General features: G+C 39.7%; 1 protein-coding gene across 6 annotated transcripts; it reads left to right on the forward strand.

Annotated features, from left to right (window-relative positions):
• Positions 1 to 21,993: 21,993 nt before the first annotated feature.
• KCNJ15 (potassium inwardly rectifying channel subfamily J member 15) lies at positions 21,994 to 59,108 on the forward strand. 6 transcript variants are annotated; one of them, XM_035315770.1, is made up of 2 exons: positions 21,994 to 22,260; positions 56,994 to 59,108. In XM_035315770.1, the coding sequence occupies exon 2, from the start codon at positions 57,010 to 57,012 to the stop codon at positions 58,135 to 58,137; it is 1,128 nt and encodes a 375-aa protein (XP_035171661.1). In that variant the 5' UTR covers positions 21,994 to 22,260; positions 56,994 to 57,009; the 3' UTR covers positions 58,138 to 59,108. The 6 variants fall into 6 exon arrangements, with proteins under 6 accessions (XP_035171661.1, XP_035171659.1, XP_035171658.1 ...); XM_035315768.1 differs by lacking the exon at positions 21,994 to 22,260 and adding an exon at positions 35,169 to 35,470; XM_035315767.1 differs by lacking the exon at positions 21,994 to 22,260 and adding an exon at positions 35,483 to 35,542.
• Positions 59,109 to 64,785: the final 5,677 nt, after the last annotated feature.

Below are 64,785 nucleotides of genomic sequence, written 5' to 3' on the forward strand. Positions count from 1 at the left end.
TCACACGCATTACTGATTAGCTAAGACTTCTTTTCTAGTCATTTCTGCTGCTTATATAAACTTCAAAACCTACCCAATTCTTTTCTAAGTCTCCAAACTCGTTCTTATAAGTTGACTTTGAAACTTTATCCTAGAGGTAAACAGTGCTATCTAAGCATTCTGGGTAGATTGTCTTACCTTACTGCTTTTGCTTTGATATAAGTAACCTTTCCTCTCTGACAAGAACTCTGTCAGTGATTCCAACAGCAGTTCAGAGCGTGACAGCCCTGGAGCAGTAAGCAAAACAGCAGCTGGGTGGTTCACATAATATTTTTATTCTCAGTCTTCTTCATGTACATAAATATGCTGAGAAGAGAGCACAGTCAATTGATTTTATCAGGTAGAAAAGCAATTTGTAATGAGCAGGGAATTAAGGGGGAAACATTTGCAAGTTTTACTTCACTTGAGTCAGGTTTGCTAAGAGCATTATCAGAGTACTGTCACCAAATGCCACTGGCTTCAGAGTCGTGTTCTGTTTCCTACAACTAAGAAATGGAAGTTATTTTTTTTAGAACTGGACATTATTGTCTGCATACAGATGTGTGGTAGACATTATTGTCTGCATACAGATGTGTGGCTGATGGAGTCTGTTGATTCTTTAATTTCCCCATCTGCTTAGCCTTTGCTGTCCTTGTCAATTGCAGTACAACTGCACAGGTATAATTCAGCATGGCAAGAAACAGTGCTAGTCCCTCACCTGTGGTATGGCAATTTTTCAAGCCTCTATTTCATGTAGTTGTGTACAAAGACATGGAACTGCATCAGCATGTTCTGACATTGTGTAGGGCCACTTCTGGTCCATATCCTGAACTCTGTCATACTGCAATGAGAAGTGTACTGGGACATGCAAATGGTCCTGTTGGTACTTCTGTATCATTTCTGGTCACTGCAGAGTGTGTTTGTGCATAAAAGATATATATTATATGCATGTCCTTGTGCCTATGTAGTTCTTCCATAACAAATTCTTAAGAACGGATGCAAAGAATAACCTTATCCTCCAGCTACAAGTCAATGCAGAAGGAGGGGGCATTTGTGGAAATGATGGGTTCTTCTGCCTCCAGATGATTACACTGAAAAGGTAAGAGAAAAAGGTCATTTAACAAAATAGGAATATTTCAGCTCTCAGCAAGATTACACAGACTTGTGCTTGCTATGGAAAGATAAATCAGTGGCTAGCTTTGAGAATAAAAATAATAGGAATACTTAATTAATTTAACTGCTATCAAGCAAGCAGAGCAGAGGGGGAAATTGAGAACTCCAGATGCTGCTTTCCCTTCTCTGTTCTGTATCATGTGTCATTTCAGATACTGTTTACCATGACAGAAATGGAATAGCAGTGCTTTAAGACCCTCTTCTCGCCAGAAGTCCTCAGGAACCTCAGCCCTGTAGCTTCTAAGCAGAAATTTCTCTAAATCTTGCCCAGTGGCTGAAATTCTTAATAAAACCTCACCTCTGCATGTATATCTGCATGCTGAATTATAAATATTTCATGATAAAATATGTCACTCATTTTCTTAAGAACAGCAGACTCACAGTTTTGTTGTTGCTTTTTCCAAATTCTAGTAAGCCAATGGAAATTTAGGCTGGGAACTGTATATCCAACAGCACAGCAGACCCAGGTGACTAATTATTCTGTTGGTGCTGGCTAATGAGGAAGGACAGCTGTTTTAAATACAATACAGCTATTACAGCATGTCTGGCCAGCTAGCCAGATTTGCAGATCTCAGAGGGAAATGCATTGGAAGCTGCTAAGGTGAGTTGGGTATATCTCTGTCTATATTTACCTATAATGAACTGTCAAATAGTCTGTGTGCCACAGCATATAAAATTCATTTCCCTTTAAAACAGCCTGCTAGCCAGAATTTCATCTTTCATTGAAAGGTAATTATAAATCATTATAATTGCAAGGAAATTATAATAGAAGTTCAGCCTATAAATGAGGTTGAAAACAATCCCTTTGAATCCACCGTGAGTGTCACTCCTACTATATATTTATCTCTTCTCACAACCCCTTCTACGACATCACATCTGTCTGGTGTTTTCTATTTAGACTACTGGCCATGTTATTTTTATATATGCTGCATTGCTACTGGTAAATTAACAGTGTCAGAAGACATTCTCAGGTGCCATAAATTTGTCCCGTGTATAGTATCACTTTTAGAACAGTCCCTAATGTGGTTTTGGTCTCAGCCAGCTCTCCCAGTTGTCTTTTAGTCCCTGTTTGGGAGTTCCATGTTGAGAGGCAGCTCCAAATAAATAGTTTGCATATTGCTGAGTTGTCTGAGAGGCTGAGTTCATTAGCATGAAAGTGAGCTGCTCCTTGACTTTTAGCCCCAGTGCCAAAGACCAGGCCAGGGCAGTAGAGACATAGCAAGTGTTTTGCATATGTGTACGTTTACATTCAGGAAATAAGTGCAGTATGATTGTTACCTTAAAATCTCACATTTGCTACACAATAATGGCAATTTTTGTGCAAACGTGCTCTGTGTAGAACCACACATGCCATATAGATCCATACATGAAGATGAATGCATGATACCCCTACATGTACTTTGGTTTCTTAGAAAGTAGTAGCTGCTCAATGTGACTTTGATCTCTGTGGTTAACCAGACGCAAGAATAAACCTTTCTAAACCCACCCCCCTGCTTCCCACTCCCTTATATTTCACTTTTTTCTCTCTCCCATGGGTTGCTGGTGCTCTGGGCATTGGAAGCCAAAAGATAAACTGGGTCAAGCCTTTTTTTCAACATAGCACGTGCTTTATTTGACCACAACACCTGTGAAGACATGCCTGCCTCTTCACTAGACCAAGCCCTTAGTGTGGGAACTTAGAATACTTGTTTCTCTTTGTTTAGACAAATGTGATCAGACTGATGTCTAATGCATGGGTCTTAAAAACATGGGCCTTTGCTGTATAACATACTTGAGTTAGCTGCACAGCTTTTTAACACTGACTGAAAATACATGAATATTCAGGGGATTATAACATTGTTTGCAAACCTAGAGCAAATCTAACAGAGCTTTCATCCAAACATCTATGGGTTTAGCATCAATTACTTTAGAAGTAATGAATAAGCAGCAAATAGACAGCCCCATTCCATAGACAGAAATAATCTGTTGGTAATACAAGTGGATTTGGGAGCAGCACCATAAATATGCTGGACCAGATCATTAGATTAGAGATGGTTCTTTACAGAACAATGCAAAAGGTTGAATATTGAATGGTGTTTACAGTCTTCCTTCCAGAAGCTTATGACTCATTTTGGAGGGAAATAGATTAATCTTAGAGCAACATGAAACAGAATGTTGAATTACTAACAGTGTCTCTTTCACCTTAGGTAGCGATATTTTGTAATTCAGAGATGGGGATTAGCATTCTTTTAAGAGGTATGATCAGGTGTGGGGTATTTATTTATTTTTATTATGAATCATCAATTATGTCTTTCTCCTTCCCCATTTAGATGACTAAACTAAGTGGAGTGGGTTGCCCCCTGGAGTTCTCTGTTCATGTTGCCTCTGTAGAGAGCCCAGATCACCAATTTATGCTGATCGATGGATATTTTAGGTAAGATAAATCCCAACAAGATATGGATGGAGATGAGAAATTATTAGCTCTTGTTGCTTACATCTGTTAGGATGTGGATACATCTACATGCTCCACCTTTTCAAAATATCCCTGTCTGTGCTCTACTCTGTAAATGAAGACTTGATGAGCAGCACCTATGCAAACTAGGTGTACGTTGTGTTGAATTCAACTTTTTAGTCTAATTTCCTGGCATGAGAACACAAAGATGAGCTCTAAAAGAAATTATACCATAAAAAGAAGCAGATGCTTCAGAAATGATGGCCTTAATCTTTATTTGTTCTCTACTTCAATTGTTGCCAGGTAGCTAAATTGGAGTTTCTCAAGTGTCATGAAATCCTGAACACACATGCTGCACTCACACAGTTTCATCTTAATTTTTACATGATCTTTATACTTCTGTTACTTATCTTCCTGTCTTGTTAGTTATATCTGATAGCTTCAACCAGTTGTCCTCAGCGTTGGCAAGTATACTGACTAGGTTATATGCCTTATTTTAGCAAGCTCTCTTGTTTGTAGCTGACGTACCTCATGCAAAATACTTTGTATAGTCCTAATACCTTGAGATATTATCAGGAATTGGTCTAAGAGGGTTTGTAGCATGGTTGGAGCAGTACATGCTGGGAAGGACAGCCAGAATATCTGAATTCTTTACTCCTGATTTATAATTACACCTTGGACAAGCTCCTTAATAAAAGGCACAATGTGTAAATCTTAGGGGTCAGCCTGCCATCAGACTACTCCTTGGAGGCAACATTTGGGCTTTTGCTTGAGAAACAGTGAGCTCATTATCAGGATCATTAGAGTGTCCTGAGGTTTGTATTTGTCCACCCTTGCATTTCAGATCCAGGATTTGGGCCAGGAGTTTTTAATGTCTGCATCTTTACCTTCATCTGTAGAGTAGAATAAGTAGGATATAGGAATCTGGTTCTTTCCAGGTGGATGTGAAATGCAAATCTGTCTCATTTCTAGAATTTGTTCAACAAGAAAGTGAAACTGAAATGTGTGTTTAAGGAGAAACCACTGTGAATACAGAAGCAGCAGCAGAATGAAGGTAATAACCTAGAGTGTGCACATTCAACTTGCTAGGACCATGCCCCTAGTCTCTATTTCAGTGGTCCCAGAGTCCTGCTTGGGTTCTTCTATCTCCAGGACAGGAGATCCTAAGAAGTCAAGTGAGTTCACACAACCCCTGCGTTGGTGTATGAGGCTCGTATTTTCCATCATTTGTAAAGTCAACAAGATTTCAGAGATGTTCTGATTGTTTAAGTACCTAGAAGTTCAGACATTCATTGTGTCTAATATATAGTCTGAATTCTTTCGTCTACAAAATATGATAGAAATGTAACATCTCAATGCCCTCTGTTTCCAATGATGTGGAAAAAGGCCTAACTCTTATGAAGGAACTCCAACATTTAATTCCTGGACATAATCTGAATGTACAATTGTGTGAAAATTAAAATTAAAGACAGGGTTTTGTTTCTTTTTCAACTGGCTGTAAGAATCATTCATCTATTAAAGTACTATTCAACACTAAGTTACTGTAAAGTTTTCTGGCAATGAAAAATTTATTTCTTAATATGTTCACTTTTTAAAATCTGAGATAGTCGACTGTCATAAGAAGTCTCACTGTGGAGTAAATGTGATATTCATATTAATTTCTAAAAATATTTAAAAATGTGGTTTGACTTTGAAATCAATACATTATTTTGCAGGAGCACAGCCTCACAGCCTCAATGATTCATCTAGATTTGCCCACTTGTTAAAAGCAGCATTTAAAATAATTAAATAGCTTACTGTTTCTCCATTTTTTTTTTCAATGAATTATTTGCACTTCTTTAAACAATGAAGTGGAAACCTTAAGTAAAAAGTATTATTCATTGTCCGTCTGTCTAAAGCTGAAATTATCACCCTGAGTTTTCACTCTCCAGGCTGTGATTTAGCAAGTCATATAAATTTGTTGCTAACAACATACTTAAAAAATATGCAATAAATTATTAGTTTATTGACTGAGTCCTCACTGATTCTGAGCTCCATGTGGGAGGGACTGCTGAAGAATTCTAGCAAGCTCTCATCAAAGAAAATTGCAACCTTACTCTAATTTCAATTTATATATAAGTAATGGTAGAAGAATGAGGAAAGCGGGACTGATCCTTCACCACCTAGGGGAATCACAAATTTTGCATCATTCAGACACAGTTTTTCTAAAACCATTGAGATAAGTCTGGCTATAAGTTTTGATGAAATTGTGACATGCAACCCAGATAAAAGGGGTGAGAAAATACTGAAAAGTATTACCTGAGCATTTTGTGGGGATAAAAAAAAGTGACAAAAAACTTTCAACAGGTGTTCAGTCCATTAATAATAATAATAATAATAAATGTTTAAATCAGGGAAGGGAGCTTCCCAATTGATGAGAAAATTTTTGCTGAATTCAGTAACATAAATTCAGCATAGCAGTGGCACTCCACTGAGCAATAGAACAAACACTTTGCCTAGTATGCAGACAGTAAACAGAAACACCTCTGAAGATATGACCCTAGTTCTAAAATCTTGTCCCCCTTCTAATATCATTAATCTGTTCCTTACTGATTTGGGGAAATGCAAGTATTTGTTAAAGAGATTGATGTATCCATTCATCAGAATATGCAACTGCTAGACATGCTCTGGGATAAATATGATTCACTGAACATCCAGAAGATGGCATAGATGTCGCAAGCCTCATGCAGGGAAGCCTTTAGATGCTGTTATATAGGGGAAAAATAGCTCCACCTAGCTTACCTTGTATGCAGCAAGGCTACCTCAGCAAATACTGGTTCCCAGAGAATAGAGACCAAGTCCTAATAACCAGTTTGTGAGGAAATGTGTAAGGACCTTGACCAGCAGAGTTATGGGCAGTGACAGGGAGAGGGTGTAGTTTCTTACAGTCTGGAGCCTACAGTCAGCAAGGGGCAGCAAAGTGGCTGTGGAGGCTGCAAGATGCAGAAGGGGCTACAGAAAAGTTTAAGGTACCTGTAAATAAAGCACAGTGGTAGGAAGGTCTGCTTGCTTATCTATAGCTTCACATGGGAAAGGCTTTGAAAAGGAAGGGTATTTCTTTGGATGTTATTAAGATGCTATGAATGTGGATTATGTTAATCATATTTTAATAATGGGTATTATAAAATTAACTTGGGTATTATTGAGTGTGTTGCTATTATCCCTCTTGAGTTGACAAGGACATGGAACAGGTATATATTTTTATTATTTCTAGTCTCTGTTATTCAGCAAAGTAAAAAAAATAATCTGAGTGACTCCTGTGATATTTTTATCAATGTAGAACTAACATAAAGGCAGAATTATAAGATAGTCTTTGACTAAAAGAACATACAGAATCACAGTAATTATACACAGTAGACTACTGAAAACTGCAGACTGTAACTTGTCACACTTTTGCTGTGGAGTCCAAAATGCAGGAAAACATGGGTCACACACCAAAACTGAAAGCAGTGGTATTGACAGCTTACAGACAATGAAAGATACTGATGAATCCTAAGACATCCTAAAGTCCTGAAAAGGTCTTTCTTTCTGCCATTACAGGGTCTGTTCTCACACCGGAAGGAAACTCGTACTGTGAATGGGGTGGGAAAGTGTTGGAATTAAAAAAAAAAAAAAAAAAAAAAAAAATCAGTAGGAAAATTCTGCTTGTTTTAACATGGTCCATTGAGTGTCTCTTGCATGCATAAGAAACATCTCTTCAACAGAGCCATCCTGGGGAAAGATCTCTGTGAAGACATGACAAGAAGTCAGTTTTGAAAATTACAACAATTATTAATATGACTAAATTTAAACCCATCTTTTGAAAACTGTTAAGAATTAATCTGAATCATCAGGGAAAAGGTGCAATTTTGTCAAGTCTTCTATGCATCATTCTTTGTATTGGATCAGGACTGGACACCCACCTCTGTAGTCCTCAGGTTGAGACACGACTCAGAAACCTTGAAAGAAAGCAAAGATGGAGCTTTCACTTCTCTGAGTAGTAACTGAGAATTCTGTCTCTCATGCTTTTTATGTACAAACATAAGTATAGCTCCCTGTTTTGTGTAAAAATGGGAGAAGTAAGTAAATGAGACATGGGTTAGTAAGTAAGAGACTGGACTACAGAACCAGAAAACTTCTTTCTGCTTTGATACCAGTGTTGCATATGAGCACAGACCAGTCACCCAGAGCTGGAGTCATACAGCAAGACAAGTAGGGCAAACTTAAGGTTTTCCCAAAGACCCTTTGGGAAGAGTCCACTTCCTTCCCAATGTCCTTTGGGAAATTGAAGACCACTCTTAGAAAAATGGTCATTTCTTACATAAATGATCCCCTGGTACTTAAAGATTTTGAGAAGTCTTGACAGGTCTGAGTACTGAGTACTCTCCATTCACAAGTGGGCTGTTTCCATGCTCATCTCACTTATGATTTCCTTGATCCCACAGGCCTTCCTACTGCACCCCTCTCATACTGGGCTCCAGCCAGAATGTGGCTGCCAGGAAGGAACTTTTGTAGCCAATAGCTCAAGGTCACCCACAATGAAACATTTCATTTGGGATGGTCCACTGGAAAATCAGAAAACACTAGGAAATTTAAACTTTCCCCACAGAAATATGTTTCTGGCAGAAAATTACCAACCAGCTTTCCTGATGGATGATAAAGACGCTTAGACCTCAATCTTTGTCATGACCCCTAGCACTTTCTGTGGTAAATAATTAAAAATACTGCTTGGTGGAAGAGAAGCCACTAAGTCTAAAGTGAAAACTATGGTTTCTGTGAAGAATAAAAAAGAAAAAAAAGTAGACATCATTTCCCTCCTCCCCCTCCAAGCCTCTTATTAGCAGACCTCCTGTTCTGAAATATGATTTCAGAATATGAAATATGATTTCCTTCTTGGTGAAGGAAACATCACCTTTAAAGCACAGAGATAATAGCATAGTAACATTTTCAAGCTAGGGTATCAATGTTAGACTCCTATTACAAAATCTCAGACTCCTTTTACAAAATCAAAATGCACTCTGTCCTGCTCTATCATTAATACTGAAGATTTCAGTATGGGATGAGGCTATTTGTTAGTGATGTTCCTTGTCATTACCAAACAGATAATAGATTCTTAGCTGAGAATAAATAATTGTTTATAATTAAGGTTGAAAAACCCATTTCTGTAGTCAGGAGGCATTAATGCAACGTTTATTTCATAGAAGAGGAAACAAATTTTTACTTCTTTGTCCAAATAACATACAGCTGGCAGTTCTGGAAGTAATTAACCACAAGCAAAGAAAAAATCCTTTTAATTCTGAGATTACATTGCACTTCTTGATTTTTTGTTATTTTGTACAGAATTTTTATGTATAAAAGACTCTTCAGTACATTATCTTGGAGCTAGTATTAAATTGAAGGCCAATAAATTAAAGATACATTTATGAAACGAAGTTTAATTAATGGCCACATCCCAGAATATCATAGAATGTCTTCCAAGTAAATATATCTGGCCTTATAAAAGTCTTGGGCTGAGTTATAGCATTCCTTGGCACATTCTGGCTTAGACCAATTTCGGTATGTTTTCTTTGGTGTGTACAGCTTGATTAACTGAGAGGAGCATAGATCCCTCTGTTGTCTGTACAACCTTTTTTCTCTCATGTTTGTTGATTGACTTGTTATATTAAAGATTCAACTAAGTGTAAGTTTAGAGCTCTCTTTAATCATGCCTTCAGACAGACTATGGATAAACTACACATACAAAATATCTCCATGAAGACATTCAAATAGTTCTGACATGAGCATGGTAGAAGTCTTACAGCTTCAAGACAAGAATAATTGTATTTGCTCTACTTTTTGATGACAAGCATACTACTAATTTGCAATAACATAAAGAAGGACAATTGGAAATAACCCGGTGAAGAACTACCTATTGTCTGAAGCATAGTCACAACACCTACCTAGCTGGGCCTGCCCGGCTATGCCTTTGAAAAAAGGAATGAAGGTATATGAGTAAGAAAAAGTAGCCATGAGGAAAAATGTAGAAGTAAGTTATTCCACAGCCTCTGAAAGAAGTTATCGAAGTAAGTGCTAAATATCAGCAAAACGATTTCAGCACCACTGCTAGTACATTTACCATTGAATTGTACAAACTGAAAGCTTTGGTTTCTTCAACGACCAGAACACACAGAGAAATAAATGGGAATACGAGTCAGCAAGATTTATTTCAGACAGGGGGTTGGCTGTCTATCTGAGGACAAGTTTGAGAATCAGAAGTTCCTGGGGTCAGTCACAAATCCCTCTGTGGTTTGGCTGTGTGAGGGGACGTGACACCAACAAGGGACTTGGGCAGATTTGGTTGCACAGCCTTTAACTGTCTATTGCTACACTGGCCATTGGAGCTGTGAGGGTAAACTTGCTGAAGCTTATACAGTACTTTATGCAGCAAATAATTATCACTGCTATCCGGTAATTTTGTGGGAATGAAAATAACTGTGCCAACAGTTAGTTGTTTTGTAACTGAACATTTTTTGCTGAGTTCTTACGCCTCAGTGCTCAGTTAGTTAATCACAAATCACCAGTAGACTGATTTTTTTAACATTATAAAAGTACTTAGTTTTGGCTTTCTTCCTCTTTGTAGACTAGAGATTTCTGTCTGAAATGACACCTCAATTCATTTCCTTCTTGAGACACTTTTTTGGGCTTGTATTTTAATTTCCCCACTGCTTGTAGGACTCACCAGTAAGCACTCTATCCAAAAAGTTTGACGTTGATTTCTCCTCAGACTCGGGATCTGAATTTTAACTTGTCTGGAATTTAAACACAACCTCCTCCTCAATCAGTCTTCAAGATTAAAATACTGACTATTAACTCAATGCAGAGTTTTAAAATGCACACACTATTCCAATCACGTAACACAGATATGGCTTGATACATTTTAAACTTTGGCAAAGCATAAGAATTTTATGTTTACCGCTTGCCAAAATGCTGCATATACTCTTCTGATTGAAAGCTGAATGCTGCTTGCCCTTTGAAGTCATTTATTGTTATAAATCAAACCACTGACTCTCAGTTTCCAAACAAAAAAGGAATCACTGATAGTCAGCCATTTCCAATGTAGTGGTTGGAATAGCAGGATGATGGCCCTGGGAGCCTGTGTACATAGGTTAAGAGCTGGATACTAGAGAAGGCAGGCAGCTGAACAAATGGGACTGCAACCTCAAAGGGCAGCAAGCAAGAGAAAGCACAGAGATTGCCCCAGGAGTAGTTCAGAAAGGTAATTCTCTTAGAAAAATGGTCATGATGCTAAAGGACTAGTCAGGGGGTGCCATCACCCATACTAGCATTTTAGATCAGCTCAGGAGAGTGCTGCTGAAGGCAATTGTTTGCTCTGCTTTTACAGGAGTCTTATGGCACTTGCTCCATGGGCCCACACTAAGGCTAATTTGAAGTTTAGCTCCCTGACAGTATTGTTAGGGATAGCCAGGTCGCTGGCAAGGACAATTTAGTGCTCTTTATCTGCTCCTGTTTGGCCTTTCCGCTTGCACAGCCTACTCTGGTGCGATTCCAGGTGCATGAAGGATAGAAAGTTCAACCAAAATAAGTATTTCACTGTCCAGCTGTGGCCTTTTGTGGACTTCCCACAACACAGTGTCCCTTCTTAATTCCTGCTTGCTGCTGATGTAAGCAACCTGGCCTGGTGGTGCCCATGCAGTTCTGTGCGTGGGGCTATGACTCAGTGTCGGAGCTGCACCCTACCACCCACTGTGTTTAGCCTCTGATCTAGCCACTTGGGCCTCTGCTAGGAAAAGCAAACCTGGTCTGAACATGTATTTATTAATACAGTCTTTTGGCTTCCATGAAACACATCTAAATTTGTAGCTCTCATTCCATTTTGATTTGAAGTCTTTGCTGGGAGTAGAAGACTCAGACCTGCAAAACTGACAAAGCTACCCTCAAAATCTTGCTTATGGCAAAAGGAAAGTGTACTTTATGTAGAAATAAAACCACAAATTTAGTGAAGGCCTAAGAAACTAATCATTACTAGCCTACATTTAATTGTTACAGAAGTAGATACTAAATACAGCTTACAGCCTGTGACTAGCAATGGCAATACTGTCATACACAACTACAGAAGAGTCAGGTGATCTCAGAGCCTTTTGGAAGTGCTCAGCACTATCCATGCTAAAAGCTGGGGAAGGAAAAAATCCCCAACGGTAGTGGATACATGGCCATTTTTCTCTCATGCAGCAAAGAGAAGAAGGAGGATATGTTAATTCACTGGCATGTCAAGGTGGTGTTTTTTTGTTTTGTTTTGTTTTGTTTTGTTTTGTTTTTTAAACATAAAGGAAATAAACGGGTTTTGAAGATTATTGGAACAGCTTGCTAAAACCAGGGGAAGAAGGGCTTCAACAGCCTCTCTTTAAATTCTGCTCGCTTTTCTCATACAAGGATCAGTGAGAGTACACGGTTTGTGCTGAGCAGCCCCAAGTCTTTAGAGCCAGCACACAGAAATAGCAATAGAGATAGAATAGTTCAGTTGAAAAGGACTTTCAAAGGTCATTGAGTTGAACTGCCTAACCATTTCAGGGCTAACCTAAAGTTTAACCATATTATTGAGGTTATTGTCCAAATGCCTCTTGAACATTGACAGACATCGGCATCAACCACCTCTCTAGGAAGCTTGTTCCAGTGATTCCTAATGCACTCACAGGAAAGAAATATTTCCACCCCACAATAAAGATATGTTTCCTAATGTCCAGTCTGAACCTCAGCTGGTGCAGCTTTCCCATGTTCCCTGTCATAAGTGACCAGAGAGCAAAGACTAATACCTCCCTCTCCAATTCCCCTCCTCTGGGACTTGCAGAGCAATGAGGTCACCTCTCATTCTCCTCTTTTCCAGACTGAACAACCCAGCTGTCCTCAGGCTTCTCCTAATAGGACATGTCTTCCAGCCCTTTTACCAGCTTTGTTGTCCTCCTGTGGATGCTTTAAAGGACCTTGACATCCTTTTTATATTGTGGAGAGCAGAACTGCAGGCAGTATACAAGGCGAGACCACACCAATGCTAAATATAGTAGGAGAATCGACTCTTTTGATGAGCTGGCTATGCTGTGTTTAATGCATCCTAAAATGCAGTTTACTTTCTTGGCTACCAGGGAACTCTGCTGGCTCATGCTGAGCCTGTTGACAACCAGCACTCCCAGTTAGTACCTTGTCCAGCATTATTCTGTCCCAGGTGTGTAGAACCTGGCATTTGCCTTTGTTAAACTTAATGTGGTTGCTAATTGCACAGTGCTCTGAGCTATCTAGATCCCTCTTCAAGGCTTCTCATCCCTCCAGGGAGTCAACAGAACCTCCCAGTTCAGTATCATTGGCAAGCTTGCTGAAGATGCACTTCACTCCTGCATCCGGATCACTGGTAAAAATGTTAAACAGGACTGGCCCTAGAAGTGAGCCCTGGGAAACACCACTGGTGACCAGCCACCAGCCAGCTCTAGCCCCATTTATTACAACCTTTTGAGCTCTACCATTGAGCCAATTCACCACCCGGTGTAGTGTGAACCTGTTTATCTCACAGTTGGACAATTTGTCCAGAAGAGTGCCATGAGAGATTGTATTAAAGGCCTTACTGAAATCCAAAGAGATTGCATGCATCTCTCTGGATCATCCACCAGGTGAATGTCCTTATCATAGAAGAAGATCGAATGGCTAAGGCAGGACTTTCACTTGATGAACCTATGTTCACTATGTTGTTCTCAAATATGATCTTCCACCTGCCAGCTGTACCTTGTATTTACCTTTCCTACCACTGGGATCTGAGTACTGTAGCTACTGCCCACAGACTTTTCTGAACCTCCCACATGCACCTCTGACAAATTCAAATTTGGTTGTTTTCTACAAACTGGGAAGCCCAGATAGGGATAAATGTATAAGGTTGTATTTAAATCCACCTATTTAGCAAAACATTTAAGCATGTATTTATATGAACTTAACCTCAGTGGAAGAGGATCGCATGCTTATGTGCCTGGTTGAACAAGGTGATATGTCATTGCACATGAAGCACTTGCTCAAGTTTGATGCTGAATCAGTATTTCAGCTGGTTGCAAATCTACAGCTCTGCTTGGAGCTGTTTTTTTTTTTTTTTTTTTTTTTTGCCTTTTTTTGCTTTTTTTTTTTTTGCTTTTTTTTTTTCCTACAGGAAACTCATTTGGCTGGACTGGGTTGACTCACTGCTCCCTGAATGCAATTGTGCTTATTTGCAGTCGAAGAATGTAAAAATCACCAGTCAAGAGGGCACAGTATAAATGATCATTCATATTGAGCGAGTTACACTAAGATAGAACAGAACCTGTATTAAATTCAGCTTCCCTGGGGGAAAACTAAAACAGAGGGCTGTGAGATGACGCTATGGACTACAGAGGCCAGAGGAGGATTCCTGGGTAGGAAATACAGATGAACAGGCCCAGAAATTAATGATTCCCTTCAGAAGAAGTCATGAAAATCTTACTGTTAAGAAGGAACTGACAGAAACTAAAAGGAGGCTCCTAAGTACAGAAGTACTTCTGATTGGCATTCAGGAGTCAAAAGTAATAAACAAAGCATGTCACAAGTCAAGGTGATTTGGCATTGTTGATATCAAGGCATATTTTGATACAGATGGAATTTAGATTAAGATGCAATGGACTTAGGGTGTGTTAAAATGTATTAGAATGGAAGATGGATTATGTTTCTAAAGGCAAAATAGACTGTATTTTGTTAGTGCCACATATATCTATATATACAGTTATAAATACAGAAACTCATCCCTTAGAATGGATGGTAGAAGAGGCAGCAGATGCCTGTCTCACTAAGTTTATTTTTAACCCGTCAATGATGTTTTTTACTTCATGAATTATTATACTTTCTTATCATGTTAGAACACTGTTCTGTATTTATTTTTATTTTCCAGTTTACACGATGTATCAGGTCTGGCTGAAAAACTTTTCTGTACCTATATAGTAAATTATTAGTGCCAGGCTTCTAACAATCAGCTTCTGTGCTCAGGTATGGTACAAGTGTAGTCAGGCCCTTAGAGGGTTCTTCCTTCACACTCCTTTTAGGCAATTGCACACTGAGAAAGGGGAAACAGCTTTCAAGCACAAATTGAATTTAAGAATACTTCAAAAACTTCAGTACAATAACATTAAGGAAAGCTTACAGAGTGTACACAAGTATAACTTGAAAGAAGAAAGATCTCAAAGCAATGCTGTAGAACTGGGAACTTTAGCCGTCTGTAAAATAGATGGTAAGTGGAAGAGAAAAAGGACCAAACCAGTGAAAATGGCCAGTCAAACCACCCAGGTGACTTTATCTGGGACCCCTCTAGTGCTGCCTTAAGCAGGAAAATAGAAAAGCCAGGCAACTTTATGCAGCCATCACTAAAATATCTTGTTTCATTAGTTACCTTGGACCTCATCAAAGAGCACAAAGTTCCACAGCCTGGGGAAAGCATCTCCTGAGGAAAGAACATTGGGCTCTTTTAAGATTTGCTGGCCTGTACTTTTACTCTGAGGATCAAACAGCTGCAGATGTTTCTGAGTAGCCTCCACTTCATGAAATGTAACTGAAATTTTTATTTTATCGGGTCTGCACGTGGCACCTGAGATTTCTTCATATTGCCTTGGCGTAGAATGTGTGTAGTGTGTCCATATCTTGAGATATGGAAGGTTGGAAGGAGCTGAAGTGCAGCTTCTGTCCAATACTCCTTTGGAGATAGATGACCATTAATGTGAGCAGAGAGAAAAGCCATCTTTACTACCCAGAGCTCTTCCTCCTCCTTTTCACAGTCCACAGCTTTTCACTGAGCCAGATTCACTACTTTCCTATTTAGCTTCAAGATAGGGAACTAGACCTCTCTGTGTTTCCTACAGCCAGCTTCCTCTCCCTCTGGCATGCTATGGTTTAACACTCTTAATTTCTACTTTACATAAAAGTATGGTTTGTACTGTACATAAAAGACAGGAACAGGCAAAATTTGTCAGGAATCATGAGCTACATGTATCCTTCTCACATGGTGGCTGATACTGGCATTGAGATTACACCTCTGCATTGATTGTCCAGCTAAAGAAGACCTACCAGCCTTGAATTCCTTACAAATTACCTCCTGGAAAATGTTACACAATTTAAAATCACCCTAAGGGTTTTCTGTATCTCTGATTCTGAAAGCCCACCACTGATTCGGACAGGAGAATCCCTTAGGCATTGCATATGGGAGGTAAATAAAACATGGACATTTTTTTTAACTAAAGATCTCAAAATCATCTTTACTTTCCATGTACTAAAAAGGGTAAAAAGAAAAAAAAAGTTTCTTCTTGCCTTGTTTTTTTTTATGTCTCAGTGTGTGAACACGTACATCAGTTACTCCAGGCACAACTTAAAAGAGGGGTTGAAAATACAAAACCTTTAATGGATGTCTAGACTCAGAATCACTCCCAACACCTTAATATTATTGCCTATGTATGGGAACAAGATTGTCATGCCCACATTCATTCAGCAGCACATTCCTCCACATTTTCTCTTATTTGTTTTATTCCACACAAATGAAGCTCTCTAGACACTTTACAGACATATAATTAGACAGTTCCCTACCCTGTAAGGCATTTTATGTGGAGATGTCTCAAAAGGCAAAGGACTGAGGCATGATTTTTATAGAAAGAAGAAAAAACAATTGACCACAAAGAACAAATTAAAGTAATAGTTAAAAAATGAACTGCTAATTCAACCACATCTTCAATGGAAAATTCATATTACAATGAAAACACCAGCATATTTCTTTCTCCATTGTGAGTTTAACTTGGAATGTCACCACGGCTTTAAAACTGGATGAAAAGCAAAGAGTTTTGGAGTGAGAATTTCTAGCATCTGTTTTGCTATGGCAGCGCTACAAGCTTAAAAAAAAAAAAAAAAAAAAAAAAAAAAAAAAACAACTTGTGTTAAAAGATAACTGAGGATGTTTAGCTCAGTATTCTGACCTTGATCTTCATGTTGACGCTATGAAAATCTGATCACTCTACCCTAATATATTTTTTCTTAGCTCAAGCTGTTCTTTCACACTTTCTAATAATTTCTGGTATTACTGAGAGACATATCCGTGCACCCAGTATGACAGTCAGGTCTTGCTTTTTTACAAAAGGTTACAGGATATATAGTTTGAAAGCTGTCAAATTAAATGAAAATTATGCTACAGTTTAAACTGACAATTGCAATCCCTAACTCCCTTGCCTAGTGTTAATTCATTCTGAGATAAAGGACTGTTCCAGCACCTTCTGCCACAGCGGTGCTCGCTCACCACTGAATTGAATGACCTTCCATTCAGTCCCTATGATAATGGGAAAATCCTGATGGCTTGATTCATGGAGGCACTCCAGTGAATGAGCCACTGGAGAGGATTTGTCCCCACAGATTTATAAGAAGCTAGTCAGATCCTCAGTTAACCTCTGGACCTGAAGAAAGATGTCAGAACTGTGAGGGCAATTATTACCTAACGGTAGGAATTCATCCTAGCTTAATGACTCCCTCAATGTGCCTTTTCAGGATTTTGCTCACCAAGAACAGTTAAAAAATAGCCAGAGTACAGTTCATATGTAATAGGAAACTAACTGATGTGTTAAACATCATTCTTGAGTCAAAGAATATGATAACACGGTGGCTTCCACTGCATCATGGACTGTATTTGCAGACTGTAGGTTATCTGACAAATAAGGATTGCATCTTTGTCCTTGTGATAACAGAACTGACTGTTCACATGCTTTCACTCATAGGTTTTACTATTGGATTAATATCTTCCAAAAGACTAGCATAGTTTTTGCTCTTTTCAAAACATATTGTGGTTTTGTCAGCAACAACACTATAAGACTTCAGTTGTCTGTTGAAGCCTCTTTTGTCTTCTTGAGTTTGCTTTGAGACAAAAGGAAGGGATTTTATATCAGCTACTACAGTTAATGGTTTTGTCAGAACGTCTTCACAATGTAGCTATAGTCTCATTACATGTATTTTTAGCAGAAAAAAAAATAAATAAAAAAATTGCCCAGTGACAGCTACAAGGAGAATTCAAGCAAATAATAAGTTTTACATAAGAAATGAGTAATTTTTGAAGTGACTGGGGAGCAAACTGATTTGGTGGTCCATAATTTCAACTGTGCATGTAATTCTGATCTGTTTGGATCAACTAATTTGATTGACAGCTCTGCTCGTGCACCTGGCTAATGTATTCCTGTGGTAAACAACCAAACTGTGAGTTCCTGCCTAGACTAATCATGGAATAGATAATTTCTGTATCTGTGCCACCTCAAGGTTAATATTCATGTCAGTGTGTATTGGGGACTCTTATTACACAGTGACAAAATCAGACTCCCTCACAAGATGAGCTTGTGATGCCTTAGTTTATAATATGGTAATTTTCTTTTCAACAGCCAGCTTGTGCAGGAGGGTGAAAGCCCAGGTTTGGTGCTCCCCCAGGCAGACTGCTTTTGCATGGTCTGGGCCTAACCTCAATGAGAGCCTTGCATGACTGAGGATATCCATTTAGGTGTCCCACCTCGTGGTGGAGAGAATGTATCAGCGGATAGTTGGCCAAACTATAGGCACCATCTCCAACCAGTGCAAATGGCTGGCCTAGTTCCCACAAAGAAAGCATATGTCTGTGCTCGGAAGAAGTCTGCAAAAAGGTTCTTTTGAGTGCCTGTGTTCCCAAGGGTTAAATTTTGTATACAGGGTTGCTTTCATAGTTTCCTATTAGCTAGATCTAAGTGGAAGATGTTTTGGACAGCTAAAACACACTGTACATGAGGTCACAGATTACACTTTTGGATTCCACTTCTTCTTGCTAGGTGCATTCCTTCTCGGTGCTTCCTTGGACTGCATTGCTGTCCTCTCACACAGAGGAGGCCTGCCACATGCCTTGTTGCTTCAGCTCTTCTTCCTGCCACACAAGTTGGCTGTCAGAGTGCCTAGAAGCTCAGCAAATGGTGGGCCAGCTGCAGGAGTCCTGTTTTGTAGGGCCCGCAGCAAAGGCAGGGCAGTGGTGGCCACTGTGACCTCAACAAGACTCTGATGGAGTGGCCCATGTGTGCCAAAGGTGGTTGTGTTGGGAGCAGCCTGGAAGATGCCCTCACGTGGAAGAAGGAGGAGGGTTGCGGGGGCTGAGGTCCCCTTTTCTGGAGCTGGCTCCCCTAGGCCATTTGGCTTGCCAGAGAGAAAGGCTGCCCCTCGGCCACAGGGACTGCCCTCCACCTCCAATTCTGTGCCCTCGGTTTATTTTTAACACTGGTTTTGAGGTAATTTCATTCTATCATTTATGGAAAAGAGTAGAAGCAAGATGCATCTTCAGCCCTAATTCCCATGTGCACTTAGCACATGTGATTTCTGGTGTAAGCAGGTCGGCACGCACTGAAGTTGCCACGTACCAAAATGGCTGTTTTGCAATAAAAATAATAATAATAAAGAATAGGATGGTACCTACCACACAATGCTACTTGTAATAACAGAAAATTACTAAGATACAGAAACTCAGTCCTAATATAAGAAATTATCCATCTGTAATCACTTACATGCTACTATTTTGAATCATCATAGAATCATTAAGATTGGAAGAGACCTTCAAGATGGCCTAGGAATCACAACTGCCTTCTCCCTTAGCATCCCCAGGTGTACCCCATCAAGGCCCATAGATTTGTGAGTGTCTAGCTTGCCTAAATAATCTCTAATCCAATCCTCTTCAAATAGGGGAAGGTCTTCCTCTCTCCAGGTTTTTTCTCTTGTTTCTTGGCTTGGCATTGAGTGAGGGCTAGCCTTAGCAGTGAAGACTGAAGCAAAGAAGGCATCCAGTAACTCTGCCCTCTCTGTATTTGCTGTCACCAAGGCACCCACCTCATTTAGCAGCACACCCACATGTTTGCTAGTCTTCCTTTTGCTGATGATGAATCTGAAGAAGCCCTTCTTGCTGTCCTAGATGTCTCTTGCTAAATTTAATTCTAACCAGGCCTTAGCCTTCCTCATTACATCCCTGCACTCTCTGACAATATTCCTGTATTTCACACAAGTGGTCTGTCCATTCTTCCACATCATGTATGCTTTCTTCTTCTGTTTAAATTTCTTTGCCCATACACACAGGTCTCCTGCCCCCCTTGCTCAGCTTCTTTCTCTGAGCTTGGAGGAGGTGGTACATGAATATTAGCCAGGTCTCCTGTGCCCCCTTTTGTCCCTAGGACCCTGTCCCAAGGGATTCCTCCAATTAGGTCCCTGAACAGGTCAAAGTTAGATCTCTTGAAATCCAGGGGTGCAGTCCTACTTTTTACCCTGCTTCCTCCTCGCAGGATCTTGAACTCAAACATCTCAGAAATTGCTGCAGCTGAGCTGGAGATCAGGGTTTCCTGTTCTTGTCTTGTTGCTTTACCCCTGGTTTACTAGAGAATGTGCAACAGGGTGCTCATTGGGGCTTTTCTGAAGTCTCTGACATCAGTAATAAGCACAGTAGTGTTTTGGCTGAAATGGAAAAATAGGTGCCTATCTGCAAATTAAAGCTAGCTGAATGACTGACTTTTAGCATGGGGCTTTCTTTTCTAAGGAAAACCGTGCAAAGGCAGATCTTCCCCAACTTTTGTTGTGAGAGGCAAGTGTGAGAGACTTCATTCTCCCCATCTCTACACATTTAGACATTTTTTTCCTCACAGAGACTGGGCAAAACAATAACTGAGTCATCTAAGTCCTATGCAGAAGATATAACAGAAGGATCACAGATAGATTATCCTTAAGCAGTATCTGTGGTTGCCTTGTGGTGTGATAATCTCCCACCACCCCTTGCTCTCATACCCAACAGCTACTCTAACCTGGATGCCCAGAAAGAGTGATTGCCAGGATGTCTGTGGCATCATGCTTGCATCTGCCTGGGGATGATTATCACAAGTGCCAAAGGAGGCAGATGGAGATGGAAATCTATATAAACATGTACTGCATGAAATTCTGCAGTCGTCATGGTTTGACTTTGACCTTAGCTCCTTTTCATTCCACTCACATTTCCCTAACCATGTCTGAAAGTGGTTTTGCTGCCAAACCCTCTTTTTTAATTTTTATTATTTTTTCTACTACTGAGATGAAAATCAGCATACATCAATGCAGACACTAATATGTTTTCATATAGATATTCTGCTTAATGTAACTTGAGGCACAAAATCTTGAAACTTAACCAAATTCCAAATTCTGCTGGCCCTGGCAGACCACAGGCTCCCTGCCTGTCTTTCCTAAAAGTAGACTCAGTTTGAATAGATCTAAGTTTCAAATACCATAATTTGGTTAAATTTGACACCTGAAAAACACACACATTTCACATTTGAGTTTTCAAGATTATTGTATTACGCACACCACTGCATTTCCATAGAACTGTAAACATTGATGAGGTGTTTCCAACAAAAAGATCCATGCTTGTTCATTTTTAGGATCAGCTTTGACTATTGCAGTGTAACAAAAGAAAGGTGAGTGTTTGTCTCAGTTCAGGTAACTAGATAGTAGGATACATCTCTGTTGAGCAGCCAGCAAGCTCTGAGTGACTGTGCTGGAAGGGCTTTAGTCCAGCATCCTTTTGTGGAACCATGTTCCTGTGTATCTGTTTGTATGCAGGTCTGTGCACAGGTGTGGGAGTGTGGGGTTTACTCTAATGTATTAAAGTTATGGATGTTGTATGGATGTGTTTTTTGTTGTTGTTGTTTTTCTCATTACTATAATTTCTGTGGTAAATTGTTAGTCCATGTAATTTACAGTACTCATGAGTAATGCCAATGATTTATTTCATTAATCCAGACAGATCAAAAATAAAGTGATACAATGTTCTTGGAATTTTAATATCAAGGATAAAAACACTAAAACTTTACAAAGAATCAACATTATACACAACCCATTCTTTATGTATTTAATTTATCTGCTTAGTACAGAGGCAGCATCTGTTTTCAGTGAGTTGCCGCTTTTTTTATTATTATTTTTTATTATTTTTTATTTTCCCTAACTCAGCAGCTGGGATAAATGAAATAGTAGTTAAAGACCAATTTAACAGTTTCAGGGCCACAAGTCTGCTGGAATGAGGAAAGGGAGGACAGTTGAGGAGGACAGTGACAAGAGGAATTGTAACCTCCAGATGTCCCCATAATAACTTCCAGGCATACAGTCTCATAATGTGTTATGTATTATGCTCCACAGTAGACTGCTCTATCTCTGACAAGATTCTCACTGTGCTGCTAATTCTTCTGTTATCCCTTCCCTCCCACAGCGCTGCAGAGAGGAGATGAGTGAAGGAGAGGTTCCTCTGAACCCACTGCACTTCACCAATGCTGGCAGCTCTCGACAAGACATGGGCCACAATGTTACGATAGGAATAAACCTGCCTAACTCTGCTCTGTAACTGGAGAGCCAAGCATTTTGGCCTCAAGTCACGTTCTTAAGCTTCTCCCTGGATTCCAGCTTCCAAAATACCAAAGTATAAATTCTCTTCTTTCTTCTTTGCTCTCCGGCTCACCACCTCAACCTTCTCCAGCAGCTGAGAGCAAAAAAGCTACAAGAGCAGTAGGGAACAAGTCCGGCTAGAAGAAATGACAGAGCTGGGCAGAACAAAGGTGAGATGTGCTTCTCAACCCTCAGCAGCTGACTGCCAATGCAATCAGGAGATGCCTTCAAGAAGAAGAGACCCTGTTTGCTGAGTAAGACAAGGAGGAGGGACCAGGAGTAAATGGACTGGTATTGAAAGGTATTTGTGAGTGCATGGCTGAGTGGAGAGAGAGAGGGGCTGGAATGACTGACAACAAGGAGTAGTGTAATGAGTTTAAATTTACTTTAGTCTAATGAAGGAAATTAATTGTGTTTTTAATCAACCCAATTTAAGTATTCAAGCTTTTACCACACTGACTAGACTTGGTGCTATTGGTCCTGACTAGAATTGGTGCTATTGTGACTGGGATAACAAAGTCTCTCTATGCAAGTACCCTTTGTAGTCTTGCATTCTCTATTAGAGGGTCTGAACCTTTCTTACACTTAGGTCTCTTCATACTGCTAGAGAGATGTAAAAAGAGATGAATAGAATTGAGAATAACACACAAGTTATTCTTCATTTCCTGCTTTCAATGGCTGTATGACACTATGGAACACTTGGTACTGGTTTTCACCCTAGAGAGTGTTATTTGCTTTGTCACATTAGTCATGTCACATTAAAGTGGAGTCTAAGTGTCTGACTTCCTACAACCCAGTTACTCTACCCATCACATCCATACTATGAACCAGTCCCTGAAGGGTGCAGCTGGTCCCCAGCAAGAGGATCCCTCTGCAAGAAGCTGGAAAACTTTGGATGAGAAGCCCTGCATAAATGCAAGATGATAGTGCTGATAGCATTCACTACCTTGTAGTTATGCATTGCAGGGGTCGGAGATGACTGAATGATCTCTGAAACGGTATTTGCAGTAACAGCTTTGCACAAAGAAGTCGCTTAGAGATAAAGTGGCTGTTAATTCAAAACAGAATTTCAGACTTAACTTTGCCTTTTTCCCCATCTTTGAAGGAAATGAGAGGTGACACAATTGGATTAGATACACATTTTAGGCTTTTCAGAAAACAGGATATTATTTACCGAAAAGATTGTAATAGTTCCAAGCTGATAAATGCAGTACATTGTTTTTGGCATGCATATCAATTCTTAAAACAAATATTATTTACAAGAAATTTTGTAGAAGCTCCTTTAGACTTTCCACAGTCTATTAGGTAAATATGGGCTTTGTAGCACTATAGGAGAATGTACATTTTTACAGAAGCTTTTTAAAGCTTGGCAACACCATCCAGCCCAACCCTCTTTATTTTATAACAAAGCTCTTGAGGTTAATTTTTTATGACTCAGTTGCCAAAGTCCACAAAACTTGTCCTACTCTTAACATGATGGTAAAAAAGTGAGGGAGATAGAGATATACTTTGATTGGCAAATGAGTCAGAAGCAGAGATGTAAAAATGAGAGAGTCTGAAGTGAATTAGCTCCAGAAACCTGGGAGGAGCAAAGGACACTTTCTTCTCCAGCACCATGGTATCTGGGGTCACAGGAGTTGAAGATGTGTCTGGTCTACCACGGCAAGTGTGAACAGTTCATTTGTAGAAAGCACCTCTGCTGCCATGTGCACACATACACAAAAAATACATATACTATCTAGCATGAGTGTGTACAAACAAAGTTATGTTTTACACACAGGTGCATATCTCAGCAGATATAGATATAGACTACAGTTAATTTAATTGGCTTTCATTTCAAAAACCGCTGGCAGCAAGTATGGTAGGTCTTCTGAAATGGACCACTTCTCTAGGCCCTCTTTTTCTTGCAGCTAGCTAGTTTCATCTTTGCTGGAGCTCTGTGAAATGCTTTATTTTCTGTGGAACTACAAATCAGGAAGGATTCACCTGCTTTGGAGTGTGTGCCCAAAACCAGAACTGGCAGGACATCTTGTAATGTGCTGAGTCCAAATACTGTCTTGCCAATGCTGGAATTAAATTGTCTCACTCAGTTTTGATAGCTCCAGATTCCTGGAGATTCAACTTATTGGAAATCCAAAGCGATTTCCATGGGTTAGGCCTGATGGCCAAGCTCCATAAAAATCAGAGTGGCTCACAGTGTTCTTCTGGACAGAGTGGGTGCCTTTTTGGCCAGCCTGTTTTGTCCAGAAAGATGGAAAGCCACGTCAGGACCCACTGAATGGCCAGGACCAGATGTTGACTGTCGAGTGTTGTCCTTTTGCTGTCCAAAGTGATCAGGTCTTCAGAAATCAGATGGGAAATCAGAGCTGTCCTCAGAGGCAGACTCAACTGTGTAGCTCTCTGAGATACCTGCCTGCAGTCTGTGTCCCTCATCTACACCTGGCTAAGTAGCAACTTGTTGACGTTATCTGGTGGAAACCTTATAGATTCAATCAATATAGAGTGCTTTTCTGCTTCTGTTCTCCTGTGGAAAGCACCTCCAACTTCCTGTGGCCAAGTATAGGACTATGCTAAAGGATAGCTCTTGGAGGCAGTCCTCTAGGGCATTTTTGGGTGACATTGCAGGTTACTGATTTGCAATGATGAAGAAATCTCACTACAGATCATCTGGGAAACATTCGAGGAAGCAATACAAAAAAAAAATAAAGGAAGTTACTGGACACTACACATAGTTAAAAGGAATATAGACAAGCAATAAACCAGGGCAATGTTTGGAAAATATAAGCAATCAAATTCTAAAGGAAAACAAAAGAAGTGAAAGTATCTTGCAGAAAATTAGCAAAACAATCCAAGGCTGGACAGGCAGAGAAAGATCTAAAGGAGGATCCTGAAAATGAGGCACAAGAGCAGTATGCTAAAGGTGAATTTCTGTGGAAATACAGTTGGGCCAATGATAGCAGCAATTAGTAAAAATAATAATAATAAAAAAATGTGAACCACATACCACAAAAGTGTGGAGTGAAGTAGTATGGAGTGAATATTTTGAAGCCTGCTGTACTGAGGCTTTGAAGCTTGCAGTCCACTCTGAAATGCAAACACAGTAGATGTGCTTGAAAGGACATTAGCTCAGTTCCTTCATCAAGAAACTGTTCCAAGAAAGAGTTAAAAGCAGATGTCCTGCATGAAGAGATAAATAGTACAACTGGTCTTTTAGAATCTGGAGGATCAAATTCTACCAAGGCAGCAAAAAAAATCTACAAAAGTGTACTGGAGCAAGAGGAGGTATGAGGTAGCTGAATAAAGAAAATTGCTGTGTGAACCCTGAGGAAAAGAGTTACTTTCATTCCAAGCAATCCAGAGGTATAAGTTCATTGTCCTGTTGAAATCAATTGCCAACAGGCTGCACATAGCTGCAGAGTAGGTGGAAGATACAGCATGACTTCAAATCAGGGTATGTTGCAGTGTTCCAGATACCTACTCCAGCAATAATGGGAAAATTATGGAGAGTGGAGGCAAAAGAGTGTCATTGTTTCTTCTGGATTTATCACGTTATTCAACTGAGGTATGTTATGAGAAGTAGAAGAGTCACAGAGAGTTCTACATAAATGCACTGATAAAAGCTGTTCTTGAAATACTACACAACAGTGCCAAAAGGATTTATGGGGGTTAAGCAACTACTTCAGATTTTTTTTTTTTTTTAAAAAAAAGTGAATGACAAAACAGTGTGAATTCAACATCTCTCTTTTTGCTTTTAATTAGGTATTACATATAGTAGACGTATTAGAGAACAAAGCCACTGTTTGCCTGGCATTAAGGTCCATATGCAGGTGCAATTGCATATCTGACAGATATTCTCATATACCATACAAAACTAGAGGAATTATTTGTCAGTGATTGTCATGTAGATAAATTATTTGCAGGTTGGAAAAGAAAGTTATAGAACAGGCAGATTATTTTGCATACCTTGTAAGCTTCATTTTTCGCTAGGCATTTTGTTGTGCTTGAGATTTAAAAGTATTGCATTAAAGAGTAATATTTAGTGTCAAATAACATATATCCAGACAGCGCATGAACAGTATGACTTTATAGACTGAATAATATAGTCAACAAAAGTAGCTAAACAGACACAAAAGGGCTGAAACTGGAACAAGAACAGATGTAAAGTGAAATCATCAAGAAAATGAAGAAACTGGGCAGAAGGTGAAATCAAGGCATGGGAACAGCTAAACCTGAAAAGATTATGATGGTGGGAATAGTGCAGAAATCAAACAGATAACAGAATGTCAGAGATAGTCATGCTAATGCAGCCAAGGTCAGTTCAACAAGAAATGGACTGAACTGGCTGGTCTGAATAGGTTCAGTGAAGTGGACTGGTGCCTTGTGCAGGGAAGTAGTTAAACTGGACTCCGCAGAGGAACTAGCAGCAATGCTGTTCAGTTCCTGGTGTCTGGTGAGATCCTGGAAGATGCAGGAAAAGAAGGCATGTAAAGAAATCATGACAGGTTCCCTGCAAAAATGCTGATGCATAAATTAAAGCTTCAGCGTAACTTGCCTTTGGTCATGTCTATGTTTTACTGAAGCCATCCTATTTGCTTCTAGAAAACCTATTTTAGATTTTCATGCAGTTTGTGCTTTGAAATCTGTGGTTGAAATCCCTGTAAGACCAGTCCATAGGAGATGAACTGAGATCTGAATATTAATGAACTACTTAGCAGTGTTAAAAGACCATATTGTGACCAAATTTTCTCTGCCTGCCACTTGGCACCAAATAAAGCTGCAGGCTGTGGAGTGTGCATCCTCATGGACTAGGACTATTGAAACAGATATATTTGCACTCCCATAGACCTTTGGACAGCTCTAGTCTTTATTGTGGCCTATAGGGAGACTGGCTTTTCCTGTTGGTACAGTATCTTTCAGACATATTTTCCGTGAATGATAAAATCAGGAGAATGTGTGGGGCTATATAAGGCCACCTGGGTGCTGTCTTAACAGCAGACATGGGCTTTTGTTTCAGAATTGTCTTTGGCTTTCAGTGCTGTTAATCATCTCTGTTCTCATGCACAGTCTGTGGTCTTTAAAGCCCTGAGAGAGCATTTTCAAGCACTGGTGCCTGCAGTTCAGTATCAATATCCGCATTTTAACACTCCTACAAATAGCCTGCCTTTGAGAAATGCAGAGAATCTAATGCACTTAGTACCAACTTACCTAACCTGTTAGGAAACCAGATAACTTATGGCAGTGGGTGGAAATATACATCCTTTTACTTCCTAACAATTAGCTTGAGAAAAACAAGTATGCCAAGCAGGAGATACTCAAAGTGACAAAATAGATTGTTTCCTGTTACGTTGCCATGTTTTGAAGGCCTTACCTAACACCAGTCAATAGTTGTCTCTGTAACACAAGAGTTCCTGAAGACTGTAACTTTTGGATATGAATATGGTAGTGTCAACAATTCTCATTAGAAGAAGGTTTTGCTCAGTTTGGTATCTCCCCATTCAATCTCTTTTCTCTTTATCTGTTGCCATTTGCAAACCTAAACAACCAAAACTTGCAAACATTAAAATCAGGAGAGCTCTGAATTGTTTTCCATGCTTCCAATTTTCTACTTTACATGATGGATGGTAGGATTTATTGTAGTTCAGAGGAACAAAGCAGTTGCTGTACAATCTGCCCCAGGCAAGCTGTCGTGACAACAGCCAAAAAGTAATAGCCGTGGTCCCTGAAAAGATTTTGCTTAGAAATTATGAAAGAATTCACCTTTGGGGCAGGTAGAAAGAATGGAAAAATGCAGCCCCAAAGGTCAGCATTTTGCAATGCTTATGGTATATGAAAATAGGAGGTTACAATGGGAACTATGGTGAAATCACAGCGACAATGGGTGTGGCCAGCACTCCTGTGCCATCTTCTTGTCTTGAAGCAATCATTTTCTTCCAGTGCAATATCATGGAATTATATGTCTTGTTTTCAAAGCTGAGTTCAGTAGATAAATGATGACTACTCTGCTTTCTACAAAATTTGATCTTAAAATTGAGTCTGTTTAGCACTGTCTGGACAAATGTTTGCACTTTGCTCTTGGAAAATGATTTCCCTAATCTCTTTTGTAGTAGAGATCTATGTTGGAGAAAATAAGCCTGGGGATAGTCTTTGTACATACAACTCTGTACCTCAAACTCTGTACCCTTCCCTTTATTACTCTCTCTTGTGCACTTCCATTAGTGTTGTAGGTTCTGTCAACTTCAATAGTTGTCTGTAGGCTCAACTCACAATCCCTTTTGATAAAGTCTGGCAAACCACACATTTCAGTTCTTTTCAGTCAGCCAAAAGTTATTTTCCAGGAAGACTCATTTAAATGCATAAAAACACTCTTTTAATTTGGCCTGCCTTTTTCATACTGTTTCCTGAGAGGTCATCTAGTCTGGGCATCCAAAGCTGGTAATAGTACTGCCATATTTCTTGTCCCAGATAGTTCCATGTTTGTACAGCTCAAAGAATTTCAGTGAGAGGAAGTCCAGAAATGGTTTTCTCACATGGCCCTTATTGCTGCTCACGAAAATAAAATTCAAAGTAATAAATAAATAAATAAATAAATAGTTCTCAAGTTGCTCCAAAGGGGAGTTCCATTAAAACATTGCTGAGTTTCAAAGGTGAGGAAAAAAATAACCCAGCTGCTGGATTCTAACCCAGACTGTCAGTGCTAAGAAATGTGTTAGACAATTAGAGATTGTATCTCCATGGAGGACATTCACAGTGGACTTTCTAGATTCAGTGACCCTAGGTAACTGAAACCTGACTGGGAGAGATTTCTCTTCCCCTTTCTGTTGTCTGAGATGTGATCTTAAAGATATGTGATGGGACATAGCAATGATATGTTGAACATGTTCTTTGGCTGAGGAATGTTCTTCATGCCATAGAAAACACATCAATAGAAGGAAGGGATCCAATGGCTGAAAATCTGGGGCTTTCCAACATTTCCCAGAAGGATTTCTGGTCATCAGAGTGGCTCTAACTGTAACTACTAAAATTCATACACCCCAGAATCATGGCTTGAGGAGAAGCCACAGGAACACCAGGGGGACTGACCATCCTGGATGATGTGGAGGAAAATGTTAGATCAGAGGAAGTATCTTCCTTTTCTAGTGGTCAATGGTTCTTGCCACTGACCACTTTCAGCCCTGCTTCTCCCAGAATTCCCTGGAGCAACTATTCTGGACCATAACCCTTGGTCATTTCCTACGCCAGAAATCCTGCCTATAGCTGAGGACAATTTCCAGAACTGAGTGCTGAAGAGCATTCTTCTCCATGACTATGGATTTGTTCCTATTGCAACAAAACCAGTGTTGTATTAGAGTGATCTGTAGAGCTGTCTGCTCTTGCTCTTATAAGAAGGAGTATGGTAGTGGTACGGAAAGCATCGTTGCCTGCTGGGGTGCTACCAGCAATATGAGAGGATTATTCCCACAGAGAGATTTAAGTGTCCTGCTGGCTCACAATGCAGCAAACCAAACATGCACCCATCACAGAGTATCAGAAAGCAAAGACACGTGGCTAGGTTCCAGGAATGTGAGGTGAATTTTGGCTGCTCCTGACATCTTGACCAGATTGAGAATTTAAAATAAATAAACAAATAAATAGATCCCTTTTGGATCTGAAGCCCGTTTTCATTTTCACTCTTGTGTGTTGAAAGTCAGTTTGAATTTGAATTCCTGGTTTTGAATCTGTCCCGTCTCTGGGCTAGAACCAAAACCAGAGGAGGCTCATTTCCAGAGTCAGGGAGAATGCAGCCAAAAATTCCATGGGAATGAGTGGCTTTTCTCAGGGGGTGTTTTTTTTTTTCTCCAGAGCTTTCTACCACCTGGTCATTCTTTTGACATCTTGGGCGGTAAAGTAGTATGTCTGTACTTCTGCCATCAAGAAGCAACACCTCTGGGCAGGAGCTTAAATGTTGAAGATCAGGTTCACCATCAAAATTCTCTCTCCACTCTGACAGCAGCCTTGCTGAGGCTCTGAAATCCTGAGCCAGTCAGATGAAGAACACCTTCCCTAATGTGAACAGATAAGCCACATCTCAGCAATTGCTCTGTTTACAAAGCCAAGTTATTTGAGCTGAAGTTGAAGCTTTTGAAAGCGCTAACTGCTGCGTTAACACGGTTTCCAAGAAGGTCACTGCTTGCTTCATTGAGAACAGAGCTGGGTCCTTCTCAGCCAGATCCTTCCGTGTGAAACTCGTCAAGTGGAATAAATTATATGCTTTTCATGTGCGTAAATTTCCCTTAGGAACAACACTGTCAGCCACAACCTTTCATAATGCAAAGAACATATGGTGGAGGGCTTGTACACAAACCACTGCTTTAAGCTGTGGCAGGCTAGGTAATGTGCTGTGAATTCCTTGGTACAGCCTCTCTTGCAATGTCAACCAAGGGTTGACGAAATAAGACAGAAAAATATCGATCAAGGGTCCTACCAATGCACACGTGCAGTGAGAACATGGGTAATGATTTCTTTGGAGTGGGAAGTTTCATGTGCCTGTTTGCATCCACATGCTTGGAGAACTGCATTTCCTAAAGCATATTCAAGTCAAAAATTTTAACTAATGTTGGAGGAATATGTGTAATGAATTCTGTTTTATCAAGAAATCTGTCAATAAGAAGCAGATGAAAGATCTCATTCACAGTTTAGAGTTAGTTACAAGTAAATACTCTAATGCACACCAGAAAAATACCAAAAAAAAAAAAAAAAGGAGAGTATTTTAAAACAATTAAAGTAAATGTACAGTAAAGAAAGTGCAAAGTTCTCACACAGAGGGTTTCTCTGTGTTTAACAAGATCTAGTTTTGGATTAAATATTTTTGATTTCATGTATTCAAGTGTTGTGGTTTGGAAAGTATAGATTTCTATTTGCATGCAAGAAAGTCAGTAAAATTTTAGCTGTAGGGGATCTTCTAATAAGGTTATAAGAAAATAAATTTTCTGTTACTTTCTTACTTTTTAAATTAAATTCTTTCATGTGCACAGCCATGTATATTTTTTTACCAGTTTTTAGCAGAGGTAGTTTTTATCCTGGAGGTGTGTCATACTGAATGACTAGGTATAATTCAAATAATGTTTGAGAAAATGGTATTTGGGATTAGTTCTGCATTGTGTGTTACATTTTGTTAGCATGGTGTGAATAGTTTTTGCTGCATAGGTTTTATAGTATTTGCTTTCAAATCAAGACAGATTTTGAAGTAATGAGCCCATAGACAATTTAGGCAGCATTCCAAACAGCTTTTTGTTAACACTTCTATTAAATGAAGGCCTTGGTGTTATTGATGTAATTTTTCAAAACCCTGTAATAAAAATAGAAAAAATAGCTTGTGTAGATTAAGGTGGAAAGCCAGCTGGTACATGCAGAAAACGTTAAGTTCTAATAGTTTAGTACTGAAACATAAAAGCAGTGTTTGGGCTTCAGAACTGAAATTGCTGCAGAATGAGTAGTGCCATGAATCATGGCAGAATGCTTCTGGCCTTGAGCCAGCAGAACTGAACACTTTAGCAAATTGTTTTGGTTTGGAGGGTGTGTTAAAAATAATCGCACTATTATAAGAGGTAAATTTTTGTGCTTTTCCTCCCTATCTTTACTTTAATTGTCATGAAATGCCTATAAGGTTTTCCTGTTCTATTATATCAACATTACAATGGAAGTCTGAGTCCTAAGGGACCACATATGCCATAATGTTAGGCACCAGTGTGATTTCTTTGGGAGCTGTGCTCCTTGGTGCTTCTGAAGATCTGGGCTAGGGAGACAAGTATTAGCTTTACACAGATATTTAGGTGCATAAAAGTACAAAGAGGTGTTTAGTTGTTCTTAGTTGACATGTCTGCTCAGGACATCTTGAATTTATTTTGTGCAAGGTTCATTTCTAGTCTGGTGCCTGGTTTTATATAACATGTTTTTCTGTACAGCAACTTCTGCTCAGGCAGATAGTGATAGGACAAGGGGGAATGGTTTTAAAGCAAATGAGGGGAGATTTAAACTAGATGTTAGGAAGAAATTATTTACTATAGCAATGGTGAGGGACTGGAACAGTTTTCCCAGAGAAGCTGTGGATGCCCCATCCCTGGAGGTGTTCAAAGCCAGTTTGGATGGGGCTTTGGGCATCCTGGTCTGGTGGGTGGCATCCCTGCCCACAGCAGGGGGTTGGAACTAGTTGATCTTTATGGTCCCTTCCAACCCAACATATTGATTCTATGATTATATGATTCCTTATTTATATGAGCACATGATTATTTTGTTTGTTTGTTTGTTTGTTTGTTTGTTTTTAATCTCATGAATCTGGAGTTCAAAGTAACTGCAATTTTTTTTATTGTCTTGATCCTGAGAAAAATAGGTAAGACTTGATGCATCACTGTGTTTTTTCCTCATGCCTGGTGGGCACTTCCTTATGCCCTGAGGACACTGAACACTTGAGAAGTCCAGAGGACTTTTTCAGTAAAAGAAATGACTTTTGAATTCAAGATAAATTGGAGTAACAGGTCTGATGTGTAGGACTAAATTTTTCTACCAGGGATTCTAGTTTTATTGTCTCTTTTCCTAACTTCACTCTACACAAAGCCAACATAAGAGCTGAAAATGCCCCGAGCAAAACTTTTATCATCTTGGGACATCCTGCTCAGCTTTATTGATCGAATAAGTTTGGATAAGTATTTCAACTTATCTAGTCCAAACTTTTGAACACTTACCTCCTACTGTTATAAGGCCAAGGCTTACGGGCTTTAGTACTGAGGTAAAGCTGAAGAAACAACATGTGAGTTTACACATTTTGGAGGGCATGAACTAACAAACTAACTTCTACAGGGGTTTAGCTTGCCTAAGCAGCAGTGTGGGAACAGCCCAGGAGCCTGTGGTCACCCAAGGAGAGATGAAGCTTGTTTAAGATATTTTGCTTGTAACAAAGAGCAAGTAAGAGCTGAGCACAGGCAGCTATTGCCGGACAGCTAGGTTATGGCAACCTGTGTCCTGTTCTTCCTCTCTCCTTCTGGATGCTTAGTGGTAAGGGACAGCACAGTTAAAGCATAAGGAAAATGGGGAATTAGAAGTTGGAAGACTACTTCTTATGCCCATGAGCAGTAAGATCAACTCAGTCATCTCCTGAAGCTTCACCATAGCTTCCTGGGAGAGAGGTTTTATATTTGTCATTTCCTGTTAAGACCCCCAGCCTCTCATGGGCTCTCTGCTAAATGAATGGAAAACTATATTCAAAGAAAGGTATTGCCATTTTCAAGTCAAATGTGCAGAACTGAGAAATGCATATACAACTTAAATTTCATCCCTTTGTCCCACTGCTCTGTCTTCTGGAGTGTGAAAGGGATCCATGGGGTATTAGCAAAACAGCGCAATAATTAAAACCTGAACTGTTGTGTGTTTGCACAAAGTGTGAAAAGCTTCATTCTGAGCATATCCCAGTATTACCCTCTCCTAATAATCCCTTACACTACAGCTGATTTCACATGCACCTTATTGCTGTGGATGCTGATTTGGGAGATGTGTGAGACTAGCACATTAGAGCATCCATAATCAGTTATGATTCGGGCAGGTTTCCAAACTGCCAGAAGAAAGAAAAAGAAAGTTGCAGTTGGGGAGTTTTAATAATGCAAATTCAGTTACAGCTAAACATAATTTAATTGGATGGTGAAAAAGAATTTCTAGTATAGGTGCTTCATCCATGACATTTTAGAGGGCTCTGCAAATAGAAGAGCCTATCTGAAAGCAGAAAAAGATATTCACAAGCATTTATTTTATAATGAAAACTGATAGGAGCTGTTGCCATCTCCCTCATAGTAAATATAGAGAAAGAGATACCAGTGCAACAGGTTCATGGATTTGGGGAACAATCCAAGTCGTGTGAAATTCTTTAGTCTCTGGCAAAGAAAAAAAAAATCACATCTAACTGTTGTCTTTTTAAATGCAAAACAGCTGCTGCCTACTGGCACTGCCTGAATGCCTACATACTTTACCACATGACGGTAGGATTCCAGCCTCCAGTTTCCTATGGTTGCATATCATGACATTATTCATGGTTGTTAATGACATTTAAATGTCTGTTTACCGATTCTGTTGAGGAAATGAGAGATTTTGCTTTTGTTAATGTCTTCTCTATGAATCTGAGATGGGAAGGATTTTGTTTGTAAACCACTCACCCTGTGCTGATCTCCTTTCCCCTGAGCAAAAAGAAGTGAAGGCAACCCAGCAACGGCTGGGCCATGGGATGTCTTTGCGAGTGATGCAGAACTACAGCTGTGCTGGACTAGCTTGTTGAGATATGTAATTCCTGGAATCAGTATCTCTGGGAATATGGGCACAGAATGGTATCCAAGAACAACCATGTTAGTCTTTCTAGTGCTGCAGTGTCTCCCCTTACACTGTCTCTGTTTACATTCAGCTCTGGGGATCCCATTGAACACTGGCATGGTACCAAAGGTAGTGTACAGGCTTTGTGGATGGAAAACCCTCACATCTATTCCTCTCTGTGTTAAAGGTATCCAACTTTCCCCCAGCCCTATCAGAACTACCTGTGTTTTCTATATATAGAATGTAAGATCTTTCCCCCAATCTGCACTATCTGTGTTTTTAGCATCTGATCTTATATGAGCAGGAAGGCACTGAAGCCAACCCAGGATAAGTCATCAAAGAGGAAGAGTGTAGTGGCTAAACAGACTGGAAACTTTGGTGGTCAGAGATTTCAACTGCATCTGTGGCTGCTACAGCTCAGTGTGCTACAACCATGGTACAAATGTGTTTCAGATGAGTTTCAAACTCGCTTTTGCCAGCAGGAAAAGGGTAATCAATAATGTTGACTTCTAATTCTTCTTACTCTTTTCTTAACATTATACAACCACTTGTAACCTTATTTATTTAGGCAATAAGGCCTTTAAGGGACTTTGATCAGCTTGGCTAAAGTTTCTTCAAAGATTAACTGACGTTCTGTAAAAGTACATCAGTTTCCTCTTAAGCAGGTATTTGCTTACCACGTAACTGGGTGTCGAGTTCTATGTAGTTATAAGGTTTGCTGGGCTCAGCTGTAGATTTCCTTAAGACATACTGCTGACATCACTGAGTCTCCTCTCAGACTTTTTTTTCCTCTCTCTCTTTCCCCCTCCCTCCCTCTCCTCCCTCTCTCTCTCCAGTCTCTTTATTCAGGTAATTCCAACTCAGACTTATTCCAACTTGTTTTTGACTGACAGTGAGGGAAGGGAGACTCTCTGAGGGTTTTTTTTTTTTTTTTTTTTTAAACTGTGTACATGTGCTTTATTGAAAAGACATCCAACCTTTTATAAAAAAAGATTGTTTGACTTGTCATGACGATAACATCTAGTAAGGAATCTGAACATTGCTCTTTTACAGGTAAGAGGTATTTGTCAAAAATACATACATGCTTTACAGTATTTTGGAAAGTGCGGAACTGAAAGCTAATGAGTAGGTTATTTTCCAATGTCTTTCTTATTTTAGTAATTTAAGGATTTAGAAACTGGCTGTAAAAGAAAAATCTGTTTATAAGCTTATTCCTTCTTGTGAACTTGGAGATACAGCAGTTTAGCGATGATATGGCAAAAGCTGTCATGGTTTGGTCTTTCCACTGGTGCAAGCTACTGAATGTGAGGTTTGTAATGTGTGTGGCTGATATTTTTGTGTGCTGGGGAGGGGGACAGATCCTGGATCTATCTTTGTAAATGTTTGCTTGTCAGAGACTTCTTCTTAAAGAAACATATAGCACTTTAGGGGCTCTTAAAGTCATGTCTTTCAGTCATTTGTTCATTTTTCAATGCAGAAATCAGTTTTACTTGACATACTGGGAAAATTTGCTTAGAACTTTATCCAGTCCCTGTTACCTATCTGTATAAGAAAAGATTATGTAAGTTTTCTGTGGTAGGTATAAGGAATGTAAACATGTCTGAGTTGGAGAACATTATGCATTTTCTTCCAACTTTTGCATGTGTCTTCACATTACTTGTTTACAACAGGTTTGGCTTATCCTCAGTAATCAGAGTGTGAGCTGTGGTGCAAATTCCCTTCTCCTTCAGTGTAGCTTGTTTTTGCCTCCCTTTTTATTTTCTCATAGATATCATGCTTTAAAGAGATTTACAGATAAGTTCCTTTTTATTTTATTTTATTTTTCTCCATGACGTATTGACTGCAAAAAGGAACAAAGCTAGCTTTCCTTTGTAAGCCAGGAGTGTCTATATTACTTTTCAACTAGCCTGGTTTCTTCACTTGCCTTTAGCTGTATTGCAAATAGAAGCATTGCTAGGGTCTTTCTGATCACAGTGCTTGAGTACCTATCTGCCAAGCCTTTTGTCTGTATTCTCCTGTGATATTGTTAACTGTGATTTCTTCTTTCAAAACTGAGAGGGAAAGGGGACAACTTGCTATTACAGAAACGTCTTTTTTATTTCCTTTGTTGTAAAATGTCACTATGCTCTCTGCACTCTTTAATAATCAGTTTATAGAAGGGGGGAAACAAGCCTGAAAAGTAACTTAGTGCAGCTGGTTGTACAGTACAAACTGGAACTGCTTTTGTAGAGTGGAGTGTAGACGAGACCAAAAACTTCCCCAAGAATTTCACCCTGGTAAATGAGGCATGGCCTAGAGACAAAAACAGCAGCAGATGACTTGGGCTTCAGTCTTCCAGTGTACATACAATACTTCATTCCTGTTACTTTTTATAGAGTTTCAAATGAAAACAGTTCTTTTTTATCTTGGCTCCTCATGCAATGAAACAAAGAAGTCATCAACCCACAGCCTTGATTGGAGCTGAAATTTCTGTTTGTCCAGATTTCATTAAAGCAGTCTGGAATATTATTCTCTCCTCCTCTCCTGTTTCTTTCTCCTAAGACACAGAGTTCACATGGACTGGCTGTGTTCTTTGGGAACAGGTAGAGACCAAAGCTGTGAAGTACCAGATGGTACTCTTGTGAGGGGCCAAGAAAAACAGAAACTTAACTGTTTTGCGTGCTCAACCTCAGAAAGTTTTGAAATAAATTTAGATTCTCTTTGCTTCCAGGAAAACCAAAACTGATTATAGGATGACTTTTTTTTTTTTTTTTCTTCAAATTATGAAGGCAAAAACTCTTTACTTTGTTGTATCTCCTGTGTATATAAATATTAGGAAAAAAAAAATAAAAATTGCTGGAACATCAAACAGTTAAAATCAAACATTTCAGTCCAAACAAATTCATTAAATGTTAAATGTAAAATATTTGAAAGCTACATTCCAGCTAAGCTGTCCCTAACTCCTTGGAAATGACAATGACTTACCTGAATGAGTTACTACAGGCTTGAGGCTCTCTTTAGCACTCAATGTATTTGTCTCATTAACATGGTAAATAGCTTGGCATTAAGTGTGTACATGCTCTTGGAATAAACAGGGCATAGTTCAAACAGGCAGCTCTCTTGTATAGGCTGTAAATTAATTGAACTGCTTGCTCATTCTAAATCTATCTATTCTGAATGGTGTGAAATGCACATGGATAGTGGCCAAAATCAGTGGATACATTACTAATTGGACTGAAGGAAGGAAGAAAAATGGCAAGTAGTAACCACAACATCTTTCTCACCTTCTAAAAGTATGAAATCGTCTTTGTATGACTAGCAATCTCTGAGGTTCATGGGAAGTTAGGGGTCATGATTAGGCAGAAAGGGAACAAGAAAAAACATGAGTGCTCTTAGTATTATCACCCTGTTGGGAAAATATATCTGCAGTCATTTTTACTTGAGGGGAGAAAAGGTTTTGGCAAATTACATCTTCCAACAGCCCTTTGCAGTCCTTGGGCTGTCTATGGTGAAAGGCTGAAACCATACTGCTGGGACATAGGTTGGACCCAGCGTGTATCTCAGGGAAGTAGCATGGTGTTATGCAGAATTTGTCTGTCTGCTGGACACCCTTGGTGACACTGGAGAGCCCTGCAAGTTTTTAGTCACCAAGGCTTGAGAAGTCCCTTGGCCTCCACACTCAGATCTGTCTCGCTTTGCAGGTGTCAGTGGCCAGTGACACCACCCTTAGGTTTTACAGTGATTCATTTTGATCTATACATTTTGATACTCACAAATCCTCTGCCCTCCCTGTGTTGTGTCTGCCGAGGTATGGGAGAGGGCTGCCTTTCTGTTTCTTCCCAGGAGGGCTTTTTGCTTAAGAGATGTCTTTATTCCACTAGGTTCAAACTAGCCCCTGAAATGTGACCTCCAGGGCATACTGCATTTTAGCTGGCTCTTAAGGTGGAGAAGTCTAAAGCTTGGGAACTGAAGCTTAGTAGCTTTTAAAACCTCATTTGACTCCTTTCTAGTTTGTTTTTCTCATGGAGATTGTCAGCTAGATTTGTCCATGCTTAGAGAGACTAGGTATGCCACCTTTCTTTTGTAAATCAAAAGTGATAAAATAAGTTTTAACTGGAACAATAGTATGGCCTGATTAGATTAATTTAATCTCCATTTCTTTAACTGAGGTGATTCACTCTGAGTTAGACCATAGCTTACAGAATACGTCTCTAGTTTTACACTTTGAACTTTTCCTTATCTAAAATTAGCACTTTTGGATTGAGGCTATATGATAAATATGTTTGTCTGTTGAATAAATTACTGTAATCAGTACTGAAGCAATATAGGAAATAGTAGACATATTTAGATGACTTAACAAGTGCATTAGCATAAAATGATGAAGAGAAGAAGCGAAAATTTAGTATGATGAAAGTGTCCCCTTTTCCTTAGTTGGATTGCACAGTCTGACAATAAACAAGCAAACAAACAAATAAATGAAATAGTTGTTTGAAATGTTTTGATCATTAAGTAAATTTTCCATGGAAAATTTCAACCAAAAATGTTTCTGTATATTTCTGATCATCTGTAACATTCTCCCTAAATGCCCCTTTGTTTTGTGCCTAGTGATTATCCTACTCAAAGCTTCCTGCCCTTGTTCCTGCCCTTACTCTTGCTAACTTTCATGCCAGCTGTCCTCTTCTGAACCCCCCTCCTGCCTCTCACCCAAGCAAACAGGCTTCAGTTTCCTGCTGCCTTATCCAGCAATAATGTTTCCTGAAAGTTTCCTTCCTCAAACACTTAAACACCAAACCTATCAACAGTCCCCTCTCTCCACAATAAACAGCGAAACTACAGCTAGTGCAGCAGTGAGTAAAAGGTGTGTTTTCTGCAACTTTCACAGCATTTGAGCAAGGCTGGGCTTATTTCAAACACTGAAGGCAATCAGCACATTTGAGGAGGTGTTTGGATGATACAGAACACTTGCAAATATGATTCATTTTATTAGGCAAATGACAAAACATTCTTGAACGTGCAAAAGCCTAAGATTAAAAAAGATAGAATCTTTTAAGGCTGCATTTTATTTTATTACTGCATTGGGACTCATTAACAGGCACACTCAGTGGCCTCTGTGGTACATGGTGGTTGGTCTCTTGCCTGTTCCTGGTTTTCTGTTTTTAAATTATAACCCCTCTTTATCTAGGACTAGGTAGAAAGGCATCTGTCATAAGGGACTCCATTTATGAGTTATAAATTAACATAGTGAACATCAGCTCATGGGTGCTGGCCTTCAATATGTGGACTACATGTTGTGAAATATGCTAAGTAGAAGGTGCGAAAATCTCTTGTCAAGGCATAAAAAAGAGTTAAAGACTGAAATATCCTGCAGAAGACTAGAGGTGAATGAACACAACTTAGGCAGGTGTGGGAAAACTAACAATGCAATTTGTATCTATGTATAATGGGCAAACAAAAGGTTTCAGGTCTGGTTCTTGTTTGCACTGTGCCTTTTAATACTGCTATGAGAATTATAGAGGTTCTTCAGGTGGTGGCATCTCACCATGAGCTCCAAGTTAAGATTTCTTTGGTTTCATTTGTGAGACAGATTTCAACAAGCAAAATTCAGAGAATTATGTTGTACTTCAGTTCGATTTTTACAGGTCTAAGGGTCATTCATACTGCCAGGAGTCCTAATAATGTATCTTATTTTTCCTCCTACGTTTGTTCTTCTTGAGTTAATTCTGTCAACAAGCTTAAGGCTACAAACCTCACTCCCTTTCCTCAGCACAGGCCACAACATTATGGGTGCTTCCTCCCAAGTTTTAAGGAGTGCCTGGTCTACTTCATTCCTGGTCTGTTCTATTGTTGCAGCTACGTATTATATATATATATATTATATATATATATATAAAGAATATCTAAAATTTAGTGTTGATTTCTTTTTCTGTCAGAATGAAATGATCAAAGCTGGGCCTTGACCATGACTCAGAATAGTATTTATTGGTAGTAAATCTCCCTCCCCTAGGTAAAGTCTCAGGTGATAAGGAACATACAATATTTTAAGACTATTGTATAATGTTTATGTGCCAAGGTCCAAGAAAACAGTCCAGCAGAATGATCCCAGTGACATCTCCTCCTACTGCATCTAGGTGCTAGGTTCTGCCTTTGCAGATGCATTTCTAGTTTGCAACTAGTTAAAACGTAAGGAGTGTGTGAGTGGGGGGCAAGGGGGTGTTGTCTTTAAATGCTACATTACTTGTTTAGATCTTGTAAATAGTGATTAGGCAATCAAGGAATATCTTTTTCTTCTGATTAATCTAAATGATCTTAAGAAACTTTTGAACCACCCATGCTGCTGAATTAAGACTGAAAGTGTCACAGAAGTCAATAAACTTTGTGTTCTCACTAGAAACTGATTTAAGCATGTTACTAATAATACTAAATGAACTTAAACATTAACACTGGAATCCACAAAATTCTTTGGATGAGGATCAGATTCCCATTCCCCAGCTTCAGAAGAAAACAATGGTCAAAGTTTCAGAATTTACTGTGTTCCCAAAACTGCAGATGCTATTAACAGAAATAAATTATCCCTATTCTTCAGCTTTGCTCTGGCTTAGTCTTCTTTTCTTCTTCAGCTGATTACTAGTACTGTCTTGCTGAATGGGAGTTTAGGCATGGTGAGAAGCAGGGGCAGGTTTGATCAGGACTGTGAAAAGAGGAACCTTTGAAAGAAGCAGTGGTGAAAAAGATGCAGGACATTAGTGGATGTGAAAAAGCAGAGCTGATATAGATGTGGGATATAGATAGTTTGCAGGGAGACCCAGACATCATTTTTAGAGGTGCACATATAAAAACATTACATGAGGAAGCCCTTTGAAGCACAAGCAGGATGATTCTGTACTTTGGTAAGGGTTGTGGTGACAATGTATACGTTGATGATATGGACAAGCAACTTGACATATGGTGCAGAATGTCATTGGCAAGAACCTGTAAAACAGAGCTGACATATCACTGTGCCTTGTTCTAGTGTCCTGGATAGTTTGCTTTTTACAGAAGAACCTTGTTAATCTATTTCAGTACATAATATACATTATTTTATGATAACTAAACTATATGTATGATGGAAAAGTACACCAAGTTATTTAATCTTACATTAGATTCTACACCACACATCTGTCATAGGACTTAACCCACAAGTTTTCATTAGTATGAGTTAGATTGACATGTATTTCTTTAGGATATTCCATCTTAAAGTATACACATATGTGATACAATTTACATACGTAAGCCTGGTGCTAATGGGAAGTGTGGGTGTACCTTCACGTACACTGGAACAGTTGATTTCCATACAAGCAATAAAACGGTCACCTCTCAGAAGCACTAGATTTGCTATGCAGGTGCAAGAATAAGGTAAATCTCAGCTGTCTAAAAGTTAGAGATCTGGTCTCAGATCTTCAGGCACTGCAGGGAGATGGGCATGTCCAGGAATAGAGAAAGAAGGGATAGACTTTCTGGGTGAAGGTGTCAAGCTCTCTCCATTGATTCTCGTAACTTAGAGGACTAACTAGGCAGAAATCTTTTAGATTTCTGAAGTGAACAGAGCCTAGGGAGTCCAATAACTGATCTTACAGTGTATGTACCTTTTCCAGTGGTTCAGTTTTGTACATGTTTGGCAGCCAAATCAGAACTACTGTCTCACATTGAGGTTTCTAGTTATCTCAAATTCACAGGCAAATTTTAAGAAAAACAAATATCCAAATTTCTTTCAGACAAAAGTTACTGGTAGATAAAGAAGAAACATCCAAGGCTTCAAAAGCATGGTAGTCAGAGCCTTCCTGAAGAGGGGGTGCCTCCAAGAAAACAAATCATTTGTTATCAATACTGATGCAGAACATATAATCTGATCATGTTATTTATCATCATGCTGTAGGTCAACAATATGCTTTGCAGTGAGCTGAACAAAGAACAGGAAAACTTTAGATCTGCTTAAAATGATTTCAAATCTAACAGCAAGTGAGGCATGATGCAACACAGATGTGTTACTTGCTAGGTGAACATAATGACTAGCAGATGTTTGTTAAAGTTGAAATGTGTCTCAAAGCAGGTGTATTTTCTGGACTAGTTTGGAAGGTGGTGGTGGTGGAATTTCATATATGTCAAATGGGAAGCTGGTCTGGCATGTAATAAGAAGTGCCTGAAACATGAAGGGAACAAAAAATACCCAGTAACAAGCATTCATAAGACACAGCAGTGAGCTATCAAGAAAGAACAGAAGAAAACAAAGTTATGAATACTAGGGCAGTAGTTGTGGAAAGGTTAGGGCACGAGCTTCGTGGGTATGAAGTAAAGAGATGTTTCTGTTAATGAAGTTGAAAATTACAGTTGAAATATTAGAAAGGAAATACAATTTTTACTCAAGAAGTTTGAGTGCCTTGTTCCTGAGACAGATGAGGAGGACTATGAACAAGAAGCTCATTGGGAAATGGCTAATTAAAGAACTGAAATTCTGGTTGACTGACATGAAGAAAAGGTGGGTTTTGGAGATGCCATGGCATCAAGCTGCCTACCAACAAGGTGTTTCAACTGTACAGTGAGTGGAGCAGAAGAAGCACTCTCAGGCAGATCATGGGCTTTGGGAAAGAACGGGTGTGACAGGGTTTTTCACCAGGGCTCTGAAAGAAGTTTTCAGTATTGCTATTAAGCTGTCAGCTGCCTAGTGGTATAACAGTCTCTGAAACTTTCTATCAATGCCATATCCTAACTTCATTTGAAACATGCTGCTGCAATTTGATATATTCATAATCTTAATTAGCTACTTTTTGCAATCACTTATCTTCAACAATTATTTACTAAATATTAATTTTAGTCAATAGTACTAAAATGACACAGAAGTGTCTTCTGGGTCTGGTTACACAGTGTTTTACAAAGAAAATTGTGTCTTTTAAAAAGTAAATATTACAGGAAAAGTACAGGAGGTTAGAGATCAAAAAGTTTGATTTTTCCACTGAATTAATGATCTCTTATGGGAAATGTAGTTGATTTTCTCTAACTCCAATTGTTCTTTATGCCTGGACTCTTCAGCCAGGCTATATTTCTATTGATGTATCAAGCCTTGTAACAGGGCGACAGAAAGAAATTGAGGAATGGTGGTATTTTTGTTCCCATAAATCAGGCTACTTGGAAAACATCAAAGCAATTTATGAAATTCATAGCATCTGGAAAACATACAAAAACACAAGGTAGAAGTTGCTGAATATTGTAGACTTTGAAAAATAAGTTTGCGGTATTCTGAATGTTGTAGGAAACTATTCCCAACAGAACATGAACAATGTCCTATTCAGTCTAATTCCTTCAGTGATCAAAGTTAGACTTTCCCAGGTTTCCAACTGTAAAAGATTGTTGAGCTTTTGAGATGACATGGGATCATAAAGGAACAGTCATAAAGATAAGGTATGTGTAAATAAACAAGGAAAATAACCTCCTTTGAGAATAAGGAAATACAGAGACTTTGAAAACCAGCATGAGCTTTTTCTCTTGTTTGTGCACATCACTGTTTTTTTTGTTTTTTTTTCAGCATGTTGTAATGTAGCACCACAAAGGTTTCATGGAGATTCCCAAGAAGCTATAAGACAAAGGAAAATGACTTGTGAATTACACAATTAAATCCTCAGAGCTCAATAGTGCAGGCTGGCATTGCTTCTGCTGTCTTCGGCTAGGATGGACTGTAGTTCATTGCACAAGTTTCACTTGTCACTGGAGCAGCCAGGAAACCCAGCTGGCCTTTCCAGTTACAGAAGAGTGGGATTTTTCAGCCAAAAGTCTTAAGGGCTGAAAATGCAGATTTAGGTCAGATGTAAGATTTAGTGTATTCATGTTTATAAGATAAGGCAGCTTAGACTGAAGAAGTCTGAAAACAATTTTGAAAAGTATAAACTTTTATTTTGACTTTGTAGAAGATAGATATTATGATCTTTCATTTCAAGCAAGGTCTTGTTCCTCACCTGATTTAAATTGGACATACACACATATCTATATAAACATAAAATCAAAATAACAGGGTTTGGTTTGAACAAATAGTGTCTTCAGTCCAGAATAGCATTATTATTATTATTATTATTATTATTATTATTACTATTATTGTATTTGGCCAAAAAAACTTTTCTTTTGGTTCAATCTCAGTGCATTTTTTGTTTGTTTTGATTTTCTTGGTTTGGCGGGAAAATTGCAAAACATTGATGTGCACCAGTACTTTCATGCTATTTCCTCTCTTTCAGAAGCCACAGTCTCTGCTGCAGACTGAGGGGTCTGTGTCATGGAAATTGGCAGGGACTCAGTAATTTGGGAAAGCAATGAGGAAAACAAATATTCTTTTCCCTCTGATTACTTTTGAATTTATCTGCAAGACATACAATCTAGGACTAAGTAACCTCCTAGTCTACTGGCTTAGGAAACATCTTTTTCTTTTAAAAAATATAGTTGTCATTTATTTATTTATTTTCAGTATAACACTGACAATAAGGTTCTGTACAATGATAACATTTTATTGGCAGAAAGGCTAAATATTTAACTTAGTTTAATTTCACTTCAGTTTCCTCACAACTAAGGGAAACAAATAGCCCATGTATTTAAATCCACAGGCTAATTTCAGCTTAATTTGGTAGGTGAGCAGAGGCTTCAGAAATGATGTTCCAACAGGCTTTATGAAACTAGGTGAATCTGTAAGCCAGAGAGACTTTATTAATGCCTTTAGTGGGAACAACTCAAGGGGGACCAACCTTAATTGGACGTCAGATAATATGCATGGATGACAGTGCCATACAGAAGGCTTTACATAGTGTTATTACAACCCTGGGGCTCACCCTGCAGATGCAACAGAGGGAGGGAACAGGGCTTTGCTGGCCCCTTCCCCATGGCCTGGTAGCTCTCACCACCCCATGAGCTACAACTGTGGCCCTTGTAGGATGGAAAACATAGGCAGGAGTAGAAAGGTGGGGGTCATGCAGTCTTCTCTCTACCAGGATACTACTGGTGAGAAGAGGAGCCCTTTGGTCTCAGCATACCACCTTTCACCAAGGTACTCAAGGCCTGAAATACTCTACTAAATGGAGTGTTGAATGATACAGGTGAAAACTATCATTTCCATATAAAACTCCCTAATGTTTCTCACTGTAAAACTTTGATTTTTTTTCATCCCTCTCATAAAATATCAATGCATTGAAGAGCACTACTGAAGCACTTACATAAACAGAACTGAGACACACACCACCCAGCAGTTTATGCTACTTTTACCTTACCACTGTTAATACTTAAATCTCCTTAGCACTCCACATTTACAGAGTCCCAAGGAAGCAGTGTGGATCAGACCCCATGCACCTCCATCCAAGTGTGGAAACAGTATTTCCAAGGATGCTGGGAATCTCATGTCTTTGCTCTGAAATAACAGGTATAACTAAATTCCTCTAGAGGCCTTTCCTCCACCTCCTTTACCCGCCCTCCCCCTCCTCCCCCCAAAATGTGCAGAAGTGGAAAAAAGGGTATTTTTCCATTCAGTGCATGGAGAGTATGAAAGCTTGGCACACAAGTGAGCTATGTACTGGAATTTGGGTGGGTCTAGGAAAAAGCACAGACTTCAGTGGAAAACATATATGGGTGTGTGTGTGTGTGTGTGTGTATGAGAAAAAGCCTTTAAACCTTAAATTAACCACATCCGTGGACTGGTCAGGGAAAATAAATAAAAAGAGAGAGAAAAAAAATGCTGTGAAATAAAACTCTTAGACATTACTGAAAATAAGCAGCCTTCCACCAATATGAAAGTGCCATTGGTGTTTTTAATTTGGCCCAGACCACTTCAAAACAGCAGGTGAAAGCCCCTGGTTTATACACCAATGCAGTGTCTGGGGGATATTTGGGACCCCTGTGACCATTTCTATCAGCCCTGGGTTCTGAGACCACCCTCAGCAAGGCTGGTGAGGAGGCACAGCTTGGTCAGGGGCAGCTGCAGAGTCAGGATGGGAATGTGGCCAATGGGATGTGGCCATGGGGATGGGGTGTATGAGCCCCTGGGCAACACCAGTGGTCTTCCAGGGACAGTGCTTTGTCCATTTGGGCATTGCATTGGCAAAGCTCAAGGGAAATTTGACTGAGCAAAGACTTTACTCCAAGACCATATCCACAAGTTGTGGTTACTGGTCATTGTGGATGTCACATCGTGACGTGACATTCTTCTGTGTCACAATCTAGAGACTTTATTAAAGGAAATAGTAACACAAAGAGAAACATATGCTAATGAAGAGGCATTCAAAACTGTCTCTAAATACATCAAAATCTCCCACATCGGTACTTCACATTTGCAACTGCTTGTGATTTACAGAATAACCACCACATTTATAAAAATATACATACCATAAAGTATTAATTTAAACAGTAGGTATGACCCTGTAATTTCTATATAAGTGCACATATATATTTTCCTGTGAAATAGTACATGTCCTGATTTTATTGGACAGAACTGATTTTTCTTTTCAGCATTTAAAAGTTGTAATGTTTTGTTTTTTTTTTGTTAATTATCTATCAAAAAAAAATTGAAATCAAGTAAAACTTGTTCTTATATCAGATATAAACAATCAGGGGAAACAGGTACTTGGTGCAATATAAAATCTTTGTAGTGCAGAAAGAATGGAGTAGAAATGAACAGTTTTGAAGCTGTTGTGTACCTCAAAGAGAAAGCAGGACAGACTTACTCTGTAATTCACAACAAAGTCATTCATTATCAAAAAATAATCAAGTAATCTGTATGTGTGTCTGCTGTGTCAGCATCATCATTTGTGCTTTACCTGAGAGACATGCAACTTAAAAATCATTAGGTTAGGTTGAGGGAGGTAGATACTTTGTCTCACAGGCTGTATTTTGCTAGCATGAAAGAAGCGTCACTTTTTTGAAAACTTTTTCTACTGTATGAACTTGTTCACACAGGTAGGGCAATTCTTAACCAAATAGCTTCTTGAGAAAATCAGCTTGTAACAAGTTTTAAGATGAAACCATGACAAACCCATCCCTCTTTCTTGGAAATGTGCTTTACAAAAATCACAAGGCCAAATTCACTGGTATGTCCTGGTCCTGCAGAGACCAGACATAAATCTGGCTCAATTAACAGGTTACCCTGTATTTATTACTACTCTGCATAGATGAAGCAGGACAAAGCAGCTACACAGTACAGGAAGAGAAACACAGAAATGGTCACAGAGGAAAAGCTTTGCTATAACAGGCTCCATCCTCCTGCTGGGTCAAGGTGGGCTGTTTCTCCAATTAGATTTGATTCTATCCACATCAGGCACAAGGTCAGAGAAATTTATCCAATATACTGACCTGCAGGTGCAAAGTTTTTTTCCCTTGCTGGTTTCCTTGCCTTTTGCAGGCAGCCCTACCAAGATTTTCAATACCATGGGTATTTTTATATATTTAAAAGATGCAGATTTATTATTTATTTATTTCTTTTTAGTGGAAAATTATTTGCATAGACTGATATTTAAGTTTTGAGATTTAATGACTGTATAGAGATGGAAAATTACAAATGTTTATTTCATGAGTGTCTGCAATTATGAACATTCAGTGAGATGTTTATGAGGTACTAAGGTTGTTCTTCCAACAACATAATCTCTCATTGTATGGGCTAAAGGAGTGCTGTGGTTTACAAGAAATGCAGCTTTCATATGTAGAGGTCACATGAAAAAAATCTGCCATAGCAGAAGCCTGACACGCTGCAGGGAGCCTCACCTCCCTGCCACACCTACACTTAGCTATGAGAGCCGTGGTGTGCAATGACTAATTAAAAACAAAACCCAACTTGACTGGGATACAGTGCAATGAACTGGCATCACAGAAGGTGATTAAAAAGAGAGCTGCTGAGCCACTGGATGAATTCGTACTGTACAGTTGACATAGAGGTAGGAGCCGATGCCCCTGTTCATCAGGGTGAGACAAGGCTGGTGTTGGGATTTGATGTCTGTCCCAAACTGGATTTGAGGCTCCAAGTATCTGTAGTCCAAGAAGGGCAGACTGAAGATATTTTAGCTAGCTTTTGTGAACAGCATCAGAAGAATGTTGACTTTCCCCCCTGCTTCTTGCATAACCATGACTAGGCACATTGCTACTTGCTTTCAGCCACCTGCTGACAATTAAATTAAAAATCTACAGTAATTGTGTGCTTTTGGTTTTGGTTGCTTGTTTGTTTGTGAATGAGACGAGATTTTTATTAGATTAAGAAATGAACTGGGAGAAAAACAAACAAACACACACACACACACACACAAAAATAAAAAGTAAAAAACAAACAAACAAACAAAAACTAGACAAGCTTTCTGTCCCAGGCCTTCCTCAGGTCTGAAACAAAACCAGCAAATTTCAAACCACCTGCAGGTTGGCAGATCAGTTGCTGTGAGTTTAACTTTACAAATATTACTATTAATCCATGGCTGAGTAGGCATTTGTCAACTTGTGAAGCAGTGAGTGAGTACTGGTGAGGTTAAAATCAAGGTGTTTTGCTTTACCTGCTGTGGAAGAGGAGAAAACTAGGACATAACCATCACAGAGTGGGCAGGGAATAACAGTCCTGGCAAACTTAGGTGGTAGCCCAGTCCTGTACTTCTGTGCTCTGTATTGACTTGAAAGGGGACTCCCTTCCCTGTAAGCTTGTTCAGACTTTTCAGTGTGAATAGTAGATGGGTTCAGGCTCGTAATTTTCTATACAGTTATAAAAGTAACTACCATGTGACTAAAATACTACAAGGAAACACAGCCTCTCTTGGTTGTGTACAGAAACATGAAACAGTCTTGGCACATGAGCTTATGCAGGGAGATTACGCCTAGGTGATTGATACCAGGTAGTACATAGATACGCATAAAGAAAGGTAAAATATGCCTCAGGGCAAGTAGCTAAACCACATGAAATCTGAGAGAGGAGCAGAGCAGTCTCTCTGGGTGCCTTTTTTCTGCTGATTTCCCTGGCCACCGAGCGCATGGGAGCATACTCTAGCCAGGTGGCCTGTCAGGAAGGGAAGGGCAGCAGGAGCTGTCAGAGAGCGCATACTCATAGGAGCCAAAGCAGTTGGCTTTGGACAAGCCGGTTCCCAAAAAAGGAATTAAGTACTTAAGTAGGACTTAGGTAGGCCTTAGTTGACTAACTGAAAAACTATTTTGCAGAAGATCCTTGCCCAGCTTCTGTCTTGAGCTGGAAGTGCTTGAAGTGTGCAGGTGCCTCCATTTCTGGCCCTCCTTTTGAAGGGCACCCAACAGTTATGAGTTCAGGCATGTCACAAAGTGCCCTGTAGGACACCAAATGTCTCAGTGTTTATCTTGTGTCTAAGCAAGATGAGCCAGAAATGAGGCATTCCTTGGCTTGACTTCAACCTCCTCCCAGCATGTCCCCTCCTCTTCTTCTCCCCACTCCCTCCTGAGCAGCAAGGCTCCCCACACTGCCTGGCTGCTGCCACTTGTGTTCCAAAATCTGACCATTGAAGGAAGTGGAGGTAAGACTCAACCCCATGCCAGGAGTGAATCATTCCCACATTTCCACCCTTGTAGGGGAGTTTGCTAATAAGGAATGAGCGAGATGGGTAGACTACTTTTCCTAATTAAGTGACACCACTACATGGATGAGGATTTATAAGGACAGAAAGCATCAAGATTACTTTGTGGTCAAGCTGTTAGGGTGCTCAGCTGGCCGTGGAGAGTGTGAGCTTCAGTGTATGCACCAAAGAATGCTTATGTTGCTTCTGGACTCCTGAAGAAAAAGAAACCCAAACTGTTTTAAAATAAGTGTAGAAACACCCCAAAGCATATAGTCTTGGCATTGACTTTGGAAATGGCTATTTTGTTTTGACTGACACATGAAGGAAACAAATTAATAAGAATGTATGTTTGCTTGTGACCTCAGCCCAAACAGCTGAGGCCTTGCAAAAGTTGAAGCTCTTGAGGATGGAACCATGTAATAGCGAGGTCAAGAATAGGTGCTGTGAACCTGAAGTAAGATATCTGTAGAACATAAAGCAATGTGCAGGCTTGTGAGAAACAACTCTGCTGACCATCTACACACATCTCTGGTGTTGCAGTAAGCATAACTTGTTTGAATCTTTTGATTCACAGAGAGCAGGAAAGAGGAGCGGAATGGGCTATTTCTCAAAATGGAGGAAAATAGGTTAATGAGACATAACCTCATGGAAAAGGGAAATACTTCAGGGAGAAAGTAGGACAGGACCTAGCTACTAAAAGCCCCTGAAAGCATTCTAGAAAACAGGACAGCTGTAGTTATTAGGGTATCTAAAGTTCTAGTCCTCGTCCTGACTGCTACTGCAGAGTGGGATAAGACATTGCTCCCATCCTCTCTTTAGTTCATCATCTCCAGTGTGGTGTTGCTGAGTTGCTTACCTGTGTCAGAGGCCTAATGTGAGGACTAAAGTTTTTACAGCTGATCAAAGAGGTCAATGATATAGCAAGGAATTACAGGGTATGAGTGTGATAAGTATAATGTAACAATAACACTCCTGTCAGCCTTGCAGGGTAGTTCTGGCACCCAGCTCCTCAGAAATGGAAAGGACAAGCTCCCAGAGTCTGTTTAGACTTGTCCATGTAGAAAGAGATTTGCACAGCAAGAACAGGGAAAAGGTTAGTGGGTAGGAAAAGCATCACATTGGACGCAGGTTTTGAATGCTAAACTGTGCTAATGAAGTGTTTGAAAAAGGAGAGTTTGAAGTGGAAGTATACAGCAAGGGAGACATTCAAAAGTATTGAATGTTGCACTACTGAAGAAAAGGCATTCTTAAAAATAAAAGAGCAGTACAGGTTTCTGGTGTCTCTCTTTTCCTACAGCATTGTATAAACCGTATTACCAAAGAGAAAAAAAAAAAAAAAAAAAAAAAAAAAAAGAGTTTCAGAAAAAGATCAGTTTACTTACTTCTTTCTGAAAGAAGACTTCGGTGCACATGAAGGTTTCCAGACAGAAGGCTGTGCACAGCCAAGTCCCCTGTTTATCTGCAGAACCCATGGCAGAGGCTGGAGGGCAGATTTTAGGAAGGACAGATGGACGGCTCACTAGCAGTGCGCTAACTGTTCAGAACTAGCGGTATGTGCTTTTTCTCCACTTGGAGGCCTGATCCAGAGACCTGTGAAATCACTGGAAGTTTCTCTATTAACCTCAATGAGCTTTGAGTCATCTCTTGCCTTCTCACTGCCTACTTGGTTGTTTTCCTATTTGCTTGCATCAGTGTAGTTTCCATGGCTCATCTGCGTAAATCAATAGTTACTGCAAAGCCTTACATCCTGCCCTTGGAAAGAACAAGATTCCTGTACAAATCTCTCTCAGAAACAATGCACCATGATACTTCTCCAGCTTTAATTCATCTTCCATGGCCAAATGTCAGGCAGGCAGCCTAGGAGAGACAAAGATGGATTTGGGTTTTCACTTTCTTAAATACCGGTCTGTCAATGGCTGCTCTGGCCGTGCTATGAGCAATGAAAAGCATGCTGCTAGCTCCCACACAACACCGCTCACCCTGATCTCCAGTGCAATCAGGTCTGCAGCCCTCTGGCCCCCGGGCAGGCTCTGCTGTGCCACCACCGTCACCTGCTCCTGAGTGTCACCATCCGCAGGGCTGCCCTACACTGATGGGTGGCTGTGAGGAAAGGTGGGGAGCTAAATATACAGTTTGAGGAGCTGATTTGGACTTGAGGGTATATTTACAGTTCTCAGGGTTTGGTCCTCTCTTGAAAGAAAATGAAAAGGTGTTAATTTGTTTTTAAAGGCAGCATTGTTCACAGTGTGACCAAATCCTGGCCTAACACCACTAACTCTCTACTACACAAATAAATGTTGGTCAGTCCAAGAGCTGAAGGACTCTGTTGAAGGATCCAGGCTAGCAGTGTCCAGCTGTATGACTGCATGCAGCATCTGGTAGTGGAGATGAAGATTCCTTTTGCAACCATTGCTTTTGTCCCTGTCCTTTTGTCCTCTAATTTTGTATTCCATAAATCAGAAACAGAGGAGGATTCTGATGGGTGGTAAGCACACAGAAGAGACTGGTGCCTCCAAGAGCCTGGATAGCCCAAAGGAAGGTGTTCATGCTAGGCAGAGCACTGAGAATTCAGGAAGGACTTTTATGATCTACTGAACCACATCAAACTTAGGAAAGATCTAAAGACTGTAAGACTGTGTAGTTCTTTTCAATGTTTTCTTTCCTGACCTTTGTTTTCTTTGTTTGTTTGCTTTTTTATTATATATATATATTTAATTTTATTTTATTCCAAGCCTGTTAATGATTTATGCTGGTTGAAAAAACAATTAAAGTTTTGCTCCTGTGTCAAAGTGACAGTGAAGTGTATAGTGGTGTGAAGGGGTTGCTCAAGTGGCAAAGCATATCTGATTTGAAAACAAGAAAACATCTGAGGCCATTTGAACAAGTCATGCTCCCGTACACTTTTAATCAGTTGTGTCTGCCAGAAGAGATCTTGCACAAGCAAATCTGGCTTCATGAAACAGGAACATTTTTGTGTGTATGCAAGCTGGCTTCAAATTCTTGATAATGCGGTCTCTGGAAGCAGTGTTAATGTACTTGTTATATCCCTGGCTGCTGGAATTACCGTAAGATCAAGGTATTCGGGGTTGGTGGTTTGGTATGTAGCTCTACGTTTTATTGATTCTGTCTGTGCTAAACTCCTTTACCAGCATGTGCTCTGATGGGGAGTCTCCTTTGACTGTTCCAAAGGGCTCGCAAGGAAAGGAGGTAATTCATAGGATATTAAAGTGCTAGACAAACCTGAGACTACTTTATTTTCTTCCCTCTTGAAGTATCTGTTTCCTTTGCTGTACTTCAGTTCACTTTTATTTGCAGTTACAGTTTGTGTAGTTTTTTATTTTAAGTAACAAAAAATACTTTCAGCAGAAAATCAGTTAAATATCAGACAGAAGATGTTCTCTTGATGTAAAAATATGTACTACTATTATTATTCAGGCTTGTTTGTTTATATTAACTTACCACAGTAGATATACTTTCTGATTTAGAAGGAAAACTAGGGAAAAGAAAAAAAAAAGAAAAAAAAAAAAAAAAGAAAAAAAAATCTTTCTGCTGGGGATTGTTGGGTAATGGAATATCTGAGGTGCCTATGGAAGCTATGGGATCGTAAATAGTAATGCAGGTGTTATAATATATGTTTTATACATGCAAACACCCATGAACAGTTTATTCTGGGATACTGCACTGGTCAATTCAGGAAGCAGTGGGGAAGTGGAGGGCAGGGGACAAATCTCCTTAGAAGCCTGGTTTTATTCCACTGCTGGTTGCATCAGAATATTTTCCCCCAGCTAATTCCTGCTGGCTGCAGTGGTAAGGGCAGGGAGCGGGGGCAGTGCTGCTGTGAGGCAGTGTGACAGATCTTCTTTTCCCGTATCAGTGTGGCAAAGAAGGGAAGTATTTCTGCAGGGAAAGGAAACCAACCTGAATTTCCCAGGGGAGGAAAAGAGCACTAGAAGAATTTAGGATCACACAGGAAAAAGTGATGTAAGAGAAAAAATGGGAAGTAAAAACAACAAAAAATACCCTACAACCAAAAAAAGCACCAGAAATTGGCTGGGATCCATTTCAGGAAATCACTGCAAAGCCAAGTAGCTTTGTCACATACAGAAATACAGATCAGGGGAGGATATAGAAGATAACAGAGCAGCTCTGATACAGCCATACTCTAACAGCTCTGCCACGATGTCCCTACATGTGGAGTCTGATTTTGCACATCGAGACACTAGAGATGCACTGTGAGAAATGTCTTTGGTTATGAGTTGAAACAGTCTGGTACACGCCAGAAGTTGCCTTGGGCTGCAGCAAAGACACACTTCTTGGGTTAAGCGTGTCCTGGTAAATTCTGCATCTGACCTTTTCTTGAGGTAGCCCAGGGAAGATGTTGTGCCTTGCAATTACCTTTCTACCTCCCGTCTTGTGGGAGGAACTGTTTTACTACAGCACTTTGGTACATCTGTGATGTTAGGTACCCTTCACCAGGTCTGGAAATGTGGCAGTGTGCAATGTCAGGTTTTTCTCTAGTCAGGGCTCCTGGACAAGGAGCAACTCATTTCAGGGAAAAGAAGAGGAAGAGTCAAGAAATCTTAGTAGGCCATCATATGGATTGAAACCATAGATGGCTGATGCTATAGATGAATAGTGCAGTGTATCCACACCACGTCTGGCACACCAAGGAAGTTTCAGTGCCACAACACATGTGGGGCAGACCTGATCTGCTCAGCATGGCCAACACATCTTGCATATGCAAGCCCAGGTTTCCAGGACATGATAGAGCTATGGAAAGTGCCAAGTGCCCACATACCCCTTGTCTTTGGCCACCCTTGACCCTAACCAGGGATCTCTGCTTTCTGCCAAGACTGTGAACACTATTCCTGCAACATCAGCTCAAGCCCACCAGCTAGAGCACTGAGGAGGAAAGGTGGAGCCTTGGCTGTCTCCATCCTGGTGGCCACCAGAGAAGGAGGAGCTGGTGGCCCTGGGGAGCATGCTGCCAAGACTACACGTCCAGGTAGGCTGAGAAGGGATATGGGGATATGTGTTCCCAGCACTATATTGGAGAGGCCAGCCATCCCTTGCCCTAGAAATCTGGAGCATGGAAATTTAGACTGACAATGTAATGTTTAGGTCTGGAGGTAATGGCTAAGGTAAAGTGTTCTTGGGAGGAAGAGGCAAACTTATTCTGAGACAGATTTTTGCATGGGTTTGATGTCTATGGCTTACCCCAGGTAAAGCTCAGTGTGTGGAACAGGGCCTCTTCACAAAACAGCATGCATTTTCCTAAAAAGCTTCCCATCAGAGGTTACATGTATTTACCACACACTGACGCTAGTGCTTGATTTTGAGTTTGCCTAAAGAGCAGTTGCTTGTATGTTCCTTCCCACCCTTAACACCCCTTCCCCCCCCCCCCACCCCCCCCCCATTTCCTCCCGTTGTTCTTTTTCAGATCACTTGAAGGTTTTTTCCTGTTTATTATCCGGACATGCTGTGCACTGCGTGTTGATTTGACTGTCACATAAGGAATCTCCTACTGGGATCATTGATACATTCCTTTCTTATAGATACATATATATATATACATGGCAATGGCACTTAGATGACAGAAGAGAAATGTTGGTGGTTAAACCAAAATTGGAATGAGCTACAGGTGTTAATGGGGGTTAAGTTTTATTACCCTTTCCCAGAAAACCTGCAACACTGTGATGAGTATAGTCATAAACAAAAATTCTCTTTAATTAACATAACAGGAAAGGTACTTCAGTGAGCAATCACACTGATGTCCTGGGCTGGCACATGTGTGTACCACAAATATATCTTGTATTTCCTGCAAATTTCTTTTAAGTAGCTATAAGGAAGATGTTCTTTTTTATTTCTTTATTTTTTTGGTGGTTCACAAAAACTAATCACTTACTTAAAGAGCTTTTTGAGGAAAACAATGGAACAAAACAATGCTTTTTGTATGACCTGCCAAAGCACAAAGGATGCATGGGATGTTTTTTTTCTTTGTTGCTTTATTTTTTCAGCAGGAAGTTTTGTTGTTGGAAACGAGTATAACATGCACTGTCCTTGCTCTATGTAACCACTGTCTAGTCCTGCAAGCCGTGTCTTGTTACTTGCCTCATCAAGCTGGCACAGGCACCGTCCTGCTTCACTCTGTGGGCTTTGTTCCGTCCCGAGTGTCCGCACACTTACTCTCCATCCGGACCGATGAACAGTAAACAAACTTCAGGAGTCGGGTGGTCCAATGACTGCTGGGTTCGTGCAGGTCAGGGCCCACAGCTAAAAATGCTGACTTTGTGAATTGCCTCCTTTTTTTTTTTTTTTTTTTTTCCTTAGACTTCTTAAAGTCAGAGTGCTATAGAGTACAAACAGCTTCGAAGCGTTTTTAGGTGTAAATATTCCTTTCCGAAACTCAACTTTGATGTGTTCAGGTCTGCTTTGTTTCCCTGTAGATCAGTTGTAGGTTTGCAACAAAGAGCCAGATCCGATTGAGTAAATCACTTGTGGAAGTTAATTGTTCACAGTGAAAGCTGGTCTGGCTCATTTTGCCTCTGTCACAGGAAGAGACAGAGGTGGTGTACTGGATCTGCGTTCTAAACCAAGCACTGACGCGACTTTAATTTTGATCAGATGTCTCTCTTCAGGGCACTAAAGAAAACCTTTGCAGTAGTCAAAAAGAGCCTCTTCTCTAGAGAAACGTAAGAAAAAAAAGTATTTTACAGAAATAAAGTACTAATATAAAATTTCAGCTTGGTCAAATTTCTTTTGCAGGCTATCATAAAAGAAACCTACTTCTCCATATTTGGCAGTCACCAGAATCAAAGAATGTTTTGTTTTCTTTTGTTTTCTGGAAAAAAATATATATATATAATATCAAGTTATTTTTAATGTCAGATATTGTATGATGGTAACTTTATATTCCAGCTGTTTTTATTCACTACTGCTGTGTTTAAATTGTTTGTACCTTCTATCCATCAACATTTTCAAATGCTTTTCAGAAACAGTTATGTATTTTGATTTCTTTAAGTAACAGTCTTCTTTTCTTCTCTCCTTAGGACTGAAGCAGTGAGAATGGAAGCCACACAAGTTAATATGTCCCGCGTCCCGCTGGTTAACGGAGGCATCGACACTGCACTCAAAGCACACAAACCCCGTGTGATGTCCAAAAGCGGTCACAGCAATGTGCGGATAGACAAAGTTGATGGCATTTACCTACTCTACCTTCAAGATTTGTGGACTACAGTTATAGACATGAAGTGGAGGTACAAACTCACCTTATTTGCTGCTACTTTTGTTATGACCTGGTTCCTTTTTGGAGTTATCTACTATGCCATTGCATTCCTTCATGGCGATTTAGAAATAAACAAGTTCACCCCAAAGAGGGAGCCATGCGTCAAGAATGTAGACTCTCTTACGGGGGCATTCCTCTTCTCTCTGGAGTCACAGACAACCATTGGCTATGGATTTCGTTTCATTACAGAGGAGTGTCCACATGCTATTTTCTTGCTTGTGGCCCAACTGGTCATCACCACTTTGATTGAAATCTTCATCACAGGTACATTTCTGGCCAAAATTGCAAGACCTAAAAAAAGGGCAGAGACTATTAAGTTCAGCCACTGTGCTGTCATTACTAAACACAATGGAGAACTTTGCCTGGTGATCAGAGTAGCAAATATGAGGAAGAGCCTTCTGATACAGTGTCAGCTGTCTGGGAAGCTTCTTCAGACATACGAAACCAAAGAAGGGGAGAGAATCCTGCTGAATCAAGCCAGTGTCAAGTTCAATGTTGACTCCTCTTCAGAAAGTCCATTTCTCATTTTGCCTTTAACGTTTTACCATATTTTGGATGAAAGCAGCCCTTTAAGAGATCTCACACCTCAAAATCTCAAGGAGAAGGACTTTGAGCTTGTGGTGCTCCTGAACGCCACAGTGGAGTCCACCAGTGCTGTCTGTCAAAGCAGGACTTCCTACATCCCTGAGGAGATTCACTGGGGTTATGAATTCGTGCCTGTGGTTTCCCTCTCTCCAAATGGAAAGTATGTTGCAGATTTCAGTCAGTTTGAGAAGATTAGGAGAAGCACAGATTCTTCTTTTTATAGTATGGACTCTGAAAAACAAAAATTAGAGGAGAAATACAGGCAGGAGGATCAAAGAGAGAGGGAACTGAGAACAATGCTGTTACAGCACAGTAATGTTTGATTGAGTGGACAAACTATCCTGATTAATCCTTTCTGCAAACTGAGAAAACATTCTTTCTGTGCTGTATGTCTGTTATAAAGCCAGCAGTGAAGTCTTTTTCAGAAAATAGCTTTGGTGCAGAGTAAACCTATCCCTTTGTTTGGATGAGTTGTTAATCAAGTATTTTGTAATTAGGTGGGATTTCTTTGTTCATGATCTTGACTTGGTGAAGTTGGATTTGTATTAAGTCTCTGCTTTATACCACCACTAAAAGCAGACACATCACTTTCTGTTTGGAAAGTGAAACTGGATGCACTGTGCTGATTCCTTCAAATATTTATTTGACTTGGTTTTACTGTGAATGCATTCACAGAGATGGCACACCGTACTGCTAAAAGAATATATGCTCTGTTAAAATATGTATATTTTAAAAGTATATTCTCATACCAGTTATTACCTTTGTGGGAATTTCTGGCATGGAAAATAAGCTGATTAGAGAGACAAACTTAACTGTGGGGAAAGTCTGCAGGACAGTGATAAACTCCTTCTTAAATCTTAAAGGAAGGTGACAGAGTAGTTGTGCTGGGTGGTGGGGAAGGGAGCTCTCTCTCTGTTTCTGCTACACACAACCTGTTTTTTGATCACTCACTTTTTAAAACCTTGTTAATGGCTGATGTAAGTATAATAGCAAAAAAAGGGGAGATGAGGGCAAGCTACACAAAATCATAACAGTAATCAACTAAGGTTAAAGCTGACTTTGAGACACCTGTTTTTTATTCAGTGTAAATAGTTTGTAACAGCAGCATAACAATGCATTTCTACAGATTGCTTGCTTTGCTATAGACCATATTTAATTTGGTTAAAAGAAAGCTGTATAATGTCTATAGACAATATTAACTTTTTCTGGCAACCATAAAGGACAAGCATTCCTTTCATCCATTTCATTTTTGGTCTATTAAAACCATTCCATTAATAAAGGAATTTAATTTGAGCAGCTCCTGATCTCTTTGTGGCACAGGGAGAGGGTGTGGTACCTTGGAGATGTTGAAAGAGCTGAATGCCTGGCATATGCAGCTACATTCAGCACACAAACAAGGAACTCATCACTACACAGGTCAGTTAAAGGGGAGCAAACCAGGTAGCAGTGGTGTCCATATAACATACCAGTTATGTATAGGTCAGCTTCTTAATGAGACTTAGAATTTTTTTTCTGATTTGTACCACTTTGTCAACCTCGCAACTTCTAGAGGATTTACTTCTCTAAAGCTCTGGCAAAGAAAAGCTGTATTAAGTACGATTTTGGGGTCTGAGGTCCATGTCTTGACCTGACAGCCACCAAGGCCTGCAGTGATGAAAGGACTTTTTGTATCATCATACTTACTGTTACTGGGCCTAGCTTTGCAGCCCTGTATGCCCTGGTGGAATCTGCAATACAATATCCTAGACTATAAGTGAATTTAATTTGATTCCGAAAGAAGCATTCAGCAAGTTGAGTGCAGACCTACCCATGGCACCAAAAGTGAATGCCTAGGGGGGAATGTAGACTGTGGGGGTGTTGGGGGCGTGGCGAGGTGGTGGGAAGAGGTGAGGCTGAATAAGAGGCTTAAAACTCTCATGTATCTAAATGGTTAGCTGTCTTGTTGTGAGAAGGCAGAGATCCAGGTACTTGCCTGAAGAGAGAGACTTAACCTATAATCAAAAAGGTTCTCTACCTACTAACATTCAAGCAAGGTTTCTCAAATCATTGTAATTGCAGGGCCTGCCTAGCATTTTTGGAATTTCCAGGTGATACTATGCTGTGTTGTCATACAAGTTTTCATTTGCAACGATCTATAGAGGACGATAACATTTAAATTATTGATTGTTCATTTTCAATTTTATTTCATTTGGTCTGATTGCTTGTTTTGTTGGCAGGAACTGTGATTATTCAGTGAAGTTTTGTAGTCACTTTGTAGACCTCAGGTTCATGTCCTACAGCTCAAAGAACACTGCTCTGGGATGTTCTGAGGTGAAAGTGTGCAGGCATCTTAACTCTTCTTCTGCCAAATCTTAGACTCCATAGTTCAACAATCAAATATCGACTCTAATTCTTTCTTATCTAGGTAAGATTATCACAGTTACACAGTAACTCCTAAAGTCATTCTCTAAACAGTATAATGACTTTAAAACAGATTTCACCAACAACAAGTGAGGTGGCTCTTCTCCAGGAGTACGTGATGAACTGAACTGATGCCCTCCCTCTCATCCTATCCCCACCTAGCAGAGACCTAGCAATTAGTGTCTTCCAGAAGAGCATTCCATCCATTTCAAAAACTTTTTTTTTTTTTTTTTTTTTTTTTTTTTTGTAATCGTACTTTCTTGGTTGTATCTTAAAAAAAACTAATGTCTTGAACCCTGCAGTGGACAGTCCCAAGTTGTCAAGTCCCAAGGAGCCTGCATATTTCTGAATTGTCATATCTAGGAAGTCCTGTGGCTATCCAGCTGCAGCAATGCAGTTGTGTGGGAACTCCTGGGGCAGCCAATTAGAATCCTAAAGACGAGAGTGCTCCAGGCTTAAACAGATATTTTTTAGGATTTGAACTTTATGACCTAAGGAAGCAGGCAGGGACTTATGTCCCTGTGTACACCAGAGTACAGTTGTTGGGATCACTAGTCTGATCCAGTCATTAAGTTATACTGAAGGAAATAGTCATCATAAGCAAAAGTGTTGGAAATAAGTATTACATCACAGAAGTGATTCCCTCTGAACTTTCAGTCCTACAAAGTTGTAATTAAAAAAAAAAAAAAGAAAAAAAAAAAGAAAAGATAATAAAATAAAAGAAAAAGAACACACCAGAAATCTTCGATAAAGTGAATCCAACCTTCATCAGGTAGTGAGAGACTGTGCAATAGTATCACATATATATAGTAGTATAGTGTATAATGCACTGTCATTCACTCCAGCTTCAGAACACAGTCTTACTCTGCAATGAGCTGTACTTCTCCTTTCTGCTTTCATGTAAGCTTAATTTCCATTGCCTTATCTAAAATTAAGGACAGTGCAGAAACTACTTTGGCACAACACGTTTAGCTGCTGAGTACTGAACTGCCATAGAGAAATGTCATAACATGTATCTGATATAAATCACCAGCAAAACCACCACCTTTCACTGCCTGTGGTCAGTTCTTCCAGTTGTGTAAGCACCACTGTGGTGATTTACCTTGGCTGAGGACTAAAAGGATGGAGAACCAAAAAGCAAAGCTACCATGGTCATCATAAAGCTGCCTTACACATAAGTAAAGACTGTTCTGTCCACTTGGTGATGGAGGGCATGAGAGCCTTCATGTCTTCTGGCTGCTTGTTTCTATAGCTTTGTGGGTAGAGCACCCACAGTTCCAGTAGGGCAGATCCTTACAGAGCCAGCAGCAGCATCTTCTCATTACTATCCCTGGCTCACAAACAGAAGATACTGCTTTGGGATCTGCTGAGTTGGATGATTATGCTAGTTTCTCACACGTACTAACTCTATAAACAAGTCCAAATTAAACCTGAAATCTAAACTTTCAGGACCTAAAGAAACTGGTAGAGATCTATGCTCTCTGTGCCCTAAGAGCATGGGCACACCCTTCAAGTAAATCCTTCACTCCAGGCACTGTATCATTTAGAAGAAAATAGTCACGGTAAGTTAAATATATACGTACATTAATTTACTGAGGAATATGATATGTTTATATTTCTTTTGCTCATGTGTTATCAGTGAACAAAACATCATTTTTAGAGTCACTTTAATTATTTGAACTTGTACAGACCACATCTGAATGGGAACATATTTCAGCTTATGGGCTGTTTCTGAAATGTTTGCTTTGGCTGTGGCTTCAATACTTCATTGTTCTTTTTTTTTTTTTTTTTTTTCTTCTTCTTTCTGTGCAAGTAGGTGACTGAAGACACATAATTTCACTTCTGCTGCTTCCTTGCAATGACTTAGAAAGGAAAGAAATGAACCCCTAGAGACTGCAGGCTGACTATGCCAGAGTCAGATCCACCATTCTTCACAAGTGTTTCATTTCATTTCATCTTCCAAAATGATGCCAGTGTTTGTGGAAAGCCAAAAATATGACAGGGGGAGGAGGTGTGGGATAAAGGTCTCTGGAAAAATGTGGTTCTCCAATTTTGTGAATAGAGGTAGCAGGGCAAATAACTATTAGGTCTTAAAGATAGAAGTAGGGGAATGCAGAATGGAAAAACAGAAAGAAAAGAAACACCAAACACTTATGCACAGTCACACTCACCAGTACAACTGAATATTTGCCACTTCCATAGGATAGCAGGTAAAAAAAAAATAATAAAAAAATAAAAAAAAGTCAAGCCAAGCCAAGCCAAGCCAAACCAAACCAAACCAAACCAAACCAACAAAACCCACCTCTCCAATCTGCTGAGGTGACACAAGGGACTGGGAAAAGTGAATGTGGGTTTTGTATTTGGACAAACATTCCTGATGACTTCTGAATGTGTTTGCTCAGCATTAGTCTGATGACAGCCTGATCTTACAAGAGAACAGGTAAGAGTCTGTGATGACTCTATTAAATCCATAATGGAGGGAAGCTTGAAAAGGCATCGTGTATGCTCTAGCTCTTGCTTACATACACTGGCTGCAAAACAGTTATGTCCCAGTCTCCCCTGGGTTGCTGGGATTACATAAATAATAGAATGTTTCCCTGACTTGGCTGCTCAGCCTCCAGCAGATACTCTCTACATATATTAGATTAGCAGAGCAGAGCCCTTTCAATGCAATAGGTACTGGTTGAACATCCTGTACCTAAATGGCTTGAAAGGGCTTTTGGAGCCCTTCCAGGATGTCATATATTCTCCCAGCAAAGACTGTTCAGAGCTGTCCTGTCCTGTTAGGACATAGTACACACAGCAAAACAATGTAATTCCACAAGTAGCACAGTGTACATATGCTTTTTGCATCTCCTCTTGACAGTAAATTGTACACTGATTGCTGTGTACCTCGCTATACCACATAACTATTAAATTCATTCATTGTTTACTGTCCCCTGTAAATGTTTATCCAGACAAAATATGACATGATAACTGACATTGATGGTATGGAGGAGAAGAAAATTCTTTAGGACACAGGATTTATGACTATGACAGCCACATTGTCATTAATCTTTTGCACGGGATGAAGACTGTGCTGCTCTACCTGCCTGCTCTCAGGATCAGCATCCTTAGGACCAACAGCAGAATGGAGCAGTGTGTGGCACTACCGTGGCTCCAGCTGAGATTCAAATGTGTGGCAGGCTCTGATGACACCAAAACCAGCACATGGAGTTAAGCTGGTGCTAAGATCCTGGACTGTAGGGGTACAAGCAGTCTCTGTTTTGCTGACTTTCACACACACCAAAAGTGTCTGATGGGAGCATCAACTCAGAGCTGTCTTCAGCCACCATCACTGTATACCTAGTCTTTCTTGGGAAAACACCAGTCTTGAAGTAAAACACAGTAGTCTGATTTATTCTTTGTTAAAAAGGGATGAGGTATTTGAGGAAAAGATTTAATGGGGTCAAATCACTCCAGTACTCATTAATTGCTTTTGCACTACAAATTGTTCACCTCCCACAGATCTATTTCAATGTCTTCTCCCTTCTCCTGCTCATATTAAGCATCTAATATCTGGTGCTGGTTAGGATTACAATTATTTATTTTTCCTTTACAACAAAGATATGTACTTTAATCAAAAGCAGAGTAAGATTTCACTTAACAGCTGTGGTTAAACAACAATTTTCAAGTTAGGGAATTGTTATTCATTCCTTACCCAATGAAATTGGTAAAATGGTCTGTGAAATGTACCCTTCACTCTGCTCCAAAATAAGAAATATCTCAAAATAAATACCAAAGTCCAAGATCTGGAATGAATTAGGTGAATCATGCTAAATGGCCAATCTTGCTAGCTATTGGAAAAAAACAGGTTGTTATTTTCAGAAGAAAGTATTGTAAATGCTACCCTGATGGTAGGCAAACTTTGGAAAGAATATAATAGCCTATGAAAGATTCTTGTTGCAAGTCAGAGTAGGTTTTCATGTAAAGCTTTAGATATATAGCTGCTTTCCTGTGCAAAACAGAGGTTTAGGCAATGTTCATTTCCAAAGTGTGTCTGACTAATATTCCTGTGACAGAATCACTATCTCACTTCAGCCCTGAAACAGGACTGCTAGGCACCCAGGGTAGGTCAGAATTGTTAAGCGTAATTTTAAGTGAGGTCCCCATGTTTCTCCCTCTCTCTCTCTCTTTCTCTCTCCTTTCCTCTCTTCTGTGAATTCATTTTGAGAGGATCTATTCTGCAAACCTAGTGCCCAGAAACAGTAGTGAATAATAAACTACATCCCTACCAGCTCGGTATGAACACAAAGCATCTATAAAAGCTGCAGAAGTGCGTGCATGTTGTGACAGCTTATTGCTGGCAAAAAAATAAAAAAATAAAAAAAAATAAGGAAACATTTACCAAATGACAGGCAAGAAAGAGAGGAACAAATAAACACCTTCTCTAAACATATAATGCTTCAGAACTGAGACTCACTTTCCTCTTCAAATTAGCTGCATCTGAATGCAAAACATGATCTTTCTTTCTTCCTTTCTTTCTCTTTCTTTCTTTCTTTCTTTCCTTTCTTTCTTTCTTTCTTTCTTTC

This window comes from Oxyura jamaicensis, chromosome 1, assembly GCF_011077185.1.
Source record: "Oxyura jamaicensis isolate SHBP4307 breed ruddy duck chromosome 1, BPBGC_Ojam_1.0, whole genome shotgun sequence".
NCBI classification, from domain to species: domain Eukaryota; kingdom Metazoa; phylum Chordata; class Aves; order Anseriformes; family Anatidae; genus Oxyura; species Oxyura jamaicensis.

Excerpts from the sequence above, each read along its gene's own strand:
- KCNJ15 (XM_035315771.1), top strand. The coding sequence starts at position 52,899 with ATGAAACAGGAACATTTTTGTGTGTATGCAAGCTGGCTTCAAATTCTT. Across the intron at positions 53,042-56,993 it reads TATTCGGGGTTGGTGGTTTG|GACTGAAGCAGTGAGAATGG; the intron begins GTATGTAGCTCT and ends TTCTCTCCTTAG.